Source organism: Oncorhynchus mykiss, chromosome Y (assembly GCF_013265735.2).
Source record: "Oncorhynchus mykiss isolate Arlee chromosome Y, USDA_OmykA_1.1, whole genome shotgun sequence".
Classification (NCBI taxonomy): Eukaryota; Metazoa; Chordata; class Actinopteri; order Salmoniformes; family Salmonidae; genus Oncorhynchus; species Oncorhynchus mykiss.
The window spans coordinates 30,171,606-30,242,667 of NC_048593.1; the positions used below are offsets into that span (position 1 = coordinate 30,171,606).

Below are 71,062 nucleotides of genomic sequence, written 5' to 3' on the forward strand. Positions count from 1 at the left end.
TGAAGCTAGGGTTAGAGTTGAACTGGGATGTGGACATGAGGCTAGGGTTAGGGTTGAACCGGGATGTGGACATGAAGCTAGGGTTAGGGTTGTGGTTGAGGATAGGGTTAGGGTTGAACCGGGGTGTGGACATGAGGCTAGGGTTAGAGTTGAACTGGGATGTGGACATGAGGCTAGGGTTAGGGTTGAACTGGGATGTGGACATGAAGCTAGGGTTAGGGTTGAACCGGGATGAGGACATGAAGCTAGGGTTAGGGTTGAACCGGTATGTGGACATGAAGCTAGGGTTAGGGTTGTGGTTGAAGCTAGGGTTAGGGTTGAACCGGGATGTGGACATGAAGCTAGGGTTAGGGTTGAACCGGTATGTGGACAAGAAGCTAGGGTAAGGGTTGTGGTTGAAGCTAGGGTTAGGGTTGAACCGGGATATGGGCATGAGGCTAGGGTTAGGGTTAGGGTTGGACTGGGATGTGGACATGAAGCTAGGGTTAGGGTTGAACTGGGATGTGGACATGAGGCTAGAGTTAGGGTTGAACCGGGATGTGGACATGAGGCTAGGGTTAGGGTTGTGGTTGAGGCAAGGGTTAGTGTTGAACTGGGATGTGGACATGAGGCTAGGGTTAGGGTTGTACTGGGATGTGGACATGAGGCTAGGGTTAGGGTTGAACTGGGATGTGGACATGAAGCTAGGGTTAGGGTTGAACTGGGATGTGGACATGAAGCTAGGGTTAGAATTGAGGCTAGGTTTAGGGTTGTGGTTGAGGCTAGGGTTGGGGTTGTGGTTGAGGCTAGGGTTAGGGTTGTGGTTGAGGCTAGGGTTGGGGTTGTGGTTGAGGCTAGGGTTAGGGTTGTGGTTGAGGCTAGGGTTGTGGTTGAGGCTAGGGTTAGGGTTGTGGTTGAGGGTTAGGTTTGAACCGGGATGTGGACAAGGTGGAGTTGGCATGGGTACATTAATCTAGGGTTAGGGTTATCATTTCTATAGCAGTTGTTACCGTTGTTACAATATTCTTATGTTATAAATAACAATTTAAACTTACAATACCATACCATTTCTTTAAGATAGCTGAAGCAAGCATACACATTTACTTCAGGAAATGTACCTTTCCTAGTCGTGCACTCTTCTCCCACAAACCTTCAGTGACTCATCATAATACCAACTTAACCTCTGCATGAGAAACCTTATTTGTCCTCGACTAGAGAGTTCATGTACATGTTTAATCTTGATAAAAGAGCCCTGGTGTTGTTTCTTGAAACCGCATTCTGTAGGCCTATGCATCTCTGGTCATGGTCTTAGCACTCTGAGTTTTATTAAGCAGCTGGTAAATATGATCAGCATACTCATAATAAATAGCCTGATGTAGTTATGTACTTGTTATTATGAGAAGGAAATGAACCATGTAAATTAAGGATCAGAGAAGGTGTAAGATGTAAGATATATCAAGCGCACCTTCTTTTCCCTTTTTGTCTCTTCTGAGAATAACTGGTGCAACGTCTGGGCCCTGGTCACAATGGCACAAGGTTGTCGAAACATCACTTTGCCAATAGGTGTCGCTGCAGTACTAACTATTGCTGTGAGCTAGTACTGACAATTTAACGGTACACAGGATGTGGAAACCTTGTGTCACTGTCAACATGTATTCACATGAAATGGGTAACAACAACCATGAAATTGAGTTAATTTCCAGATCTCACTTTGTTTGGGCCGATAAGAGAATGTTTATTCAGGAACTTGATTTCTCTGTATAGGGTGGAATGTAATTATGTTAGGCCTATATCAATGCCAACACAACCACTCTACATTTTCCTGTTAATAAAACACACTAGCCAGGCAGCTAGACTTGCTAAATATTATAGATGCAGTGTGTTCTAGCATGATGGTCTTGGTTGGAGAATGTGACAGCAGTAGAATTCCTTTCAGCCATTGTTTCTAATAGAGATATAAAGTGAATCAGTCAGCTTCTCGTTTCATTGGGCCACATTTCCTGATTTTCTAACAAAATAGGAAGGGGAAATAGTGCCCAGAGTAAATGAGCTGGGGGTAGTCTGGTCTTTGACAAAAATAACACCACTCAGGTAGCCTAGTGGTTAGAGTGTTTGACTAGTAACCGAAAGGTTGCAAGATCGAATCCTCGAGCTGACAAGGTGAAAATCTGTCATTCTGCCCCTGAATAAGGCAGTTAATCCACTGCTCCTAGTTTGCCATTGAAAATAAGAATTTGTTCTTAACTGACTTGCCTAGTTAAATAGAAAATAATATTTATCTGATCCACAATCAATACTTACAAACTATTTTCTGCTTAAATGGTTGGACCAATATAATGTAACACTTATTTGAAAGAGATATTTCATCTACATGATGTTAAATAAATAAGTTGTTGATGAAAAGTATTTGTTTTACTCATTGGGTTTTGCATTGCCATGTGTGAATGGTATTTTGAACACATTTGAAATGCAATATAATAATAGTGAATGTACATACATTTTTTTTTTTACATAAGGTGTCATTCGATGATATACACCAATGTCCTTCTAGTGCAATCACTAAAATGCTTGTCTTGTGTATGCTAAACTATGATCATTATTTCTTTGTTGTAATCCGTTGTAGACTCACTATCCCCAACACCGTCCTCCTATCCCCACCCTACCCCCACACCCGGCTCTGTTGTGGGCTTGGCCAGAGCTGGTGACCTCCTAACAGGGCCACATGGTCAGGCGAGGGGGGGATTATATACAGTAATTAGGGGATGGAGTCGGGCCCCAGCTACAGTGCCACATTAGCTAAAGGGTTGTTTAAAGCTGGACTTTTAAGGCTATTAGTTAGTGAGGGTAAAGAAGCACCTAACTGAGTATAGAAACCATGTACTAATGCTTACAATATACACATATTTGTGACTATATTACGCACATATTGGATATGCCTGTAATGTTATGAGTCATGCAGCATACATTACATGTTGTGTTTCCAACATGAGGATGCATTTGAGCGTGATGAGAGGAGGAGCATCTGGGATTAGGGGCTCAGTCTTGTATTCTAAAGTGAGGTACACAGTACTGTAGGCTGTGATTTTCCTTACCCCATAGTGACAAAATCCATCTGAAAAAAGGGAGAAAAATGACCGTGCTGGCACGACACATCGAAGACAAATGGAAAACACCATAATCCTCAGTGGTAACACCTTAATTTGACACAGTAAAAGGCTCACAAAGCGCAGCATAATTCTCCCCTCTCGTAAACATCTCCCGTGTTCAGTCTGGGACTGACGCCTGTGCTTTGGTAGGATGACATAATCAGAGCACGCCATGGCTGGGCTTAGGAAGACAAGGTAATGTCTATGGAAACGCATGCAGGACAAGGTCAGGTGGCAGAGCACCTGCTGGGAGGAAAGGCATGGGGAGGGGATAGGATGGGAGGGGGAGGTGAACAGTGATGGTAGTCCTCTTAATGGTCAGTCTAGTAAACCATGTACTGTTATTGTTGGGCAACCATTTCATTGTTTAGTGTGGACACACTAGGTCTCCCCTAAACACACACAAACATAAACATGCAAACATATGCTCCTTAAGAATTTGTTCTTAACTGACTTGCCTAGTTAAGTGAAGGTTAAATAAAAAATAAATAAATACAATTTGCCCCCCAACCCTTCCTCCACCCAAAACACACACATTTGCTTAGAATAGCACATTGAGGCTGACAGGCTAGATGCACTTAGTCATTGGTCGCTTAATCTAGTCGCCCTAATCATCCAACCATTAATATAGAAAACAGATTAGACTCAGAGAGAGAGAAAGAGATAGAGAGAGAGAGAAGAGCACATCCTGCCTATTGCGGTCTATTGCTGCCTCAGCCTCTCTTTGACAGAGCGAAAGAGAGAGAGAGAGGGGGAGGAGAGAGATCGGTGATGTGGTGTGTGTGAGGGGAGGAGAAGGAGGGGGTTGGCTTTAGTGTGATTTGAATGGGCGTGAGAGAGAGCGTGAGGGACTGAGCAAATCAACCTGCCTCTTTTGACTGAACAACGGGATGGAAGAGCTGAGCTCCTAGCCACACTGATCAGAGAGGAGTTTTATTTTTGGAGAGGGGAAGAAGGGAGCAGACAAGGGGAACCGAAGAGGGAGAAGAAGGAGAAAAGGCATCAGAGTCGGGATAGATAGCAGAAAAATGCTGTCATGGGGAGAGGGGGAGGGAGCAGACAGAAAGGAACAGAATGAGACCAGGCAGGGTGGAGCGGAGCTGAAATGTGGAGGTAAGTCCTGTCTTTCTCTACTCAGACCCTTTAGAATGCCACATTCCTAATTCCCTATGTCCTGTGTTCTGGTGATAATGAATGTGATTGGCTTGATCAGGACAACCTAGATGGCTCGATGTGAGCATACATATGCTCTTATTTCCAGTCGGTTCCACCAGAGATTCAGAGCATTCTGCAGTACAAAAGTGAGAGAGCAGAGGATGTGTCAACACAATGAACGAACGCTTTGTCAGGGGTAGGAAAGGATGTCTAAGCAACATTCTGCTATCTTCACGCTCGTTCTCCCCCCTCTCTCTAGTGTTGTGGGCTCGTTTATAAACGGTGTTCTGACATTGACATGAAGTCACTGCAGACCTTGCTGTGTAGGGCGCTCTGGGCTGCAGGACTCAGAGATGTGGGCCAGGTGGAGGAAGGGAGGGAGCAGAGACAGAAAGAGCGCCAGAAACAGGGAAAAGGGAAAAAAGGAATAGAGAGGAGCTATAGTGATACAGAAACAAAAAGACAAGATAAATAGGATTTAAAAATATATATTGTTATTATTTATTTATTTATTTTACAAACAAAGGTCTGCAGCCCCTGCCTGTTTTGTGTGGGGGATATGGATGATAAAGAGGACTGAGAGGGTACTGCATGTAACGTGCACAGACAATGATGGAATGGAGAACCAGAGCCAGGATCAGGGTGTTGTTTTCAAGGTGGCAAAGAAAAGGAGGGATGCAGGAGATTTTTTTTCTCTCAATTTGTCTGTGAGGGGGGTTGTGTTTTTTGGAGTCGGGGATGCAAGGGATGGTGAGGTCTGGTAGAGAAAGAGAACGGGCAAATTATTGAGGGAGATGAAGAGGAGAGGGTTGAGGGACAGCTTACATAAGCCAGTGCACTAAAAGGACAGACCATTTCATTTATTTTGCACCACATGAGTCCTCATCATATGTGGTTTTCACTGTGGTTGTCAGTAGCGGACAATCTCATTCCATATGATGATGAATGCATTGAGACTTGACATGGTGAAGTCCTCGCTCTCTTTCCTGAGGAGTGCGGCAGGTCGTGTGCTTGTCTAAATTTGATGACAGAAGCCCTGTTTATACCTGGATCTAACATGCGGCCTTTGTCCTTATCTTGTCCACATTCTGATTTTGGCCACATTTTAGACAAGTGTAGACAATTAAAAGACTCATTGTGATCTGACTGTGAACAGATCTTCTAAGTGTAAACAGACAAATCAGGTCAAGATCAGGATGAAGGACGCATGTTAACGGCTTGTATAAACAGGGCTATTGACTTGGTCGCGGTCTTTGTGCGTTCGTGGCCAGATTGGCAGAGGGTGTGACGTTATCCATCCGAGACTGCTAATCTGCATGGTTGGCCAGATGTGCCCATGGATGTGTGTGTGTGTGTGTGTATATGTGTGTGTGTGTGTGTGTGTGTGTGTGTGTGTGTGTGTGTGTGTGTGTGTGTGAAAGCCCCTCTGCTCTCCAATCATAGACTCACTTTGACAGCGACACATCTGACAAATGCATCTAAAATACAGAACATAGCTTGTTTTCAGAAGATTAACATTGACTATCTGAGAATGAATAATATATATGTGACAGGGGGTAACTGAGCCCAGATGCAAACAGCAGATTTGTTGGGCGACTATGACACACAACCACTGTGGCATTGCACACAAGGCGTATGGGTACAAGAGTCTAGTGATGCTTTGAGGTCACAGTGCCAATGATGGGGTGGAAAATGGACCTTACCATGGTGCTTAAATGGTCATGAAATGCTACTCAAATACTACAAAACCATTGATGATGTAATAATATCAGAATACTAATGTAGTAATTAGAAAATAGAGTTGCAAAGGGGCATTCAATTTAGGATCAAATGTATTGTTAACTTGAGTAGACTTTGATTAGGTTAATTAGGCCAAATGAATGTGTCAACTCTAAACAGACATGCAATTATTCAATGCAGCAATCTCAACCCAACAGTCATTTATTTGTCAGTCAAATTAAGGTTAATGGATGTACCCGCCTGTATTTTAGGATAAAGTAGACTCCAACATTTCTCTATTATTTGACAACATAACAGAAAAAAGCTTTCCCCTCAGCCCTCAATAGTTTGTGGACAGTAGGTAGAGGTTTCTATACCTACAATAATATAATTATCAGATGTGTGTGTGTCAGTGACAGAAATATTCCTGTTCTAGCTGGTGTTGAAGTGTGTTGAAGCACTCAGGCGCTCTAAAAAAGAAAACCTTTTCATAGAACATGTTAAAAATGTTGCTCTTTAAATATGCTGTTTTGACCCAAATGATGGGAACTAGCAATTGGCGTCAGAGCGTGTAGGCGTCTATATTTGTTCATCTATTGAGGACTCATAGTATCGTCACAGTATGGAGCTAAAAAAAAACCTGTGGGTGTCTGGGACTCTTTTTAAATATGAGAGGCTCTCTGTCAGTCAGCAGGGACATGTGTGGCACACATTCTTCAGCTGAGTGGGAGGAGAGAAGGAGAGGGGATCAGAGGAGAAGGGAGAAGAGGTGAGGCAGAGCAGCTAATCTCTGTGATCGATCAGGCCCACTTGTATTTCCTGCAGAATCAAACTGCTCCACATCACTGTCCATTCCTACACCAGCCCCTGGCCACAGAGAACAGATCTATCCAACTAAAATGAATGACTATAGTATGAGGCATCTGATTAGACGAATCAAGGCTGTAAGTACAGAACCACTTGATGTCTTTAATAGACATCTTAAATGTAAAGGAGCTGTTACATGTTTGTCCTTTGCCAGTTTAATAAGTGGAGATCCCAAAACATTGAAGCCCTAAATGACTTACAGTTGAAGTCGGAAGTTTACATACACTTAGGTTGGAGTCATTAAAACTCATTTTTCAACCACTCAACAAATTCTTGTTAACAAGCTATAGTTTTGGCAAGTCGGTTAGGACATCTACTTTGTGCAAGACACAAGTAATTTTTCCAACAATTGTTTACAGACAGATTATTTCACTTATAATTCACTGTATCACAATTCCAGTGGGTCAGAAGTTTACATACACTAAGTTGACTGTGCCTTTAAAGAGCTTGGAAAATTCCGGAAAATTATGTCATGGCTTTAGAAGCTTCTGATAGTCTAATTGACATAATTTGAGTCAATTGGAGTGTACCTGTGGATGTATTTTCAAGCCCTACCTTCAAACTCAGTGCCTCTTCGCTTGACATCATGGGAAAATCAAAAGAAATCAGCCAAGACCTCAGCAAAAAAATGTGTAGACCTCCACAAGTCTGGTTCATCCTTAGGGGCAATTTCCAAACGCCTGAAGGTACGACGTTCATCTGTACAAACAATAGTACACAAGTATAAACACCATGGGACAACGCAGCTTTCATACTGCTCAGGAAGGAGATATGAACGTACTTTGGTGCGAAAAGTGCAAATCAATCCCAGAACAACAGCAAAGGACCTTGTAAAGATGCTGGAGGAAACAGGTACAAAAGTATCTATATCCACAGTAAAATGAGTTCTATATCAACATGACCTGAAAGGCCGCTCAGCAAGGAAGAAGCCACTGCTCCAAAACTGCCATAAAAGAGTCAGACTACGGTTTGCAACTGCACATGGGGACGAAGATTTTTTGGGACGTACTTTTTGGAGAAATGTCCTCTGGTCTGATGAAACAAAAATAGAACTGTTTGTCCATAATGACCATTGTTATGTTTGGAGGTAAAAGGGGGAGACTTGCAAGCCGAAGAACACCATCCCAACCATGAAGCACGGGGGTGGCAGCATCATGTTGTGGGGGTGCTTTGCTGCATGGGGGACTGGTGCACTTCACAAAATAGATGGCATCATGAGAGAGGACAATTATGTGGATATATTGAAGCAACATCTCAAGACATCAGTCAGGAAGTTAAAGCTTGGTCGCAAATGGGTCTTCCAAATGGACAATGACCCCAAGCATACTTCCAAAGTTGTGGCAAAATGGCTTAAGGACAACAAAGTCAAGGTATTGGAGTGGCCATCAAAAATCCCTGACCTCAATCCTATAGAAAATGTGTGGGCAGAACTGAAAAAGTGTGTGCGAGCAAGGAGGCCTACAAACCTGACTCAGTTACACCAGCTTTGTCAGGAGGAATGGGCCAAAATTCACCCAACTTATTGTGGGAAGCTTGTGGAAGGCTACCCTAAACGTTTGACCCAAGTTAAACAATTTAAAGGCAATGCTACCAAATACTAATTGAGTGTATGTAAACTTCTGACCCACTGGGAATGTGATGAAATAATTAAAATCTGAAATAAACAATTATCTACTATTATTCTGACATTTCACATTCTTAAAATAAAGTGGTGATCGTTACTTAAGACAGGGCATTCTTCTAGTATTAAATGTCAGGAATTGTGAAAAACTGAGTTTAAATGTATTTGGCTAAGGTGTATGTAAACTTCCGACTTCAACTGTATATGATGGAAATAATAGTGAGAGCAGCAGTGTTACACATCTGTGGCGCAGGATGCTAGCAGAGCCACAGGGCTAACAGATCCTGCCTGCCTCAGATGTACTAAAGCTGTGTGTCACCCAGGATTTCAACTCCAGCTTACACTGCTGCCCTCTTTGCATACCAAATTATATTTCCATGCCAAAAGCAACTCCTCTCCATAGGGCCGCTGCAGAAAATTGCCTCTCAACAGTGAACCAACTGTCTTTACATAACACAACGTGGACAGGAGCCTATCTGACAACAACCTGAGGCAGAAAGACTATCTGAAAAGGCTATTCAATCTATGTTTAGGCCTACTGTGCTCCACGAGAGAGAACATTTACCATGGTGCTCCCACACTGTGCCGTGCCAAACTGATATATTTTAACTGACCAATAAGGGCGAAAATTACATCCAGACATATATAATATGGCAAATACAATAGTTAAATGATTTCAGTGGCGTCTCAAGAGAAATAATCAATTTGTCCAGTTAATGATACCTCATCAACATGGATCAAATATTGCTAAGGTTACGAGGCAGATTATCCTCTCCACTGAAACATGAGTCAGCAGAACTACACCGTCTCCCTCAGTTGGAGCCATTTTGCGTTACTAGGCCTAGCCAGACTGTGTCTCTCTATCTCTCCCAGTGAGCAGTGTGTCTGTGTGACTGAGGGAGCCTGGTGGACAGAGCAGAGGATGGTAGGATGGTAGATAGCAGTGGAAGCCACTGGGTGGATCCTCTAATCGGATTGTGCTCTCCTTTGTCACCTGTCCTCTGTGGCCATGCTCTTAATGGGAGCTCAGCCCTCTCTGGAGTGGAGTCACCCTCAGATTTCTGTCCCTGGGCTCTGGCCGGCCCAGCTCTGCTCTGCCACACAGGGCCTGACTGCACAATGAGCAGGACTAGAGAGGAGAGACATAGGAGAGCGAGAGTGATGGGAGGGAAGAAAGGAAGGAAAGGGGAGAGTGGCAGAGGTGATAGAGAGATAAGAAATGTTCATGGGGAAATAGGAGTATTAAAAAGATAGTGAGAAGTAGAAAATGAGCCAAATAAAGGTACTACATACATTATTATACCACTATACTACATACTACTATACTACTACATTTGTGTAACTGGAAAGAACACGTTTTGACCTGTATAGGTTTATGTGTTTGTCATTTCAGCTAAATTAAATCTTAAAGTGCATTAGGATTATGATAATAAAACATCTGCCGAATATTTGAATAAATTCACACTAGGGAGGTTCGCTTGCTCATCACAGATTTGCACTCTGTAAATAACCCACTAGTCAGAAATACTGTAGGCAGTGGGTGTGTGGAGTTTGCTGTCGTCAATGTTGTTAATCAACCAGTTATGAAGGTTTTAAATGATATCACTGAAGCCATTGACAAAAAACAGCACTGTGTCTCACTTTTTATTGATCTCTCTAAGGCTTTTGATACAGTTGATCATGCTATACTAAGGCAGAGATTGTCGAGTGTAGGTCTTTCGGAGCATGCAGTTGCATGGTTTGCTAACTATCTGTCTGATAGAACTCAGTGCACTCAATTTGATGGGCTTATGTCTGTTAAATTGTCTGTCTTTAATGGTGTGCCCCAAGGCTCTGTACTTGGTCTTCTCTTATTCACTATTTATATAAATGATTTCGACAAAAATGTCCAAAATGCACCACTTCATTTTTATGCTGATGATACTGTTATTTACTGTTGTGCCTCGTCTCTTACAAAAGCTTTCCAGAACATGCAAACTGCTTTTTATACTGTTCAACATACCTTGTGTCAATTGAAGCTTATCCTCAATACTGACAAAACTAATGGTGTTTTCTAATGCAAGAAATAGACCTCTGAACCTTTAATCTATTACTACCTGTCAGGGCAAGGAGATTGAGTTTGTAACCTCATATAAATATCTTGGAATTTTAATTGATGACGGCCTCTCTTTTAAATTGCATATTCAACAACTTACACAAAAATTTAAGCTGAAATATTTTAGGAATAAGGCCTGTTTTTCTTTTGAAGCCAGAAGGAGGCTAGTATCAGCTACATTTATGCCTTTACTAGACTACGGGAATATTTTATATATGAATGCTTCCGCTCAGTGTTTGAGATCAATTGACACTCTTTACCATGGCACTTTGAGATTTATTTTAAACTGCAAAACCCTTATGCACCACTGCACTTTGTATACCAGGGTTGGCTGGCCTTCTCTAGTCACTCGTAGGCTCAGGCACTGGTATACTTTTATTTACAAAGCCATTTTGGGTTTACTACCTTTTTATTTGTGCATTTTTATTATTCAGAAATGTGGTGGGTACTCTCTTCATTCGCTGGACTTTAAATTATTTTGATTTTTTTACCTTTATTTTACTAGGGAAGTCAGTTAAGAACTAATTCTTATTTTCAATGACAGCCTAGGAACAGTGGGTTAACTGCCTTGTTCAGGGACAGAACGACAGATTTGTACCTTGTCAGCTCAGGGATTTGAACTTGCAACCTTTCGGTGACTAGTCCAACGCTCTAACCACTAGGCTACGCCTGCTAACTAGGCTACGCCTGCTAACTGTTCCAAATGTCCGAACTGAATTTGGTAAAAGGGCTTTTATGTACTCTGCTCCATCGTCTTGGAACACCTTACAAAATACTTTTAAACTGGAAGAACTTCTCCCGATTGGTGTTTTTAAATCACTGATGAAGGATTTTGAGGCTGATTCCCTGACCTGTCAATGTTTTTAATTTGCTGTTTAATACTCTTGTGAATTCAGTGGTTTTTACTAGATTACTTGTAGTTTTTCATGTTGTCTGTCTGTAATTTTTTTGTAATGACTTGGTGCAGCCTATCTTGGCCAGGGCGCTCTTGAAAAATAGACTTTAATCTCAATGAGCCTTTCCTGGTTAAATAAAGGTTAAATAAAGTTATATCATACATACACTGACTGAACAACACACACAAACACACACCTATTCTAGTTATTACAATTCCCATTATAGGAGAAGTGCCCTCAGTGACATTCAGTGGTGCTGAAAGAAGATCTAACTCAATACACTCCCACGACATCACTACTTCCCCATCCTGAGCAGTCTGATCAAAAAGGCAGAAAACAAGGGAAAAAAAGACCTCCACACACAATATCACATTAATCGGCAGATACATACAACACAGTGAAAATCATTACTGCTCTAGCCATGTCGGAAAAGCACTTCATGTCCATTCTATTACAGTCAATAAGGGTGGAAAGAGTCACTGTGCAACTGGCTGCATTTTCATATTAAAGGCGTTGGCGGTAAAAAGAGCATAACAAAAAAACAGAGTTACTAATTAGAAGCGCTTAGCTGTAGCACTGGTAGATCGGTCCTGCCTGTGTGTGCCTGAGAGGCTCCTCTCAGACAGCTGCCGCACATCGGAAACACACAGACAGGATGTACCTCACAGACCAAGGTGGAGGGCCACACAGCTGGGTCAGGATCAGAAACACTACTAACAGAGCTCAGAGAACCAGATATAGCTTTGTATATAGCCAAGTTATCATTTATTTGTACTTTAAAAAAAATTGAACCTTTATTTAACTAGGCAAGTCAGTTAAGAACAAATTCTTATTAACAATGATGGCCTACCCCAGCCAAACCCAGACGACGCTGGGCAAATTGTTCACCGCCCTATGGGACACCCAATCACGGCCAGTTGTGATACAGCCTGGAATCGAACCAGGGTCTGTAGTGACGCCTCTAGCACTGAGATGCAGTGCCTTAGATTGCTGCACCACTCAGGAGCCTGTTACTCATTATGTATGTATTATTACTTCTATTACATGTTTTACTTTTCTATTATTTCTCTGTTTTCTTTCTCTCTGCATTGTTGGGAAGGGCCTGTAAGTAAGCGTTTCACTGTTAGTCCACACCTGTTGTTAATGAAGCATGTGACCATTTTTTTTATTTGATTTGAGATCCCAGGGTACTAGAATATGCGTCTGTTCACTACATTATCATACATTACAAAGCCACTTGCCATTGATTTCAACTAAATCAATGTGCTTGTGTTACAGTCTCCTTCTCACACTCCATTAAAGTGACACTCGTGGCGAGGTGATACTCTGATGGTTGAACTATACTGAACAAAAATATAAATGCAACATGTGAAGCATTGGCCCCATGTTTCATAACTTGAAATAAAAGATCCCAGAAGTGTTCCATACGCACAAAAAGCTTATTTCTCTAAAATGTTGTGCATTTCTCCTTTGCCAAGATAATCCATCCACCTGACAGGTTTAGCGTATCAAGAAGCTGGTTAAACATCATGATCATTACACAGGTGCACCTTCTGCTGGGGACAATAAAAGGCCACTCTAAAATGTGCAGTTGTGGAGCATGCAGTTGGCATTCTGACTGCAGGAATGTCCACCAGAGCTGTTGCCAGAAAATGTAATGTTAATTTCTCTAACATAAGCCGCCTCCAACATTGTTTTAGAAAATTTGTCAGTACGTCCAACCGGCCTCACAACCGCACAACACGTGTAAACACCCCAGCCCAGGACCTCCACTTCCAGCTTCTTCACCTGTGGGATCATCTGAGACCAGGATGCTTGTCGTCCCACAGACGGCAGACAGTGTGTATGGTGTCTTGTGGGCGGGCGGTTTGCTGATGTCAAAGTTGTGAACAGAGTGCCCCATGGTGGCGGTGGGGTTATGGTATGGGCAGGCATAAACTACGGACAACAAACACAATTGCATTTTATCAATGTGTTGAAGGAATCCTAAATTCCTCTGTTTTAATTCCCAATCAAAATTAAACACTCTGTCAATGCATTCGAAGGGTTTGTAAGACCCTTAATTTATAAGAATGGACAGAATTATAAATCTTAAAAGTCAGGTAACAGCGTTTAATTCAAGAGAGTACTCCCTTCATACATGTACAGTAACATAATAGTATTTGCATTATTCAGTCCAGATTGAAATGTATACATAATTAGTCATCATTGATAAAAATTCCCTTAACACAATGACAATTTGAATGCACAGAGATACCATGACAAGATCCTGAGGCCCATTGTTGTGCCATTCATCCACCACCATCACCAAATGTGTTGCAAGGATCTGTACACAATTCCTTTAAAGCTGAAAATGTCCCAGTTCTTCCATGGCCTGCATACTCACCAGACATGTCACCCATTGAGCATGTGTGGGATGCACTGGATCGTCATGTTCCAATTCCCGCCAATATCCAGCAACTTCGCATCAGCCATTAAAGAGGAGTGGGACAACATTCCACAGTCCACAATCAACAGCCTGATCAACTCTATGCGAAGGAGATGTGTCACGCTGGAAGAAGCAAATGGTGCCAGATACTGACTGGTTTTCTGGTCCACACCCCTACCTTTTTTTTAAGGTATCTGTGACCAACTTATCCATATCTGTATTCCCAGTCATGTGAAATCCATAGATTAGAGCCTAATGAATTCATTTAAATTGACTGAATTCGTTATATGAACTGTAACTCAGTAAAATCTTTGAAATTGTTGCATGTTGCGTTTATATTTTTGTTCAGTGTTTAAAGCATGATGCAAGACTCACGCAAACACAGCCTACACACGGAAAGGAGCAAAATCAGCTTGTATCACCAGGCACAGTTAGCATATTGGCTTGTATCACCAGGCACAGTTAGCATATTGGCCTGTATCACCAGGCACAGTTAGCATATTGGCTTGCATCACCAGGCACAGTTAGCATATTGGCCTGTATCACCAGGCACAGTTAGCATATTGGCTTGTATCACCAGGCACAGTTAGCATATTGGCTTGTATCACCAGGCACAGTTAGCATATTGGCATGTTGTTCCAGGGCAATGCACAATTCTATTTAAGTCATGAGGTACAGAGCACATAGAGCAGATGTGACAGAGCAACAGGCAGTGTAGAGGCCCTTGCTGCTAGAGTCTAGAGACATCAGGTGGTGTAGAGGCCAGTGCTGCTAGAGACTAGAGACAGAGCCATCACGTAGTGTAGAGGCTAGCGCTGGTAGAGACTAGAGACAGAGCAGCACGCGGTGTAAAGGCCAGTGCTGCTAGAGACTAGAGACAGAGTCATCAGGCGGTGTAGAGGCCAGCGCTGCTAGAGACTAGAGACAGAGCAACAGGCGGTGTAGAGGCCAGCGCTGCTAGAGACTAGAGACAGAGCAACAGGCTGTGTAGAGGCCAGCGCTGCTAGAGACTAGAGACAGAGCAACAGGCGGTGTAGAGGCCAGCGCTGCTAGAGACTAGAGACAGAGTCATCAGGCGGTGTAGAGGCCAGTGCTGCTAGAGACTAGAGACAGAGTCATCAGGCGGTGTAGAGGCCAGCGCTGCTAGAGACTAGAGACAGAGTCATCAGGCGGTGTAGAGGCCAGTGCTGCTAGAGACTAGAGACAGAGTCATCAGGCGGTGTAGAGGCCAGCGCTGCTAGAGACTAGAGACAGAGTCATCAGGCGGTGTAGAGGCCAGCGCTGCTAGAGACTAGAGACAGAGCAACAGGCTGTGTAGAGGCCAGCGCTGCTAGAGACTAGAGACAGAGCAACAGGCGGTGTAGAGGCCAGCGCTGCTAGAGACTAGAGACAGAGTCATCAGGCGGTGTAGAGGCCAGTGCTGCTAGAGACTAGTGACAGAGTCATCAGGCGGTGTAGAGGCCAGCGCTGCTAGAGACTAGAGACAGAGTCATCAGGCGGTGTAGAGGCCAGTGCTGCTAGAGACTAGAGACAGAGTCATCAGGCGGTGTAGAGGCCAGTGCTGCTAGAGACTAGAGACAGAGTCATCAGGCGGTGTAGAGGCCAGCGCTGCTAGAGACTAGAGACAGAGTCATCAGGCGGTGTAGAGGCCAGCGCTGCTAGAGACTAGAGACAGAGCAACAGGCGGTGTAGAGGCCAGCGCTGCTAGAGACTAGAGACAGAGCAACAGGCTGTGTAGAGGCCAGCGCTGCTAGAGATTAGAGACAGAGCAACAGACGGTGTAGAGGCCAGCGCTGCTAGAGACTAGAGACAGAGCAACAGGCGGTGTAGAGGCCAGCGCTGCTAGAGACTAGAGACAGAGCAACAGGCGGTGTAGAGGCCAGCGCTGCTAGAGACTAGAGACAGAGCAACAGGAGGGCCTGACTGGAGCAAGGTGTCTGACTGCCTAGAATGTGGAAGACAGCAACTGTAACCACTGCCCTCTCAGTCATCAATGTCATGCAGAAAATGGTATGCAAGAGGACATATGCTGTTGCAGTTGGTGTTGTTTCAGACTTTTACAGCAAAGCATAAGTTAAATTAAACCAATGTCTTTAATAGTCACTGTGCATGGGGTGGCCAGATCTGAGATTCATGATGAAAGAATGTGTGGTAATAAATAGAGCCTTTCTGGGTGAGTGTGTGTGAGAGAGAGAGAGTGTGTGTGGGTGGTGCAGCCGTTTCAGGGGCACCAAGATTAATTTCGAAGCACAATAGCGGGGATAGTGAGGAAGTGAGGGAGGCCAGTGTCTCTTCCTCTCTGAGCAGACAGGGTAGGGGTACCATTTCAGACTACTATAAATGCTAGTGTGGGCAGTGTTTCTGCCTCGGCCTCAGAGCCAGCTGCACGTATGGAAGAGGAACCACAGTGTGCAGTTCAGCTCCACATAATAGCAGCAGTGATGGAGTGAGGGTCAGTTCCTCTCTCGTTCCGGTCACACACACACACACACACACACACACACACACACACACACACACACACACAGTGCCGTTGCAGAGGGACAGCTGTTCTTCCTGCCACTGTGGGCAGTGTGCCAGATTCAGACAGACAGACACATTCACTCTGACTAACTCTTGCACGCATGCCATGTACTCCCATATAACCTCACAATATAGTTCTTTGAGCATGCACATTACCAATACCTTAGTCAAAATGTTCATAGGCTTTCTCACAGTGGTGATGGATGGACATAGTAATGTAAGATGGAGAGAAAGAGATGTATCATCCCTCTTTAAGCTGGTAGTATTCAGTAAAATAGGAAGTCAGGGTTAGATGCAGAAAACACAGACGATACCATAGAAAGAGCCTTTTCTAAGCCAACTTCCTCTTTCTGGCTGCATTTACTGAAATAGGAGGTAACACCAGATTTAAACATGCTCAGTTCATGACATATTATACATTTACAGTACCAGTCAAAAGTTTGGACACACCTACTAATTCCAGGGTCTTTCTTTATTTTTACTATTTTCTACATTCTAGAATAATAGTCAAGACATCAAAACTATGAAATAACACATATGGAATCATGTAGTAACCAAAAAAGTGTTGAACAAATATATTTTACATTTGAGATTATTCAAAGTAGCCACCCTTTGCACACTCTTGGCATTCTCTCAACCAGCTTCATGAGGAATGCTTCTCCAACAGTCTTGAAGGAGTTACCGCATATGCTGAGCACTTGTTGGCTGCTTTTCCTTCACTCTGCGGTCCAACTCATCCCAAACCATCTCAATTGGGTTGAGGTTGGGTGATTGTGGAGGCCAGGTCATCTTATACAGCACATGATCACTATCCTTGGTCAAATAGCTCTTACACAGCTTGGAGGTGTGTTTTTCCTGTTGAAAAACAAATGATAGTCCCATTAAGCGCAAACCAGATGGGATGGCGTATCGCTGCAGAATCCTGTGGTAGCCATACTAGTTAAGTGTGCCTTGAATTCGAAATGAATCACAGACAGTGCCACCAGCAAAGCACCCCCACATCATCACACCTCCCCCTCCATGCTTCACAGTGGGAACCACACATGCAGAGATCATCTGTTCACCTACTCTACATTTCACAAAAAAACAGAGGTTGGAAAAAAAACTAGAATGTGGACTCATCAGACCAGAGGACAGATTTCCATCGGTCTAATGTACATTTCTTGTGTTTCGTGGCCCAAGCAAGTCTCTTCTTCTTATTGGTGTCCTTTAGCAGTGGCTTATTCACACAGTCTCCTCTGAACAGTTGATGTTGAGATGTGTCTGTTACTTAAACTCTGTGAAGCATTTATTTGGGCTGCAATCTAAGGTGCAGCTAACTCTAATGATCTTATCCTCTGCAGCAGAGGTAACTCTGGGTCTTCCTTTCCTGTGTTGGTCCTCAGGAGAGACAGTTTCATCATAGTGCTTGATGGCTTTCGTGACTGCACTTGAAAAAACTTTCAAAGTTCTTGAAATTTTCCAGATTGACTGACCATGTCTTAAGGTAATGATGGACTGTCATTTCTCTTTGCTTATTTGAGCTGTTCTTGCCATAATATGGACTTTTACCAAATAGGGCTATTTTCTGTATACCACCCCTAACTACCTTGTCACAAAACAATTGATTGGCTCAAACGCATTAAGGAAATACATTCCACAAAATAACTTTTAACAAGGCACACCTGTTAATTTAAATGCATTCCAGGTGACTTACTCATGAAGCTGGTTGAGAGAATGCCAAGAGTGTGCAAAGCTGTCATCAAGGCAAAGGGTGGCTACCTTGAATAATCTAAAATAATCTCACTTTTTTGGTTACTACATGATTCCATATGAGTTATTTTATAGTTTTGATGTCTTCACTATTATTATACAATGTAGAAAATAGTAATAATAAAGAAAAACCCTGGAATGAGAAGGTGTGTCCAAACGTTTGACTGGTACTGTATATGTTTCAATAAGCATGTTAAAACACACAGTCTGTTTTATCAATGATCAGAATAACTGAAAAATAGAAAAATACTTTGGTTTCTTTTTCATACACGAGTGAACACACAAACATGCACTTATGTACACACACACACCAGCCCATTCTCTTATTTACGAATTATTAACCCTTATTTTATCAAGTAAATTGACTGAGAACATGTTCTCATTTACAGAAACAACCTGGGGAATAGTTACAGGGGAGAGGAGGGGGATGAATGAGCCAATTGGAAGCTGGAGAGGATTAGGTGACCACGATGGCATGAGGGCCTCTTATGGAACACGACAAGAGGTGCCCGAATTCTGCAGGTACCATATTATGTTTGGACCTGGCGAAATGTGGAAGCTATACCATCCACTAGGGGCAATGTGAGTGCCTATTACATTCTAGTAGTCTAGGGGCTTGCTAGAATGTTGTGGATGAAGATGATGGATGCACAATTAAAGCTTCCTACAAGGTCTTTGCAGACGCTAGATCCGGAGTGTTGCAATGTTGTTTTTCATCACTGCTCTTTGTAATGCATTCTGGCGTTCAACATACTTTTTTACTACCTGATAATTGAGTCACGCCGTATCATTCCTTCCGCAGCCTAGAGGGCAGTATTGTTGCTTGGTTCCTAGATCTGATCTATAGGCTATAGAGTACCACAGTATAATACTCATAAAACCTAGCGGTCAAACAGGGACTTGGTTCCAATCATTTTTCCACCATAATTGTGTTAGTTGGATGTTAGTAAGACTTAAAATAAGCGCTGTATTTTGTGTAGGCTTACTCTAGCGTGATGTTCTGATAATCGTGTAGCCTGTATTTACCCCCCCCCCCCACATGGAATGCTAATTAGCTGCTAATGTGGCTATCATAAAGAATTACAAATGCCATGATGATCTGGACGAGACTGCCGAATCTGTCGAATTCGGCTAACAAAAAATGGAATTGCTAGTTTGCTACGTGTGTCTTATTTGATCGAATATAAGTTTTGTAGAGCTTAGGTTGTTACAAGTGCACTGATAAGTAGGACACATGACATCCTGACAACTTTGAGAAAAAAACACTTTATTTCGGAGTTGTGCCTGTTGTTCACACTTGTATCTGCCCTCTCATTGGCTAGAATGGACCCACCTGATCTTGCCTCCTCCCGACTGCCTTCTAGTCTGAGTAGAGGTCTCTTTAGCTAATATTCCACTTGCCACTTCTTGTCACTGCCAACGAGTCTTTGGCACATGATATGGACTACAGGGAGTGGATCAACTAAAGGGACTGGTACCCAGACTAACATTCATTGTTAAAGCAGCCACTTGAGTATCTGGTCAATATAATGGATCATTTGTGGTGCATTCTTGGTGGGGGACATGTTTACTGTTGCCTTGTTTCAGTCTAGCCTAAGCCTAAAGGTGGGCTTGACCTCCACACACCAATCAACAGTAGTGAGAGACACCCAGTTCACTATGTCCCCCACTGGAGGACACACAGGCAGACAGCAGGCAACACACTCTGTAAGGTGACATTAAATAGACTTAGCAAAATGACATTGGAAATGTGAAAGGTGCCCCAAAAAATTATCCAACTTCCTTTGTGCGTCCAATGTGACGCATATTTTAAAATCACCAGGGTAGGAAGGTAGAAGGGTGGGAAGTGATAAAAAAAAGCACGTGTGGATGGCAGAGAGGGTCATATCTGTACCCTCCCACATGCTGCAGTGACTCAGCCTGGTGACCTGCCAGAAGCCAGGGGGACTAACTGCTCTCCCCGTTGCTATCACATGTCAATCACCACTCCTTAAATCAACATCTGATCTCTGAGACTTGATGATGTGATCCTGTACTGAGCACAGGAGGTTGGTGGCACCTTAATTGGGAAGGACAGGTTCGTGGTAATGGCTGGAGCGGAATAGGTGGAATGGTATCAAATACATCAAACACATGGTTTCCATGTGATGCCATTCCATTCGCTCCATTCCAGCCATTATTATGAGCCGTCCTCCCCTCAGCAGCCTCCACTGGTACTGAGTGAGCTGACCAAAGCTCTGGGAGGGGTGATGAGTTCATAAACAAACAAAAAGTCCTGAAGCTTTCCACTCTCCACCTTCCACTCTGCCACTTTGACAGCGAACCTCTTTTCTGAGGCAATCTATTGAGTAAAGGAGCTATGTGACTTTGGAGACCAATAAATCAGACGGACGTCTGCTAACTATATGAAATAAAAAAAACTGAGATAAAATGCAGGACAAAATGAGAGAGTGCGCCAGAACCAATCACTTAGCATTCTCTGGACCTGGCACAGGCCCTACTCAGCGGGCAGCAGAAGAAAGGAGGGGTGAAGTGATGCGAGGGAGAAGTAGCATTAGGATTACTTTATTTCCTGAAACCAATTTTGTGCGCAATAATACACCCACTGGCTGTTTTTAGTCTTTTCAACCAGTTTTGTGTTTCTAATGACACGGTAGTCGTGCAGTGTCAGTCCAAATGTAACAGACAGAGCTGGGATCAATAACGGGCCCTGGGATTGGCTGCCGGGCATAGTGAGAATACGAGGTTAGTTGGCTAAACCTAAATCAATTATCCTTAATGGTCCATTTAGGCCCCATTGTACCGTAAGCACCAATCACTGTGATTTGGAGGACTGAGGTTGTGTAGCTGGTGGCAGTACTGTGATTCAGCATAAAAATACTAGTATGCAATGAGGAAAATTGTGGGAAACCCGATGTTGCTCTCAAGTCTAGTGATAGTATTTAAGAGGGAGAGGGAATCATTTCATTACACTTCTATACTTAATAAAAGATACTCCTATTAAACACAAGTACTTTGTTTTTCATCTAACATGTATGCTTGGAATCCTGTTAAAGTTTCACACTTCTCTGCAGTTCTAATGAGGGTTTTAGAAATCATGCCAGAAGTACAGAAATATATACTCTTAATGGCCTTTGGTTTGATCTATCACAGTAATCTGGCCGGTTCCCCATTTCAACAGATCATTTTAATCCCATATGTGCGTAGGTAACCATGAGCCAAAAACAGAAACAGGTCAGGGGAGTCTGATATTTTCAACGGCAGGTTGCATCGTCATTGACGGCATAGCTGTTTTATAACACAGGAACCAGCTTGAATATTCAACAGACACTGTAACATACAGTAGAATAAATCAATGAGTCCATAAGGGATCTGTAAGCCTAAACAGCCACTGAAACCTGACATAGAGAACCAGTTTATCACATGAGAGAGCGGATATGGCCGTGGGGTGGATACCTACCCTGGTCATTGATCACATTTAACGGCTGCCTGTGGTGAGCTTTTAAGCTGATTTTCACAGAGCTGGGCCTGAAGGAAATACATTTATACACTACATTTAATGAATGTACCCTACTGTAGGCTACAGCAAAAACAATTTATAATTATCTACAAATACTTTTGTTGTTGTTGTTTTCCCCCTCAAAATGATTTGCTGATAAGAAAGGGCTTAAAAATGCATCAGATTTAAGCTTGATGAAGGCATGTGAGATGGAGGTCAGGAGTTAAACAGAGATTTGTGGTTGGCAGGCTGAAGGCTGCCAGGTCTCTCTCTGGTAGTCCAGTTAGCCGTGATGGGAGGGGGAGAGCAGAGCAGGGATATGATGACGACACCCATCCTCTGACGGTTAAAAGGTCAGGATGCATGTGACATCACTTCCTGCTGCACAGGACGAAGCCTAGAAGGGAGTAGGGGTCAGAGATGGCACAAAAAGAAAAGTGTCCAGGAAACATGGCTTCCCTAAAGTGGGTGTACAGTCACCATGGCCACATCCGGACAGCACACACCAGCAGCCCTGTAGTCTTGTCCTGGGCTTTACATGTACACCAAACAGGATGGAGACCCCACTGCGCTGAGCACTCATGGCCTCCAAACCACTAAGGTCCCAGCAGAGCTGGTGAAAGATAGACAACACTAGAAAACATGAGCCCAACACAGACATACTGTAGTACCTGTAGAGGGGAAGTCTGCTGGAGTAGGCAAAGTCCTGCTATAAAGACTGGATCAACACAGGTCACACAGAGAGCAAAGATACTCAGTATAGTGACTGAGATCTGAGATCATTAGCAGCCACTCACTGCTAGCAATGTTTTATCAGCGTAGTTAGACAGTGCATCAAACACCAATGTTGAGGCTTAATGATGTAGCGAGGCAGTGCGTTCCTGGTTGGGCTTCTGAGGCAGTGAGACTGCTCTGCTTTCTGGTTTCATGAGAGGATCTGTTGACTGTGGAGTGGGACCACTGAACGGTCACGATAAACGCACCCAATCTTCAGAAAGTCCTGGAGAACACTCTAATCCCTTGGCTGCATGTCTTTGGTAATCCCTCTTTTGCTTAATCCTTTGCTAGAGGAGGAAACACACTGCAGTTTGTAGGTTATTGTGATTTACTGTAATATGAACTGCATACAATGAAGTGGAGAATGCATATTGATCTATTAAACTCTCCGTCATATAATGATTTCACGTGAAAACATTAACCCATTTTCTACAAAGTTTCAAAAACTAACATCCTGCCCTCTACCTTTTGTTTGAATGAAAGGCCAACATGCAGATCTAAATAGATATTGAATTTGGTTAAAGGAAGGGACAGATGCGATAGAAATAGGTTCACATGACCTTTAGGGTGAGGAAACGCTATAACGTTGATACATTCAACAAAGTCACTTCCGTGTTTGACACAGAAACCACCAGACGTGCTGGTTAGTAGTCTGTGAGGGATGGAGAAATTAACATTGCAGCTCTGCACAGAAGTGAGATGAGCAGGAACCTGTGGTCACCATGGTCCCCTGTTGCATAGTTTAAACTAGCGATCTCAAGCCCCTCTCTTGGGGTGGGCAGTTAGAAACAGAACATCACATACAAATATAAGATCTTAATCGGATCATCCTGTTGCAGGAGAACTTCCCTGCAATGTAGGAAATGTTAAACTTGTGATATATTTCAGCTTGAAAAAGTCTTCTTGAAGTTCGTGATTTCCACTTTGAAAATTCAGATTTGATTTTCCCTTAAGAAAAATGGATCAACCCCTACAAAAATGTCCATTAATTATAATCCACATAATAATTCAAATGTCCTGTTGCTGCAGGATTATTTTCTTGCTGTAGCGCACTGGCTCAAAGTAAGATCCTACATCTGTACAGCACTAGACTGGTTAGAGTTTCCCTTCATCAATCTGACTCATAATTTAAATATGTACAGTATGCCTCTAAGTCAATCCACAGAACATGGGAGTATAATGATTTGCCTGCAGGACAGCCTCCTCTGCAGCCCTTAATGTGGTTGTAATGAACAAGGCAACAAAACCACTGGATTTGCAGTTTTAAGCTGGCAATCAATTTATAATGCATGAGACTGAAAAAATGAGAATGGATTGATCAAATATTTAGCATGTGTTATCGTGTTGTTAAAAGAGACGACCTACATTTATTTACAGATTTTGAGATTGTTGATTGCTTGCTTACAATCTGCCATTGGTTCACTAAAAACACCAGGGAACTATCTCTATGAGTTGTGCAGGAGTGTGTGTGTGTGTGTGGGGGGGATGTACCTGCTTACAGTGGATGTACCTGCTTGAACTATAGACCACAAAAAAAATACTCTGAGTGTTCTCGATGAACACATACAGATCCCTTGGTCCTGTTTGGAACTACAGTAATGCTCACATTTCAGAAAATTCTATCCTGTTCTCAGACTGTACCAAACATTTGACTGACACAGCATGTCAGGAGACTATAGGCTGGGGGATTCATAATCCTTGGATGGAAACTAAGTGGCTGGGCTTGGTACCAGCAGGGAGATGGATGCTGCTGCTCTGTCCTTGAACAAGTCAAACCTGATTTGCTGCAGAAGAAATTGATATTATCCAGAAAATATATCAGAGTGAATTACTGTGGTTAAAGGCATCTAGTAGATAGTGCAATTCATAGATGGAGGCTTAATTTCAGTATGCATGTCCAAAATGTTATCATGTTTCACATGTCATCATGGTCTAGGTCTAGGCCTACAATACTGTATTTATACCACCGGTTACAGGTGTATTATTCCTTTTGTGGACATACAGGGAATTGCCATCTCCAATATTCAGTCAATAAACGGAATGGCTATTTACATTCACTTTTACAGAGGCACAGAGAGAGAGAAAGAATCGAGATAAAAATAAAGAACGAGAGAGACTGAGACAGATATTACTTCCTCACTCACCAATCAGCTACACGTCTCTGCAGCATTCTGTGCTGTGTGGTGGCGCGCCGGGAAGCTGAGCTGAGCTGCATCACTGCACCTGCTCTCAAGACTGCATATCATCTGGAGACAGGAGTTGCATGATAAATAGCGAGACAGCAAGCAACTTTGAGAACCCTAAACGTAACCCTTACCGTAACCATTTAAAATGTTAACTTCAATGGGTAGGGATGTACCAAGGATTCCAGATAGCAAAGACCGTAGAAGAATGCCCTCTCTCATTTTCGTATTAACGCGAAACGGGTTTCCGATATCGTGTGATTGACGTCAATTTTGCCATAGACAAGGGAAAAGAGAAAGGGGATGTCAGGAACCGAAGCAATTCATTTGCAAACAACCTATTTTCGCCGGTGAGTAAATCTAAACATAAAATAAAATCAATGGTCTGTAATGAAAACGAATAAGGATGTTTAGATTAGGCCTAACTAGATGATGAAATTACGCATATTTTAGCAATAGGCTGGCCTTGTCACCTAGGGAACTCTCACTTGTACTGTACAAGTATCAATCGATGTGTTTGTCGCGGGGTCTGGAAAAGTCTGGCCCAACCCAAATGATGACAGAAATAATGAATGAGTTGCCAAGATCTGGTATCAATGTAGCCTAGGCAGCCGATAGTATTGGCTAGATTTGCACAATCGTCTAGGAACGATGTGCATTCCCGGTAATACACTGGTGTCCCCCATCCACTACTCAGGCTGAAAAGGCATACTTTCCCGCCTTAACTAGCTATAATTACATTTACATTACATTTTAGTCATTTAGCAGACGATCTTATGTGCCTTGCTCAAGGGCACATCGACAGATGTTTCACCGATTCGAATTGGTTCTGGGAGCAATCTTTCAGTTACTGGCCCAACGGCTAGGCTATCCCCCTCCCTTGGCTGAACGCGGTGTGCAACATCCTAAATTGTCCGAAAATCCGAAAATGGTGGTGAAAAATGGTGTTTTATAAAGAGACACATATTGAGAGACACATAGTGCACATATTTTTCCCGTTTCTTTTGCGGCGGCTCGCCATTTGAAGATCTTGCCTTTGCAGCCTGAATGGGGGATGCTTTATTTACGAGCCGGTACATTTGACAGACAGAGAGAGAAGGTGAGAGACAGACAGAGAGGCATAGAGGACAGACTGAGAGCATGAAAGGGGGAGAGAGAGACAGAGAGAGAGAGAGAGAGAGAGAGAGAGATCTTATTCTGTTGGCAGGCTGGCCAGCATTGTTAGGTTTATGACTATTGTATTCAGGGCGTCATGCACCGCAAGAATTTGAGGGGGCACAAAGTACGAGGATGGCTGGGGGGTGGTCCAGAGTAAATTCTGAAACAGCTTTTTCCTGCAACCTAGAGCCATAGTCATTATGCATAATTCTATGTAAAAAAACAACAACAACATGTTTATTTTTCTGCATATTGAAGCATACCTCTTGAGACGTCTAATATCCTCCTGACGGGTGTTTGTTATTATATCTTTTTTTAACTAAACATGCTTTTCTACATGTTCTGATTGTATTCTTAAATTGTCTTTGGACAGGAAGGCCCCCTCCTCCAGCCCACAGTGTTCTATTGATTGTCTGTAGGGTGGATGTGGTGGGCCATATGACTTGCTTGGCAGCTATTTTTGGAAAGGAAAGTATCAGAGGTGAAACGCTACTGAAAAATACAACACACGTCAGAGCTTCTGGTTTTCCTATTCACGTTTCTACACTTCATTGTTGAAAATAAATGCATGGTAATATTTTGGCCAAAGGGGCTAAAACACTGGTCTATGGTTTGCTTTGCAACCGTTGAATGAAATCTGAGGTATCAGGAAGCATAATAGCAGTGTCAAGCCAAGATGGGTGTCTGCGGTCAAACCATACTTAAAAATGACCGTTGCTTTGTCGCTGTGTACAGGTGTCCAGTGGAAGAGACCAAAGAGAAGCAAGCATGTGCTGAGGGGTGGGAGCTGATGGATGACAGATCAGAGAGGCCGACACACACGCAAATCCTCCCCAACCCAGAGGACAGAGAGCTGGACCACACCACGACTGGACCACACCACGACTGGACCACACCACGACTGGACCACACCACAACTGGACCAAACCACGACTGGATCCCACCACGACTGGATCCCACCACGACTGGACCACACCACAACTGGACCACACCACAACTGGACCACACCACAACTGGACCCCACCACGACTGGACCAAACCACGACTGGACCACACAACGACTGGACCACACCACGACTGGACCACATCACGACTGGACCCCACCACAACTGGACCCCACCACAACTGGACCACACCACAACTGGACCCCACCACGACTGGACCACACCACGACTGGACCCCACCACGACTGGACCACACCACAACTGAGGCACACTAGAATAGTAGTCATCTGCAAAGCCAAAGCTGGAGGACGTCCTAAAGGAACTTGGAATGGGTGTACGTTTTCCAGACCTAAAACATATTATTGTATCTGATACAGTCATCTAATAGTCCTTTGCATGTTGTTATTGAATGTGGATGAAGACCACGTGTAGTCCTCTTACTCATCAGGCTTGACACAGTGAGGAGAGATAGTTGGAGTCGGAGTCTGAGGCACCATGCAGTCTGACGACCTCTTCCTACGCAAGTTTTGCCGGCAGAGGCCACGACCCCCTCTGACAACGGTCAACTTTGACTCTAAGCGGGAGGGTGGGGTAAGGGCGCGGGTGGTGGCAGGGGAGTGGCCCCCGAGGAGGGATGGAACAGATGGGGAGAGTCTTACTACTCCGAGCTGTGTGGGTCTGAACCTGAGGTCAGTGGGCCGAGGACACATCATGCAGAGAAGCAACAGTGACGTGACGCTGGGAGACCTGGACTCCTCTGGTAAGGCGGGAGGGAAGGCAACACGGGCGGTGGGGGAGAAGGCAGGTGCCGGGGCCCAGGAGGACTCAGGGGTGGTGCTGCACAGGGAGTATGGCAGCCTCTCCTCACTGGAGAGACAGATAGGTCTGTCAGGAACCCAGGAGCCGAGTGCAGAGGACCATGGTGTTCTGAGCCCCAACGCCCTCCGCTTCAAAGACCCCTTTCTGCTGCTGGGCCTGCAGGGAACCCCTCCAGAGCCTGACGGCTTCTTCAGGGCTCTGTCCACCCCCGCAGGAGACACCCCAAAACCAGCCAAGCCCCCAAAGCCTGAGGGGCTGAGCAAGAAGGCCAAGCCCTCTCCTCCACAGATCCCCCAACCAGGTCCTTATGACAACCTGGGTGGAGGAGCCTGGGTCAGGAATGTTGCCCACTATGATGTCCAGAGCATTTTGTTTGACCTCACAGAGGTGGCTAGCAACCGAGACAGCATCGGCCGCAAAAAGAACATCACCTCAGGGGCATCGGCTGCCTCGACGATGCGTCCCCTCACCCAGGCCACGCCCTCGCAGAGCGGGGGCGGTGTTGGGGGGGCTGTGGAGGACCCCTCCCTGGACGAAGGAGATGGCATTGACAACGAGCTGCTGCTCAGCTGCCCCCACTTCCGTAATGAGATGGGGGGTGAGGAGCGGGCGGGCCTGGGGCATACGCAGGGCAGAGGGGGTCTGTGGCTAAGCCTGAGGAACCCCAACGATGCTGTCTCAGTACTGGAGGAACCCAGAGAGAGCCACGTCCAACAGCAGGGCAAGAGCAACTACTTCATAGAACACGCAGACCTGGGAGCCCACTACTACCGCAAATACTTCTACATGAAAGGTGAGTGCTGTGTAGGTGTGTGTGAGAGAGGTTGTTTGCTTTTCTTGAATTAATAGTGTTAGTCAACAACAGTGTTATAAGGAAACCTGTTATAGATGTGTAAAAACACTCGTTTCACTCCTCAGATCATCAGAACTTCTTTGGCATGGATGACCGCCTTGGTCCAGTGGCCATCAGCTTCCGTAGAGAGGAGAAGGAGGGGTCTAGTGGAGCTCAGTATAACTACAGGATCATCTTCAGAACCACTGAGGTCAGTCTACACCGCAGACTCGTGGTCAAAAAGAGTAGACAGTATTGACAGACTTACAGGTCCTTTTATGAAAACATACTGGCATTCACTCATCCACAAACCCAGACTGACACATTATGGCATTACGAAGTCACTCATCCATTTCAGTCACTCACACCCCTCTTGCCTTTCTCTTCCTCCCAGCTGAAGACTCTGCGAGGCTCCATCCTGGAGGAGTCCGTGCCCTCAGCGGCCCGCCACACCACCCCCCGAGGCCTGTCTCCCAAGAGGCTCCTGGAGTTCATCATCCCAGAGCTCAACCTCCACTGCCTGCGCCTGGCCTCCACCTCACCCAAGGTCCGAGACACCCTGCTCAAGCTGGACGAACAAGGGGTGAGTAGGTCCCACCCATGGTGCTGCTGCTTACACTGCCACAGCCATACTGCCAGTGGCATAGAAATGGAATATATAGATAGATTATTAGAATGAATAGAAATGGGCCTCCCGAGTGGCTCAGCGGTCTAAGGCACTGCATCGCTAGAGGCGTTACAACAGACCCGGGTTCATTTCCCGGGCTGTGCCACAACCGTGGGCCGGGAGTCCCATAGGATGGCGCACAATTGTCCGGGTTAGGAGAGGGTTTGGCCCAGTATTGTCTAGGTTAGGAGAGGGTTTGGCCCAGTATTGTCCGGGTTAGGAGAGGGTTTGGCCCAGTATCGTCCAGGTTAGGAGAGGGTTTGGCCCAGTATCGTCCGGGTTAGGAGAGGGTTTGGCCCAGTATCGTCCGGGTTAGGAGAGGGTTTGGCCCAGTATCGTCCGGGTTAGGGGAGGGTTTGGCCCAGTATCGTCCTGGTTATGAGAGGGTTTGGCCCAGTATCGTCCAGGTTAGGAGAGGGTTTGGCCCAGTATCGTCCGGGTTAGGGGAGGGTTTGGCCCAGTATCGTCCAGATTAGGAGAGGGTTTGGCCCAGTATCGTCCGGGTTAGGAGAGGGTTTGGCCCAGTATCGTCCAGGTTAGGAGATGGTTTGGCCCAGTATCGTCCAGGTTAGGAGAGGGTAGCCTAGTGGTTAGCGTGTTGGGCCAGTAACCAAAAGGTTGCTGGATCAAATCTGTTGTTCTGCCCCTGAGCAAGGCAGTTAACCTGCTGTTCCCGGGGCGCCGAAGAGGTGGATGTGGATTAAGGCCGCCCCCCTCACCTCTCTGATTCAGAGGGGTTGGGTTGAATGCATTCAGTTGTACAACCTACTAGGTATTCCCTTCTTTCCTTTCCATAATCGACATCCATGTCTTCGGCGCCCGGGGAACACTGGGTTAACTGCCTTGCTCAGGGGCAGAACGACAGATCCTTACCTTGTCAGCTCGGGGAGTCGATCCAGCAACCTTTCGGTTGCTGGTTAACCCTCTCTCCCTCCCTCTCTCCTTCTCCCTCCCCCCAGCTGAACTTCCAGAGGAAGGTGGGGGTGATGTACTGCCGTGCAGGCCAGAGCTCTGAGGAGGACATGTATAACAACGAGAGCTCGGGGCCGGCCTTCGAGGAGTTCCTGGATCTGCTGGGGGAGCGAGTGAATCTGAAAGGCTGGGAGAAGTACCGAGCTCAGTTGGACACCAAGAGTGAGCACTGCACATACAGATCTGCTCTCTTAATTTGATCACTGGTGTTGCAGGGAATTTTCCTGCGCAGCAGGATGCACACATGTAGTGTATTCAAGGTTTAACAAGGCTTCTAACATTTGTAATTTTGAACTTATTTTGAACTTATAAATGTTGGACTTGATTAGCCCTAGCAACAAAATTTACCAGCCCCCAAAATATTTTCCATTAATTATAATCCACATAATAATTCACATTTCCTGTTTCTGCAGGATTAATTTTCCTGCTGTGAGAAACTGGACAAATTAAGATAGTGTGATAATTACTGTACAAGTGTACTTTCAAGACATTATCTATAGGCTGGATATAGCTCACCCTGTCTGGAGACACACACTATCTAGGGGGCATTATTTGCCAGGGAACGCATAAGATTAACACTATCTAACACTGTGTAATCGTAGCAGTATTGGGGGAGGTCGTATAGTCTCTGTGTTTGTCCTCCATCTTAATACTGTCCATCACTGTGTAATCTCAGCACCCTAGAGTCAGACCACAGTGTACTGACAGTTTAGTCTGTGTTTACACTATCTGGAGACTGTCTCTCACTCTGTTAACTACTAGGCTGAGAGCGACGTGTGTAAACCGTTCTCTCTCTGTGTGTGTGTGTGTGTGTGTGTGTACAGCGGACTCCACAGGGACCCAGTCCCTCTACACACACTACCAGGACTATGAGGTGATGTTCCATGTGTCCACCATGCTGCCCTACACAGCCAACAACACACAACAGGTAACAATACACACTGCTTTACAGGACACCAAGGAAACCCAGTCAACCAAGGGGCTTGCGAGTGGCGCAGTGGTCTAAGGCACTGCATCTCCGTGCTAGAGGTGTCACTACAGACCCTGGTTCGATTCCAGGCTGTCTCACAACCGGCTGTGATTGGGAGTCCCATAGGCTGGCGCACAACTGGCCCAGCGTCGTTATGGTTTGGGGGGGTAGACCATCTAAATAAAAATGTGTTCTTAACTGACTTGCCTAGTTAAATAAATAAATGACCAGCTATAGCAATGATGGTGTGATAACATAGTATTTAGAAGGTACTTTTGAAATCTGAAGGCTTGCGCACATCACACCGACTGGATGTGGATCTAGCTTTCGTTTGCTAATCGTTCAGCGCGCTGTGTTTTAGGGACCACCCGCTGTAGACGTCTGACTGCCGATGTTTTTCACGAGATTCTACATGTGGGGTCGCAAATGACTTTCAGAGATACTAAGTACTCTTAGCCAGCAAATGCAATTGGTGTGTTTGAGCCTTAATGCGATCAGAAGCAGAGGTCCTGATCTTTTATTCAAGCACGGTCTTTTTATGTTGAAGAGAATAATCAACTTTCACAAGCAGCATTCCTGTAGTAAATCACAATTTAAAAAATAATCTTCTTGATTCTGTGTTTATTTCATGGTTATTCTTTGGTGGTAAAAGCTACACATTTCCCCATAGTAATATATTGAAATGAAGGCTTTCACGCTTGAGTAATGTCGCACAGCAAGCATGACAGACAAATTCTTTGTTCTTCTGCGTTTCTATGTCCAACACCCACTCTAAAAGCATGCTGTGTCTGCCTATAGCTACTGATATACTGCTTCTCTGTCTATTTGGCTGGCAGTCAGGCTAGGGAGCCTCTCACATGTCAGCTCTTCTGGTGGAGTGATTTGGAAACATGACACCATGCAAATAACTAATACCAAATAACTAACTGCACATGATCATTAGTGGATCAAATAACTTAACACCAAATAACTAACTGCACATGATCATTAGTGGATCAAATAACTAATACCAACTAACTAACTACACATGATCATTAGTGGATCAAATAACTAATACCAAATAACTAACTACACATGATCATTAGTAGATCAAATAACTAACACCAAATAACTAACTACACATGATCATTAGTGGATCAAATAACTAATACCAAATAACTAACTGCACATGATCATTAGTAGATCAAATAACTAACACCAAATAACTAACTACACATGATCATTAGTGGATCAAATAACTAACTACACATGATCATTAGTAGATCAAATAACTAACACCAAATAACTAACTACACATGATCATTAGTGGATCAAATAACTAATACCAAATAACTAACTGCACATGATCATTAGTAGATCAAATAACTAATACCAAATAACTAACTGCACATGATCATTAGTGGATCAAATAACTAACACCAAATAACTAACTGCACATGATCATTAGTGGATCAAATAACTAACACCAAATAACTAACTGCACATTATCATTAGTGGATCAAATAACTAACACCAAATAACTAACTGCACATGATCATTAGTAGATCAAATAACTAATACCAAATAACTAACTACACATGATCATTAGTAGATCAAATAACTAATACCAAATAACTAACTGCACATGATCATTAGTGGATCAAATAACTAATACCAAATAACTAACTGCACATGATCATTAGTAGATCAAATAACTAATACCAAATAACTAACTGCACATGATCATTAGTGGATCAAATAACTAATACCAAATAACTAACTGCACATGATCATTAGTGGATCAAATAACTAATACCAAATAACTAACTGCACATGATCATTAGTAGATCAAATAACTAATACCAAATAACTAACTGCACATGATCATTAGTAGATCAAATAACTAATACCAAATAACTAACTACACATGATCATTAGTAGATCAAATAACTAATACCAAATAACTAACTACACATGATCATTAGTAGATCAAATAACTAATACCAAATAACTAACTGCACATGATCATTAGTAGATCAAATAACTAATACCAAATAACTAACTACACATGATCATTAGTAGATCAAATAACTAATACCAAATAACTAACTGCACATGATCATTAGTAGATCAAATAACTAACACCAAATAACTAACTACACATGATCATTAGTAGATCAAATAACTAACACCAAATAACTAACTACACATGATCATTAGTAGATCAAATAACTAACACCAAATAACTAACTGCACATGATCATTAGTAGATCAAATAACTAACACCAAATAACTAACTACACATGATCATTAGTGGATCAAATAACTTAACACCAAATAACTAACTACACATGATCATTAGTGGATCAAATAACTTAACACCAAATAACTAACTGCACATGATCATTAGTGGATCAAATAACTAACACCAAATAACTAACTGCACATGATCATTAGTGGATCAAATAACTAACACCAAATAACTAACTGCACATGATCATTAGTAGATCAAATAACTAATACCAAATAACTAACTGCACATGATCATTAGTGGATCAAATAACTAACACCAAATAACTAACTACACATGATCATTAGTGGATCAAATAACTAACACCAAATAACTAACTGCACATGATCATTAGTGGATCAAATAACTAACACCAAATAACTAACTACACATGATCATTAGTGGATCAAATAACTAACACCAAATAACTAACTACACATGATCATTAGTGGATCAAATAACTAATACCAAATAACTAACTGCACATGATCATTAGTGGATCAAATAACTAACACCAAATAACTAACTACACATGATCATTAGTAGATCAAATAACTAACACCAAATAACTAACTACACATGATCATTAGTGGATCAAATAACTAATACCAAATAACTAACTACACATGATCATTAGTGGATCAAATAACTAACACCAAATAACTAACTGCACATGATCATTAGTGGATCAAATAACTAATACCAAATAACTAACTGCACATGATCATTAGTAGATCAAATAACTAACACCAAATAACTAACTACACATGATCATTAGTAGATCAAATAACTAACACCAAATAACTAACTACACATGATCATTAGTGGATCAAATAACTTAACACCAAATAACTAACTACACATGATCATTAGTGGATCAAATAACTAACACCAAATAACTAACTACACATGATCATTAGTGGATCAAATAACTAACACCAAATAACTAACTACACATGATCATTAGTGGATCAAATAACTTAACACCAAATAACTAACTACACATAATCATTAGTAGATCAAATAACTAACACCAAATAACTAACTACACATGATCATTAGTAGATCAAATAACTTAACACCAAATAACTAACTACACATGATCATTAGTGGATCAAATAACTAATACCAAATAACTAACTGCACATGATCATTAGTAGATCAAATAACTAATACCAAATAACTAACTGCACATGATCATTAGTGGATCAAATAACTAATACCAACTAACTAACTACACATGATCATTAGTGGATCAAATAACTAACACCAAATAACTAACTACACATGATCATTAGTAGATCAAATAACTAACACCAAATAACTAACTACACATGATCATTAGTGGATCAAATAACCAAAACAAAACAGCTTCCCCACTCTCTTGACTACCTCGCTAACCCTTTCTCCCTCTCTCTCTATCTCTCTCTCTCTCCCAATCTCTCTCTCCCAATCTCTCTCTCCCTATCTCTCTCTCTCTCTCTCCCTATCTCTCTCTCTCTCTCTCTCTCTCTCTCTCTCTCTCTCCCAATCTCTCTCTCCCTATCTCTCTCTCTCTCTCCCTATCTCTCTCTCTCCCTATCTCTCTCTCTCTCTCTCTCTCCCTATCTCTCTCTCCCTCTCTCTCCCTATCTCTCTCTCCCTATCTCTCTCTCCCTATCTCTCTCTCTCTCTCTCTCTCGCTCCCTCTCTATCTCTCTGTCTCTCTGTCTCTTTCTCTCTCTCCCTCTCTATATCTCTCTCTCCCTCTCTATCTCTCTCTATCTCTCTCTATCTCTCTCTCCCTGTCTCTGTCTCCCTGTCTCTGTCTCCCTGTCTCTGTCTCTCTCTCTCTCTCTGTCTCTCTCTCTCTGTCTCTCTCTCTCTGTCTCTCTCTTCCTCTCTCCCTCTCTTTCTCTATCTCTCTCTCCCTGTCTCTGTCTCTCTCTGTCTTCCTCTCTCTGTCTTCCTCTCTCTCTCTTCCTCTCTCTCTCTTCCTCTCTCTCCTTCTCTTTCTCTCTCTCTCTCTCCCTCTATCTCTCTCTCCCTGTCTCTGTCTCTCTCATTCTCTCTCTCTCTCTCTGTCTCTCTCTCTTCCTCTCTCTCTCTCTTCCTCTCTCTTGCTCTCTTCCTCTCTCTTGCTCTCTTCCTCTCTCTCTACCTCTGGTCCTCTCTATCTCTCTCTCCCTTTCCTGCTACCCCATCTCTCTCTCTATCTCTTTCCCTCTCCCTGCTACCCCCCCTCTCTCTGTTTGGTAGTTGCTGAGAAAGAGGCACATTGGGAATGACATAGTGACCATAGTGTTCCAGGAGCCAGGGGCTCTGCCCTTCACTCCTAAGGCCATCCGCTCCCATTTCCAACATGTCTTCATCATCGTCCAGGTGGAACAGTCCTGCTCTGACCATACCTACTACAAGTGAGAAAATAACCTTCTCTCCTGCTCTACCACTGTACCTGGCTGCTCCACAACTGCCTCAGTTGGTTTATTTTCTTTCAGCATTATCAGAGATTACAGGTGTAAGAACTGTGTAACAACATGTTGGGAATCAAAACTATGACTGTTTAGCAAGACTATGATTATGAGGCTGGATTTATTTTTCTATGAGGTTTATACCCTAACACACTCTCTCTCTCCTTCCCCCTCTGCTGTTGTTGTTGACTATCCTTTTCCACCTCCTCTCTCTCTCCCTCCCTCCATCTCAGGGTGGCGGTGACACGCTCCAAAGACATCCCGTTATTTGGGCCTCTGTTCCCTAAGGGTGCTCGATTCCCCCGTTCCCCTGCCTTCAGAGACTTCCTGCTGGCCAAGGCGGTGAACGCTGAGAACGCTGCCGAGAAGGCGGAGAAGTTCCGCTCCATGGCCACCCGGACACGACAGGAGTACCTGAAGGACCTGGCAGAGAACTACGTGACCACCACGCCAATCGACTCCTCCACCAAGTTCCCCCTGCTGTCCCTGGGGAGCAAACGCAAAGACAAACTGAAGGGGGCCAAGGGGGCAGAGCTGCACAGTGCTGGGGCATTGGTCTGGGCTGTGATGGCCACCAGTGGGAATGAGGGGGAGACAGGAGGACACAAGCTGCCCTGTCTACTGGGGGTGTCAGCTGAATCAGTGGTGCTGATCGAGAGATACACACGGAGGGTGGTGTTCAACTGCTGCTGCCGCGATGTGATTGGCTGGAAGGCGGTGATAGACAGCAGGGCCATAGGCGGGCCTTGCCTGGATATCTTCTATGAGAGGGGGGAGGCTGTGTCAATCAGTGTGATGGACAGTCAGGCGGAGGAGATACGGGAGATGGTGCAGAGACTGGAGGTGGGAAGTCTTTCAAACACCGCTGCTCATATACTATTAAGTTAGTGAATCATTGTTTCTGTTCTGATGATACATTACTGGATAATCACTGTGTCCTGTTTCTGTGTCCAGTTGGTGACGCGGGGGTGCGAGGCACGGGAGGTGACGCCCCTGCGTGACGGGGTCGGCCAGCCAGGCTTCCTGATGAGCGAGGAGGGCTTTGTGACGGATCTGCAGCGGTTCGGCTATGCGGAGAGCGGGGGTCTGCAGCTGGGGGCACGGGTGGTGCGTCTGTGTGGCTACGCCCTGGTGCACCTAGGACCAGAGGAAAGAACCAGACTGCTCCGCACCGCCCACAAGATCCACATCACCGTCATCCCTCCAGATGAGAACGGCAAGCCCCGCAGGTCAGAGAGGGGGGTGAACGGGGGTCAGGGGTAGTGAAAGATGGATGGGGATACATGACAGTGGGGAGGGGAGGGTAACATGGTGAGAATTAAGGGGAGAGAAGGCTGGGGGAGAGGCAGATATGGAGAGAAGGATGGGGGTCAGGGTTCAAGGAAGTTTGGTAGGTAAAGACTAATGTTGATAAGGAGTTAAAGGACAAGGGAGGGAGTGAGGGAGGGGAACAGATGAATTCAGGAGGTCAGACACACACCATTCCAGGGTCACAGCTCACTCTGTTGTTTATGGCGTGTTGTAGTCAGTGTCCCACCAGCTGGTTAACCACCAATCAATGTCTCTAATGGCCTCTAATGATAGTGACCCAGGTAGTGGCAGTTAGCAAAGACCTCTACATTCTTCTAATGTCAGCCAGGTGGACAGTGTTACTGCAGCCTGGTAAAGGAGGAACTTCTCAGACAGAGGAAAGGCAACACTGTTAACAGGTTTTGCCATGTACATGTCAAACTGGCTGGTGGAGCGATCTACAGAGAGAGAACCCCTCATTAGTAGATATGGTTTTGACAGTCGTGTTTAAGAACAACCCCAAAAGTGTGGCCACTGTCAGAATGTTGTTACATCTTATAATAGGGAAGGACACCTCTTGGATTTCAAAGAGATGCCATGTTTTTTCATAGGTAAATATATGTTTTTATTGTTGTGCAAAATCCTCAGAGGTACTGCTCTAGAATACTGTACCATTCATGAATACACGGAGTGTATTAAAAGGGATGTATACATTTATGTCATATTTATTCAGTAATACCATCTTGTTAGTGAAACTTTTCTTGTTCTCCTGCTGTCTCTAATGGCTCCAGGAGTTTCTCAGAGTTATACCAGAAAGCCATCCAGGATGCAGAGCGTAAGCCTGGGGAGGGCCAGTCTGGAGAGGCCTGGGTGCTGGACGAGAGGGAGGAGGAGGAAGAGATGGAGGAAGAGGAGCGGGAACAGGGAGAGGGGAAGGAGGCGGAGACGATGGAGGGACCAGCAGAGGGAGGAGAGGCTGAGGACAGGCTGTCAGAGACTGGACAGGGTGAGAAGGACCAGGGGGACCAGGGCTCCCTCCTCTCCCCACCCAGCCTGCCTCTGTTACGGGCCACCTCCCTGCAGGACCACCCACTCAACCAGACCGTGGAGATCACCCCCTCCCAGCTAACACGCAGCTACTCCCTAGAGAGGCACCCGTCCTGCCGAGACATATGTGACAGGTATGTGACCTCCACCCTCAGCCCCATCATAAACCTCAGGTTATTTATTCCTCAGAGGATTCTCTGACATCCGTGTCATCACGAGTTCAAACATCATGGTTTTCACTAGGTATTATTGTGTGTGTTTATGGTTTCATCGAATGAACTCAAATTTTAGCCCAAATCTCAGCTATCCTGAAGATGACTAGATGAACTAGTTTGCCCTCCAGATTGGATTGGAAAGTCATTAGTGTAAGCAGCGGATTTATAATCTGTATATGTCTCAATCTTTGTGTCTCTCTGTGACAGGCATGTGTATGACAACGTGGGTGTGAAGTTGAAACATCACATCTATGAGAACCCAGGGGAGCTGAGAGACGCCACGCCTGACCTCATCCTGGCTGTCAAACCCAAGATGCCCCTGGACGAGGAGCAGGTACAGAGACACACACAGGCATGGAGACAAATGACAATCTGGATAATAATCTGATCAAGGTCCCCACCCCCTAGTCTGACTGTTTCTATCTCTCTCTCTTTCCCTCTAGTTTGTGGGGGCTGAGTTGGGTGAGGAGAGGCCATCAGCGAGTGACCCTTCCCTGTCCTCCACCCGGTTGTCATGTCTGAACAGAGCAGAGAGAAACTCCCGAGCCCTGAGCCTACACAACTCCATCACCAAGAGTGGGTGTTCCACCACACCACTCACTCTGTCCTGCATAACATCCCAATTCCTCTCCAATCAATTCCTCTCCAATCAATTCCTCTCCAATCAATTCCTCTCCAATGTCCTTACACACCTCATTATCATAACCACATATCAACTACCCCTAGGTAGACGTCCTAGTTTTAGGTGAGGATGGTGATGTGTGTTATGAATCCCATTTACCATGTATATCTCCTGTTTATTAAACAGCACTTTAACACAATAGCGTCTATTAGAGACTGCTCAGCGATGTTGATCACCCCCCTAGTGATGGCAAACAGACAGTTGTTCCACTGCCACAACAGCTTGAGAGTGAGAGCAGTAAAACAAAAGAAAGCTAACTGTAAAGAGAGAGAGGAGTAGCTATGATAAGAGAAGGTCTATGAAGGCCAGGCCGTCTGAAGGCCTCTGCAGACCCTGTGCCAGCTGATGAGGCCATGCCGAATGGTGCTGAAATGGAACAATTACAACTGTTCAAAAATGCTCTCTGCTGTAATTGAGACTCAAATCCCTTTTTAGCCCCAAGACCCTTTCTCCCCTAAACCCCTCTCCTCATTATCCTCCTTTAGCCCTCCCTTCCATCCCCTTTGTCCCTCTTCTTTCATCTAGGCTGCCCCCTATCCCCATAACCCAATATGCCCCCGCCCCTCTACCACCCCCTACCAGCTACACACCAAAGGAGGGCCAGATGGGGGGTGGGCTTTAGGCTGCCTCAAATCAAGGATCCCTTTTGGACCATCTGCTCTCTCTCTTTCTCTGCCGTGAGGCTATGAGACTCATCACAGTGTTTCTGTAAGAGCTCACACTCATCTTCTCAGCAGATACTTCAGCTTTCTTGGAGGAGATGGTCTCTGTTTCCCTCCCCACACTCCAGAAGGCCGTCACACACAGAGATTGAAAGAACCCACTTCTCGCTCTCACACTGCAGCTAGTCGGGCAGCGCCACCGAGGCAGCAAAGCATTGTGGTAGCACCCCCTGGTGGTGGCTCTTTGTCCTTGTTGAACCACAGAAGGAATTTGCCTGCTCATAAATCCCACAATTCTGTTGTTGTCATGCTGTATTGTCATGGTCTGCTGCTCACCTTGTTGATATGCCTTTGTTATGAAAGCCCATTGAAACTTTGTTTCTCTCTTCCAGTCCTGTCGGAGACCACAGATTCCTCAGAGGAGGAGTGGCAGTCTATAGCTGATCTAGCCACAGCATGCCGCAGCATCCTAGAAGCCTTGTCACGTGAAGGTAAGAAGACATCTATCTGCATGGGATGACAACAGATTATGTTATTTTACTAAATGCATCTACAGCTGTCATATTTGATACATTACCACAGGAAATTGTCAAATTAGCACTGTTGAAAACAAAATACTTTATTTTCTATCGAGTGTATATGGCTGGCTGTGTATGACTGGCTCTGTGTGGTTGGGCTCAGTGACTAACATGGGTAAGTGATGTGTCATATTTCACAACGTAAAGCAGGAGATGGGACCCAAGGAGCAGACTCCCTGACAGATGGCAAGCTAAAGGACATGAAGGACAGGTGGGTTTGGGTCTCTAGCTATACACGGCTGGTAGCCTAGAGGTTAGAGCGTTGGGCCAGTAACCGAAAGGTTGCTGGATTGAATCCCCGAGCTGACGAGGTAAAACTCTTGTCTTTCTACCCCTGAACAAGGCAGTTAACCCACTGTTCACCGGTGGGCTGTCAATGAAAATAAGAATTTGTTCTTAACTGAATTGCCTAGTTAAATAAATGTTAAATATCAAATTAAAAATAAATACATGCACACACTGAGATTGGATCACTGTAGACCTCTATGCATGTCTCTCTGTGTATGTGAACTCCTAATGGTGTCCTTATCCTTTGTGTGGATCTTCCTGTGGAAGGTTGTAAATCAGAGATGGACTTTTGAACAGTGTGCTTATTTCAGCCTCTCTGTTGCTCATCATGATTCTTGCTCTTTGGCATATTGCCTGTCCTTAGATCTCCCCTCATCATCTCTCACACTCTCTTTCTTTAACTCTCCAACTCTCTCTCTCCTGCTGTTATGTATTCTCCTTCTTTCTCTCTGATTAATAATCATTTGGTGGTTGCTTATATTTGTCCTATTTCATACGTGTTAATTGGACATGTATTTTTGTGCATCTCGCAACTCCCCCTGAGACCCCCCCAGAGAGTGGGGTCACAGCCAGTACCTCAGCCTCCTCTCTGTTTGACTCAGTGTGATGGCATGCTCCTCTTTTACCCCATTCTCCCCTTTATTGTGTCTCCCATTCTGACTCAAAGTCTCTCTTGCTCACAAACATACATCTATTTTACTCACTATCTTTTCACACAAACACAAAACAGAGAGGATACAGGCAGCGCCGGCCCCAGGCATAAGCGACATAAGTTGTCTCCTAGGGTGCCCGACCACCTGTCAAAAAAAAAAATATATATATATACACTACCGTTCAAAAGTAACTTTCTACTGAAACTTGTCAGTCTATTCTTGTTCTGAGAAATGAAGGCTATTCCATGCGAGAAATTGCCAAGAAACTGAAGATCTCATACAACGCTGTGTACTACTCCCTTCACAGAACAGCGCAAACTGGCTCTAACCAGAATAGAAAGAGGAGTGGGAGAATTTTTTTTGTTTAAGGACATTTTGAGCCTGTAATCGAACCCACAAATGCTGATGCACCAGATACTCAACTAGTCTAAAGAAGGCCAGTTTTATTGCTTCTTTAATTAGCACAACAGTTTTCAGCTGTGCTAACATAATTGCAAAAGACGGCCTCCCGGGTGGCGCAGTGGTCGAAGGCACTGCGTCGCTAGCTGTGCCACCAGAGATTCTGGGTTTGAGTCCAGGCTCTGTCGCAGCCGACCGGGAGGCCCATAGGGCGGCGCACAATTTGCCCAGCGTCGTCTGGGTTAGGGAGGGTTTGGCCTTGTCCTTGTCCTTGTCTCATCGCACACTAGCGACTCCTGTGGCGGGACGGGCGCAGTGCATGCTGGCCAGGTGTACGGTGTTTCCTTCGTCACATTGGTGCGGCTGGCTTCCTGGTTGGATGGGCATTGTGTCAAGAAGCAGTGCGGCTTGGTTGGGTTGTGTTTCGGAGGACGCATGGCTCTCGACCTTTGCCTCTCCCGAGTCCGTACGTACGGGAGTTGCAGCGAGGAGACAAGACTAACTACCAATTGGGGTGAAAAAATAAAAAACATAATTGCAGAAGTTTTTTTTAAATGATCAATTAGCCTTTTAAAATGATAAACTTGGATCAGCCAACACAACGTGCCATTGGAAAACAGGAGTGATGGTTGCTGATAATGGGCCTCTGTACGCCTATGTAGATATTCCATTAAAAATCTGTCATTTCCAGCTACAATAGTAATTTACAACATTAACAATGTCTACACTGTATTTCGTATCAATTCAATGTTATTTTAATGGACAAAAAAATTGCTTTTCTTTCAAAACAAGGACCCCAAATTGTTGAACGTGAGTGTGTATTTTTTTGGAACTCAATCTGTTAGAACAGTAGAACAGTTGAATACATCAAGTGCATTTTCGAAATTTGGTTGACCCTCAGAAGTTTTTCTCTTGTCATGTCAGTTACTAACAGTTACTCAATCAGCTAACAATTTTTTTGATTGGTCATTTAGTCTAGCCGGGGCCTCCCGAGTGGCGCAGTGGTCTAAGGCATTGCATCGCAGTGCTAGCGGCATCACTACGGACCTGGGTTCGATCCCAGGCTGTGTCGCAACCGTCCGCGACCAGGAGACCCGTGAGGCGGCGCACAATTGGACCAGCATTGTCTGGGTTAGGGGAGGGTTTGGCCAGCGGGATGTCCTTGTCCGGTGATGTCCAGGCCGGGCGCATACACACTGACTTTGGTCGACAGGTGTACGGTGTTTCCTCCGACACATTGGGGTGGCTGGCTTCCGGGTTAAGCGAGCAGTGTGTCAAGAAGTGGGGTCGTGTTTCGGAGGATGCGTGGCTCTTGACCTTTGCCTCTCGAGTCCGTACGGGAATTGCAGCGAGGGGACAAGACTGTAACTACCAATTGGATACCATGAAAAAGGGGTAAATAAAAAAGTACAAAATAAAATATAGCCAGCTATCTAAACTTGTGGTTGAATTATCGACAGGGCCACTAAAATGTTTTGCCTGCGAGGTGGTGTGGCCCCCCCAACCAAATTTTGCTCAAGGCCCCCAAAAGGCTAGGGCCGACCCTGGATACAGGAAACATACAGACAGCACCAAACTATGTGCATTATACTTAGTGTGTGTCTCTGTCCCGTTTCGCCAGTGACTCACCCGGCCACCTGGAGGAGAAGGTGTCCCAGCTGGAGGACATGCTGAAGAGGCTGCAGGACGACTTGCAAAAGGTACTCCCCATTCAGATGGCCAACCATAGTCCCTCCCCAGACCCCCCCCCCCCACAGCATCCTGCCCACACAGTGACCCCACGACCCCCCCATCCCGTCCACTTACCCCACACCCTACCTTCTCCTCACCCAACCCCCTGATTCCTACTGCAGGCAGACAGACAGACAGACAGACAGACAGACAGACAGACAGACAGACAGACAGACAGACAGACAGACAGACAGACAGACAGACAGACAGACAGACGGAATGTAGAAGTAGGGTGGGCCAAGCAAAAGAAACCTGTCTTGTCATTGGGCAGGGTGAACAGAGGAGGTGAGAAGATTGGCTGGAGGGACTTTGGGCAACCATGCTCACTCTCTCAACACTAAGTGGCCAATGGCAGTAGAGGCAAGTACAGCATGAGATTTTTCCTCTGTTGTTGCGTTGAGAACAAAATAACAATTGGAAATGAAACTACTAAAAAACAGACCTGAGTTAATTAACCCAATAACCCAAAACGACCTGTGGGGTCCTTCATGGATGTGAACGATGTAAGCAAAGTTCCTCCTCGCAAACCCTGAAGGTCTGACAGGCTGTCAGTCATCCCTGTGTGCAGCCTCAGGACCTCAGCACCATTTCTCCATTCACAGGCTCTTCTCTGGGAAACATGGGGACTTGGGGATGGATGACCTTTGAAGCCTTCAGAACTACTGAATGACTAGCTGCTCTTGTAGTGTTGGTTACACAATGTAGAGCATCTGGAGAGGAAAGGAAGACTGAAGCAAATAGGAGAAAGGGTGAGAGAGTGAAAGAAGGAGAGAGAAATGAAGAGGGTCTGGAAGCCTTCCAAGCATCCTTAAACACATTTGGGTGAGACATGAATCCTTTGTTACAGTAATGAAGGTGTTTCATCTCTGAGGTCAACTGAAACCCCATGGTATGCACGGTGCTATATCTCCAACGTAGTCCTTTTCACCACTCAAATATCAAAGAGACGCCACACTGCCAGTGTTTAAAACTGCCATCCAACTAAGTGAATGACATTCTAAGGATTTTAGTGCAAATGCTATTCGCTCAACTTCTTGAAACATGTGAGACATGAAGCACACATACGAATCAAACTCTGCAGATATTATGGTTACAATCCTGTGGCCATAACACCAACATAACCAAAGTCTTACCCTCTGTTTTCGTAACTCCCTACTCTTCCTCTGAACACTCACCTTTAACACAGTGTTATCATCAATCTAGACAACACACAGACATTAACAGTCAGGGACAATGAACAAGGAAGGAAGATGACCTAACAGGGACATGCCACATCAGATGATCCATTTTCTCTGTTGTTTACCTTCTGCCCTGGTAGAGTGAGTGAGCATGGTTGGTTATGGGCTGTCCCAGTCCCATAGTATGTCCAGCAGAAACAAGTAGGAATTAGCTGAGACTGTGGGAATTGTGTTACCTCAGAGTAGCTGGTTAGGCTCCATTCAGAAGTGTGATGTGAAACATGGACTACTTTTGGTTAGTCTTTGGTTTCTGTCTGACTGCCAAGGCGGGAGGGTTGACGGTACTGGAGCTAGTGTAGTATGGCCCAATGAACACCCACCTGATGTGGTGATGATCATTGGTTACTTTGCTTTCTGGTGGACTCTCATCTTTACATTTATTCATTTTCCAATTCTGAAGCTGAGTACTTGTTATTTCAGGTGTATTGACTTGCTCCAGGGCACAGTTGCATTATGGTCCACTAGGGAGTTGAACCAGCAAAGCCATTCAGTACTGCGGCTACCAAAGAAAATTCCTATTGACCCAGATTGATGATAACTGGTCTCATCTATCATGAATTGTTATTGTCAACTATCCGTAACCTGTCTCCTCCTCATCCCACGACTCACTGACATCACATCACATCAGACAGACAGATGGACAGAGACGGACAGACAGACGGACAGACAGACGAGACAGATTGACAGGGGTCAGTCTGGATAGAACCCCCTCTCTGTGTAGATAGTAAAAAATATCAACACCATTACATAAGGCGTGGGGAGGCAATATAATTAAGCAATAAGGTACGAGGGGGTGTGGTAAATGGCCAATATACCACGGCATAAGGCTGTTCTTATGCATGACGCAGTGCCTGGATACACCCCTTGGCAGTGGTATATTGGCCATAAACCACAAACCCCTGAGGTGCCTTATTGCTATTATAAACTGTTTACCAACGTAATTAGAGCAGTAAAAATAAATGTTTTGTCATACCCGTGTCAGTTAAAGGTTTAGTGTTAAGGCAATAATGCTGTTGGTAACACTGGTTGTGCTGGTAGTGGCCCCTGTCTGTTTGTCTACCCTAAGCCTCCGATTTCCTGTCTCTGTCACAACTCTTGATACAGTTTGTGAAATAGCAAACAGGAAGCATTTACTATGGCAAATCACCGCTCTAAAAATTGCAATAGCTGATTTCAAACTGAATTCCAAGTAGTGAGAGATTAGGGTGACCCCTGCTGTTTGGTTGATGAGGAATGCCAGACATTTTGGAGCTTTCGTCTTTATGGAAATCTCACTTGTATAACAATCAGCTACATTGGAAATAAAATATTATGCCAATTCCTCTGCTCTCGTTTAATGAGAGATTGATTTATTAATTGGTTGTTTGGTCTGGAACAAGTGGTTGCCATAGTAAATCTGTCTAAACATTTCCTCCATACTCCACTTCTCCCTATGGAGTGCTTTTATAGAAGGAAATTGGTTTGTATTTGCGTGTGTGAGTGCGTGTGTGTATCTGGTGTGTGTGTGTGTGTGTGTATACTTCTCTAGTACCCTGTCTTGCTTGCACTGCTACCACAAGGCATGTATGTGTATGTTTGTGAACCTGTCTGTCTGCGCGTGCCTGCTATCCAGCCCAGTCCAAGCCAGACCTCACCCACCTCCACCCACACCCAGATCCCTCTCACCCCTCCATCCATCCCAGCCATGGTGGTCTGACAGACGGGTGTTGTTGTGTGCCGCTCCCTGGCAGGAGAAGGAGGACAAGGCGGTGCTGCAGGCCGAGGTGCAGAGCCTCAGGCAGAATAACCAGCGGCTGCAGGAGGAATCCCAGAGCACCGTGGCCCGCCTCATCAAAGTCACCGAGCTGCTGTGCAATGTCAACAAGCCCTGCTAGCTCTGTCACAGTACACACTATGTGTACACAGACACACAAACACACACACAAACAAACGCACACAAACAAACACACACACAAACAAACGCAGACAATCAAGATCATAAACACATTCCGGACACACCACATTCAATATTGTATACAAACACCCATGCACAATACATCAACATACTCTATTACTGTTGCTCACTGTATATTAATACAGACACACACACACACACACACACACACACACACACACACACACACACACACACACACACACACACACACACACACACACACACACACACACACACACACACATGCATAATACTCTGCATTCTGTAGAATGATATTTGAACTCTGGACCAGCCCATGAGTGTCAAACCAACTGAAAAACAACCCTGAGTCATTTCTCACCATCTGGTCTTCTCAATAGCTTGACCAGTTAAGAGGCATATCCAGGGTTGCTCTTTACCCAATAGTGTGTTTCTTTGTACCGTGAGTGTGCGCGTGCGTGCATCACCATGGTTATTTTATCTTGCTTCACATACTTGACAAGTTGGGCAGAATAGCAATTGCGTAAAGCTACACAAATGATTTAGATGAAGAGACATGTGCAGCATGTTTGATGGCTGTTTATTTCAATTGACCCAAAGTGTGTGTACAGTATGTAAACAGTAGTCTCTCTCCTCTCTGCTCAACCCTCTCCATGATATGCAACGTCTCGGACTGAGAACAAACAGCTCAGCTGTGCACCATTAGAGGGGATGGCCTTGGAGCTACATAGGGAAAATGACATGCATGCAGGCAGCCTGCTTGAAAAGACGGACTGATGCATACTGACCCTGCCTCTCTCTGCCAACCTGCTCACAGAATGGTTAGTTCATTGTGTAGAGACACTATTCTCTCCCCTCCCTACCGCCTCAGCTTCATTTGAAGGGTTATGGACTTGAGTCGGCAAGTAACAGAGTATTTCACATCTGCTTTCAGGGAATGAGATGCAATTTAGTTATAAGGGAATTGACTCACCGAATGCACTCAGAGAGCTGGTGGTGTTCCGTGCAAGTACTTGAGATGGATATGGAAGTGGATAATGCCTTGGATGAGGATGAAACAATGGAACTTTATCCCTTAAAGAATGGCTGTAGAAGCTACACTGTAGAAAGTACGCCTCCTGCTGGACTGAGCCATGCATTGCCACACGGCAGCTCTCCTTTCAAAGAAAAAAAAATTGTAGAGATTTAATGTAAACTGAACAGGATTCCTTTAGTGAACACAGCCATCTGTGTTCAATTATATTTTGTGTTTGTTTGTTTGCTGGCTACAATGATAATTCAGTGTATTTGAAATTTATTCGGAAAGGTTCTAGAGTGGTTGACTGTGGGTGAGGGATTCCCTCATTTCATCTTTCTGTGTGTGTACCTACTGTATGTGTTTCTGCGTTGTTTTTGCACTTTTAGCATAACCTATATGGGCATGGGCCAGGGCACTATTTAACCTCCTGCCCAGGTTTATGCCTTGCTTGAAAAATGAACGTGGATTTGATCTCACCCCACCTCATCTTCAGGTCCACTGCTGATGACGCCAATAACAATATGAGATCAGAGGAGGACGGGATTATTCCTCCTCCAAGACTATTCTGCCAAAAGACGCCAGGGCAGATCTCCTACACCCCACTCAGACCACTGGACCCAGCTGTGACACGCCCAAAATAACTAGACTTAAAATTTGGAAGGGATGCCAAACAATCGTCAATCACACTGTCTCAATGCTACTTTTTAAAGACCTACCCTTTTACTTCCTCTTGTGATTTTATTTTAGAGTCACTGTGATTGCCCGGTACCAGCAGATTACCATATATTCTAATGAAATAAAACATCTAAACTTTATCTATATGTGAAGATGACATGTACAGCTGAAGTGTTCAATGTTACTTAGCGCATTCGGTTGTGTATGCTGTCCATTGCAGGATGGTTTAACATGCAGACCAGTGTAAATGTGGCCGAACAGGCTGTTTGATCCATGCTGTTTGAAATGTTGGAAATGCCTTGTTGGAAATGATTAGTAGAGTTGAGAAGTGGAAGAATATCTGATGTTTTACTGTGTTCTTCTGTATAGTTCTTTAGATTCTAGGAGGTTGTTGAGGCATGATACTGCACCAGGCAACTTCCTAGCTCCCCTCTGTGTTTGTGTGTGTGTGTGTGTGTGTGTGTGTGTGTGTGTGTGTGTGTGTGTGTGTGTGTGTGTGTGTGTTTGTGTGTGTGTGTGTGTATGTATGTATGTATGTATGTATGTATAAAAATGTAATAACTTATTAATCTTGCAAATGTGGAATCCTTGTTGGCTGTTTTAATACAAGGGGGGGGGGAGCAATTACATGTGCTAAAAAGTTAAACTGGTATGGTGGGGGTTGGTTTTCAGGAATAATCTTTTTTTTGGTAGAAATTCAAACATAAGAAGACAGCAGGAAAATATATTTCTGCAATGTTCTAGTATTGGTTATCATTATCATATTACTATTGAGCTATTCATTCAGAGCTCCTACGTTCACATTCAATAAGGTCTCTAAAGCCACTAGGTGCGTGTTAAAGAGTGACTCTCAGACTGTCCACAGAGGACCGGACAGACAACATGGTCAGACTGGTTCATGTGAAGGCTTCTCTCTCAGACATTCTGCCTACCTGAAAGTGTAATGAACGGTAACTCAGCTTGGTGTCTTCATTTCAGTTCTTTATGGTAGCAGACAGTGACAGGTTGTCCTGTACCCTCCAGAATAGACAGGTGTGTCTGCCACATGACAGACGCAGATGTACGGTTGGTTGGTATGGGGTCTCTCCAGGGTCCGCTCTGCAGCCCTAATTAAATCTAAAAGAAGACCTACAATAAGATGGGTTTAGGGACCCCAGGAAATTGTCAAATGGGTTATATGAAGATGATATGAAGTTTGTGTTTTGTTAGGTTAATGGGAATTATTCTGTATAGCACTGGTTAAAGACCAGTATCTCCAACCCTATCAAAATATAATCATTTGATGCAGAAAAACGCAACTTTCCACAATCATTTGGACAAGTATAAACCATCCTCCAAATCACACTCTTGAGTGCACTTTGAAGACCCATTTATGCATCACAGAACATATGTCTGACACCTAACACAGAACGTATGTCTGACACCTAACACAGAACGTATGTCTGACACCTAACACAGAACGTATGTCTGACACCTAACACAGAAAGTATGTCTGACACCTAACACAGAACGTATGTCTGACACCTAACACAGAACGTATGTCTGACACCTAACACAGAAAGTATGTCTGACACCTAACACAGAACGTATGTCTGACACCTAACACAGAACGTATGTCTGACACCTAACACAGAACGTATGTCTGACACCTAACACAGAACGTATGTCTGACACCTAACACAGAAAGTATGTCTGACACCTAACACAGAACGTATGTCTGACACCTAACACAGAACGTATGTCTGACACCTAACACAGAACGTATGTCTGACACCTAACACAGAAAGTATGTCTGACACCTAACAACACATTACAGATAGGAACAATTCAATAGGCTCTCACCTGCTGTAGGCTACTTCAGCTGGCAAATGATCTCCAACAAGCCAATAGGAAACCTGTGAGAAAGATCCCTGCTAGAGACATGTGGCTGTTCCCTCCTCCCCTCCATGCTGTAAGAGCACAGATAAATGAACAGTGTTTTCCTCTTATTGGTTTGCCTTTTATGTCATGGCACCATCCTTACAGGAAACCATGGCATCAGTATATGCCCTACTTACCACACAGAGCTGGAATGTCAAGATAGAATACAGGACATGATTACCAGTAGAACTACACATGAAGTCATATCCTGGTGTAGGTTTACGGCAGGCCTGGGCCACACATCAGGTCAGAACGGTAGCACACATTATGCACTCAGCTCAGCCAGTTAAAGAGCTGACGTTACCATAACCAGGCAGTGGCACACTGAGGGAATGTATTGTAAAACACAAAAACATGTTTTCGGTATGATGCCACCTCTAAACCTGTTCTTTCCCTCACAGGAAGTCAACTGACTAAATGTTGTTCATGTACTGTGAACTGGAGGACATGGCAATAAAGAATCCTTTAGAAGTGATTGGTGTGTCCATGTTGTGATTCTCAATGTTTCTTTCTTTCTGAGACCTGACAAAGGGCGGTGTTGGGAAGCTGATATCACTTTGTTCAATATATCATTGGGGATTGTTCTTTTGATGCTATTCAGTGTAATAAAAAGCTACATATTGATAACAATGTAACAACAAGATTACAAGTCCTGATTTGAGGGCATCATTAGTTTTACTCTGTCTGGTTAATGAAATCTTACACAACTCCTACTGCAGTGATCCGATAACTAGACCCTTCAGAACCTACATTACATTTGCTGTAATCAGCATCATTCATGTAACTGATACAATCACAAGTAAATCTCGTACTCTGAGGCCCTTTCTATAGGTGACTGTACAGACTAGATATGAAGTTTCTTTCCAAAATGCTATATCAACCAATTTTTCAAATTTGTGTTTTTTTCATCAGAAATGATTGCTTATGGGGACCTTCATGTGTGTATAAAATATTATTGTTCTCTGATTTTTTATTCATAGATTTGAGATGGTTATGAAAATGTTAATTTTTTATTTTTTAAACACTATATACCCAGTGTTTAGCTGGAATGGAATGTTCGTATCTTGTATTTGACTGTGATTTGTGGTTGTCTCATCTAGCTATCTTAATATGAATGTACAGTAAGTAAGTCACTCTAAATTACTCCCTGCTGTAGTGTCTCTGGATAAGAGCCTCTGCTAAATGACTCCTAACTGTAGTGTCTCTGGATAAGAGCCTCTGCTAAATGACTCCCTACTGTAGTGTCTCTGGATAAGAGCCTCTGCTAAATGACTCCTAACTGTAGTGTCTCTGGGTAAGAGCCTCTGCTAAATGACTCCTAACTGTAGTGTCTCTGGATAAGAGCCTCTGCTAAATGACTCCCTACTGTAGTGTCTCTGGATAAGAGCCTCTGCTAAATGACTCCTAACTGTAGTGTCTCTGGGTAAGAGCCTCTGCTAAATGACTCCTAACTGTAGTGTCTCTGGATAAGAGCTTCTGCTAAATGACTCCCAACTGTAGTGTCACTGGATAAGAGCCTCTGCCAAATGACTCCCTACTGTAGTGTCTCTGGATAAGAGATTGCTAAATGACTCCCTTCTGTCGTGTCTGGATAAGAGCCTCTGCTAAATGACTCCCAACTGTGATGTCTCTGGGTAAGAGCCTCTGCTAAATGACTCCCTACTGTAGTGTCTCTGGGTAAGAGCCTCTGCTAAATGACTCCCAACTGTAGTGTCTCTGGATAAGAAACTGCTAAATGACTCCCTGCTATAGTGTCTCTGGATAAGAGCCTCTGCTAAATGACTCCGAATTGTAGTGTCTCTGGATAAGAAACTGCTAAATGACTCCCTACTGTAGTGTCTCTGGATAAGAGACTCTGCTAAATGACTCCCTACTGTAGTGTCTCTGGATAAGAGACTCTGCTAAATGACTCCCTACTGTAGTGTCTCTGGATAAGAGCCTCTGCTAAATGACTCCTAACTGTAGTGTCTCTGGATAAGAGCCTCTGCTAAATGACTCCCTACTGTAGTGTCTCTGGATAAGAGCCTCTGCTAAATGACTCCTAACTGTAGTGTCTCTGGGTAAGAGCCTCTGCTAAATGACTCCTAACTGTAGTGTCTCTGGATAAGAGCTTCTGCTAAATGACTCCCAACTGGAGTGTCACTGGATAAGAGACTCTGCTAAATGACTCCCTACTGTAGTGTCTCTGGATAAGAGACTCTGCTAAATGACTCCCTACTGTAGTGTCTCTGGATAAGAGACTCTGCTAAATGACTCCTAACTGTAGTGTCTCTGGATAAGAGCCTCTGCTAAATGACTCCCTACTGTAGTGTCTCTGGATAAGAGCCTCTGCTAAATGACTCCTAACTGTAGTGTCTCTGGGTAAGAGCCTCTGCTAAATGACTCCTAACTGTAGTGTCTCTGGATAAGAGCTTCTGCTAAATGACTCCCAACTGGAGTGTCACTGGATAAGAGACTCTGCTAAATGACTCCCTACTGTAGTGTCTCTGGATAAGAGACTCTGCTAAATGACTCCCTACTGTAGTGTCTCTGGATAAGAGACTCTGCTAAATGACTCCTAACTGTAGTGTCTCTGGATAAGAGCCTCTGCTAAATGACTCCCTACTGTAGTGTCTCTGGATAAGAGCCTCTGCTAAATGACTCCTAACTGTAGTGTCTCTGGGTAAGAGCCTCTGCTAAATGACTCCTAACTGTAGTGTCTCTGGATAAGAGCTTCTGCTAAATGACTCCCAACTGGAGTGTCACTGGATAAGAGACTCTGCTAAATGACTCCCTACTGTAGTGTCTCTGGATAAGAGACTCTGCTAAATGACTCCCTACTGTAGTGTCTCTGGATAAGAGACTCTGCTAAATGACTCCTAACTGTAGTGTCTCTGGATAAGAGCCTCTGCTAAATGACTCCCTACTGTAGTGTCTCTGGATAAGAGCCTCTGCTAAATGACTCCTAACTGTAGTGTCTCTGGGTAAGAGCCTATGCTAAATGACTCCTAACTGTAGTGTCTCTGGATAAGAGCCTCTGCTAAATGACTCCCAACTGTAGTGTCACTGGATAAGAGCCTCTGCTAAATGACTCCCTTATGTTGTATCTGGATAAGAGCCTCTGCCAAATGACTCCCTACTGTAGTGTCTCTGGATAAGAGATTGCTAAATGACTCCCTTCTGTCGTGTCTGGATAAGAGCCTCTGCTAAATGACTCCCAACTGTAATGTCTCTGGGTAAGAGCCTCTGCTAAATGACTCCCTACTGTAGTGTCTCTGGGTAAGAGCCTCTGCTAAATGACTCCCAACTGTAGTGTCTCTGGATAAGAAACTGCTAAATGACTCCCTGCTATAGTGTCTCTGGATAAGAGCCTCTGCTAAATGACTCCTAACTGTAGTGTCTCTGGATAAGAGCCTCTGCTAAATGACTCCCTACTGTAGTGTCTCTGGATAAGAGCCTCTGCTAAATGACTCCCTACTGTAGTGTCTCTGGATAAGAGCCTCTGCTAAATGACTCCCTGCTGTAGTGTCACTGGATAAGAGCCTCTGCTAAATGACTCCCTACTGTAGTGTGTCTGGATAAGAGCCTCTGCTAAATGACTGCCAACTGTAGTGTCACTGGATAAGAGCCTCTGCTAAATGACTCCCTACTGTAGTGTCTTGGGATAAGAGAACCTGCTAAATGACTCCCTTCTGTCGTGTCTGGATAAGAGCCTCCAAACTGTAATGTCTCTGGGTAAGAGCCTCTGCTAAATGACTCCCTACTGTAGTGTCTCTGGGTAAGAGCCTCTGCTAAATGACTCCCAACTGTAGTGTCTCTGGATAAGAAACTGCTAAATGACTCCCTGCTATAGTGTCTCTGGATAAGAGCCTCTGCTAAATGACTCCTAACTGTAGTGTCTCTGGATAAGAGCCTCTGCTAAATGACTCCCTACTGTAGTGTCTCTGGATAAGAGCCTCTGCTAAATGACTCCCTACTGTAGTGTCTCTGGATAAGAGCCTCTGCTAAATGACTCCTAACTGTAGTGTCTCTGGATAAGAGCCTCTGCTAAATGACTCCCTACTGTAGTGTCTCTGGATAAGAGCCTCTGCTAAATGACTCCTAACTGTAGTGTCTCTGGGTAAGAGCCTCTGCTAAATGACTCCTAACTGTAGTGTCTCTGGATAAGAGCTTCTGCTAAATGACTCCCAACTGTAGTGTCACTGGATAAGAGCCTCTGCCAAATGACTCCCTACTGTAGTGTCTCTGGATAAGAGATTGCTAAATGACTCCCTTCTGTCGTGTCTGGATAAGAGCCTCTGCTAAATGACTCCCAACTGTGATGTCTCTGGGTAAGAGCCTCTGCTAAATGACTCCCTACTGTAGTGTCTCTGGGTAAGAGCCTCTGCTAAATGACTCCCAACTGTAGTGTCTCTGGATAAGAAACTGCTAAATGACTCCCTGCTATAGTGTCTCTGGATAAGAGCCTCTGCTAAATGACTCCGAATTGTAGTGTCTCTGGATAAGAGCCTCTGCTAAATGACTCCCAACTGTAGTATCTCTGGATAAGAGCCTCTGCTAAATGACTCCCAACTGGAGTGTCTCTGGGTAAGAGCCTCTGCTAAATGACTCCCTACTGTAGTGTCTCTGGATAAGAGACTCTGCTAAATGACTCCCTACTGTAGTGTCTCTGGATAAGAGACTCTGCTAAATGACTCCTAACTGTAGTGTCTCTGGATAAGAGCCTCTGCTAAATGACTCCCTACTGTAGTGTCTCTGGATAAGAGCCTCTGCTAAATGACTCCTAACTGTAGTGTCTCTGGGTAAGAGCCTATGCTAAATGACTCCTAACTGTAGTGTCTCTGGATAAGAGCCTCTGCTAAATGACTCCCTTATGTTGTATCTGGATAAGAGCCTCTGCCAAATGACTCCCTACTGTAGTGTCTCTGGATAAGAGATTGCTAAATGACTCCCTTCTGTCGTGTCTGGATAAGAGCCTCTGCTAAATGACTCCCAACTGTAATGTCTCTGGGTAAGAGCCTCTGCTAAATGACTCCCTACTGTAGTGTCTCTGGGTAAGAGCCTCTGCTAAATGACTCCCAACTGTAGTGTCTCTGGATAAGAAACTGCTAAATGACTCCCTGCTATAGTGTCTCTGGATAAGAGCCTCTGCTAAATGACTCCTAACTGTAGTGTCTCTGGATAAGAGCCTCTGCTAAATGACTCCCTACTGTAGTGTCTCTGGATAAGAGCCTCTGCTAAATGACTCCCTACTGTAGTGTCTCTGGATAAGAGCCTCTGCTAAATGACTCCCTGCTGTAGTGTCACTGGATAAGAGCCTCTGCTAAATGACTCCCTACTGTAGTGTGTCTGGATAAGAGCCTCTGCTAAATGACTGCCAACTGTAGTGTCACTGGATAAGAGCCTCTGCTAAATGACTCCCTACTGTAGTGTCTTGGGATAAGAGAACCTGCTAAATGACTCCCAACTGTAGTGTCACTGGATAAGAGCCTCTGCTAAATGACTCCCAACTGTAGTGTCTCTGGATAAGAGACTCTGCTAAATGACTCCCAACTGTAGTGTCACTGGATAAGAGCCTCTGCTAAATGACTCCCTACTGTAGTGTCTCTGGATAAGAGACTCTGCTAAATGACTCCTAACTGTAGTGTCTCTGGATAAGAGCCTCTGCTAAATGACTCCCTTCTGTTGTGTCTGGATAAGAGCCTCTGCCAAATGACTCCCTACTGTAGTGTCTCTGGATAAGAGATTGCTAAATGACTCCCTTCTGTCGTGTCTGGATAAGAGCCTCCAAACTGTAATGTCTCTGGGTAAGAGCCTCTGCTAAATGACTCCCTACTGTAGTGTCTCTGGGTAAGAGCCTCTGCTAAATGACTCCCAACTGTAGTGTCTCTGGATAAGAAACTGCTAAATGACTCCCTGCTATAGTGTCTCTGGATAAGAGCCTCTGCTAAATGACTCCTAACTGTAGTGTCTCTGGATAAGAGCCTCTGCTAAATGACTCCCTACTGTAGTGTCTCTGGATAAGAGCCTCTGCTAAATGACTCCCAACTGTAGTATCTCTGGATAAGAGCCTCTGCTAAATGACTCCCAACTGGAGTGTCTCTGGGTAAGAGCCTCTGCTAAATGACTCCCTACTGTAGTGTCTCTGGATAAGAGACTCTGCTAAATGACTCCCTACTGTAGTGTCTCTGGATAAGAGACTCTGCTAAATGACTCCTAACTGTAGTGTCTCTGGATAAGAGCCTCTGCTAAATGACTCCCTACTGTAGTGTCTCTGGATAAGAGCCTCTGCTAAATGACTCCTAACTGTAGTGTCTCTGGGTAAGAGCCTATGCTAAATGACTCCTAACTGTAGTGTCTCTGGATAAGAGCCTCTGCTAAATGACTCCCTTATGTTGTATCTGGATAAGAGCCTCTGCCAAATGACTCCCTACTGTAGTGTCTCTGGATAAGAGATTGCTAAATGACTCCCTTCTGTCGTGTCTGGATAAGAGCCTCTGCTAAATGACTCCCAACTGTAATGTCTCTGGGTAAGAGCCTCTGCTAAATGACTCCCTACTGTAGTGTCTCTGGGTAAGAGCCTCTGCTAAATGACTCCCAACTGTAGTGTCTCTGGATAAGAAACTGCTAAATGACTCCCTGCTATAGTGTCTCTGGATAAGAGCCTCTGCTAAATGACTCCTAACTGTAGTGTCTCTGGATAAGAGCCTCTGCTAAATGACTCCCTACTGTAGTGTCTCTGGATAAGAGCCTCTGCTAAATGACTCCCTACTGTAGTGTCTCTGGATAAGAGCCTCTGCTAAATGACTCCCTGCTGTAGTGTCACTGGATAAGAGCCTCTGCTAAATGACTCCCTACTGTAGTGTGTCTGGATAAGAGCCTCTGCTAAATGACTGCCAACTGTAGTGTCACTGGATAAGAGCCTCTGCTAAATGACTCCCTACTGTAGTGTCTTGGGATAAGAGAACCTGCTAAATGACTCCCAACTGTAGTGTCACTGGATAAGAGCCTCTGCTAAATGACTCCCAACTGTAGTGTCTCTGGATAAGAGACTCTGCTAAATGACTCCCAACTGTAGTGTCACTGGATAAGAGCCTCTGCTAAATGACTCCCTACTGTAGTGTCTCTGGATAAGAGACTCTGCTAAATGACTCCTAACTGTAGTGTCTCTGGATAAGAGCCTCTGCTAAATGACTCCCTTCTGTTGTGTCTGGATAAGAGCCTCTGCCAAATGACTCCCTACTGTAGTGTCTCTGGATAAGAGATTGCTAAATGACTCCCTTCTGTCGTGTCTGGATAAGAGCCTCCAAACTGTAATGTCTCTGGGTAAGAGCCTCTGCTAAATGACTCCCTACTGTAGTGTCTCTGGGTAAGAGCCTCTGCTAAATGACTCCCAACTGTAGTGTCTCTGGATAAGAAACTGCTAAATGACTCCCTGCTATAGTGTCTCTGGATAAGAGCCTCTGCTAAATGACTCCTAACTGTAGTGTCTCTGGATAAGAGCCTCTGCTAAATGACTCCCTACTGTAGTGTCTCTGGATAAGAGCCTCTGCTAAATGACTCCCTACTGTAGTGTCTCTGGATAAGAGCCTCTGCTAAATGACTCCCTGCTGTAGTGTCACTGGATAAGAGCCTCTGCTAAATGACTCCCTACTGTAGTGTGTCTGGATAAGAGCCTCTGCTAAATGACTGCCAACTGTAGTGTCACTGGATAAGAGCCTCTGCTAAATGACTCCCTACTGTAGTGTCTTGGGATAAGAGAACCTGCTAAATGACTCCCAACTGTAGTGTCACTGGATAAGAGCCTCTGCTAAATGACTCCCAACTGTAGTGTCTCTGGATAAGAGACTCTGCTAAATGACTCCCAACTGTAGTGTCACTGGATAAGAGCCTCTGCTAAATGACTCCCAACTGTAGTGTCTGGATAAGAGCCTCTGCCAAATGACTCCCTACTGTAGTGTCTCTGGATAAGAGATTGCTAAATGACTCCCTTCTGTCGTGTCTGGATAAGAGCCTCCAAACTGTAGTGTCACTGGATAAGAGCCTCTGCTAAATGACTCCCTTATGTTGTGTCTGGATAAGAGCCTCTGCCAAATGACTCCCTACTGTAGTGTCTCTGGATAAGAGATTGCTAAATGACTCCCTTCTGTCGTGTCTAGATAAGAGCCTCTGCTAAATGACTCCCAACTGTAATGTCTCTGGGTAAGAGCCTCTGCTAAATGACTCCCTACTGTAGTGTCTCTGGGTAAGAGCCTCTGCTAAATGACTCCCAACTGTAGTGTCTCTGGATAAGAAACTGCTAAATGACTCCCTGCTATAGTGTCTCTGGATAAGAGCCTCTGCTAAATGACTCCTAACTGTAGTGTCTCTGGATAAGAGCCTCTGCTAAATGACTCCCTACTGTAGTGTCTCTGGATAAGAGCCTCTGCTAAATGACTCCCAACTGTAGTGTCTCTGGATAAGAGCCTCTGCTAAATGACTCCCTGCTGTAGTGTCACTGGATAAGAGCCTCTGCTAAATGACTCCCTACTGTAGTGTCTCTGGATAAGAGCCTCTGCTAAATGACTGCCAACTGTAGTGTCACTGGATAAGAGCCTCTGCTAAATGACTCCCTACTGTAGTGTCTCTGGATAAGAGCCTCTGCTAAATGACTCCCAACTGTAGTGTCTCTGGATAAGAGACTGCTAAATGACTCCCTTCTGTTGTGTCTGGATAAGAGCCTCTGCTAAATGACTCCCTACTGTAGTGTCTCTGGATAAGAGCCTCTGCTAAATGACTCCCAACTGTAGTGTCACTGGATAAGAGCCTCTGCTAAATGACTCCCTTATGTTGTATCTGGATAAGAGCCTCTGCCAAATGACTCCCTACTGTAGTGTCTCTGGATAAGAGATTGCTAAATGACTCCCTTCTGTCGTGTCTGGATAAGAGCCTCTGCTAAATGACTCCCAACTGTAATGTCTCTGGGTAAGAGCCTCTGCTAAATGACTCCCTACTGTAGTGTCTCTGGGTAAGAGCCTCTGCTAAATGACTCCCAACTGTAGTGTCTCTGGATAAGAAACTGCTAAATGACTCCCTGCTATAGTGTCTCTGGATAAGAGCCTCTGCTAAATGACTCCTAACTGTAGTGTCTCTGGATAAGAGCCTCTGCTAAATGACTCCCTACTGTAGTGTCTCTGGATAAGAGCCTCTGCTAAATGACTCCCAACTGTAATGTCTCTGGGTAAGAGCCTCTGCTAAATGACTCCCTACTGTAGTGTCTCTGGGTAAGAGCCTCTGCTAAATGACTCCCAACTGTAGTGTCTCTGGATAAGAAACTGCTAAATGACTCCCTGCTATAGTGTCTCTGGATAAGAGCCTCTGCTAAATGACTCCTAACTGTAGTGTCTCTGGATAAGAGCCTCTGCTAAATGACTCCCTACTGTAGTGTCTCTGGATAAGAGCCTCTGCTAAATGACTCCCTACTGTAGTGTCTCTGGATAAGAGCCTCTGCTAAATGACTCCCTGCTGTAGTGTCACTGGATAAGAGCCTCTGCTAAATGACTCCCTACTGTAGTGTGTCTGGATAAGAGCCTCTGCTAAATGACTGCCAACTGTAGTGTCACTGGATAAGAGCCTCTGCTAAATGACTCCCTACTGTAGTGTCTTGGGATAAGAGAACCTGCTAAATGACTCCCAACTGTAGTGTCACTGGATAAGAGCCTCTGCTAAATGACTCCCAACTGTAGTGTCTCTGGATAAGAGACTCTGCTAAATGACTCCCAACTGTAGTGTCACTGGATAAGAGCCTCTGCTAAATGACTCCCTACTGTAGTGTCTCTGGATAAGAGACTCTGCTAAATGACTCCTAACTGTAGTGTCTCTGGATAAGAGCCTCTGCTAAATGACTCCCTTCTGTTGTGTCTGGATAAGAGCCTCTGCCAAATGACTCCCTACTGTAGTGTCTCTGGATAAGAGATTGCTAAATGACTCCCTTCTGTCGTGTCTGGATAAGAGCCTCCAAACTGTAATGTCTCTGGGTAAGAGCCTCTGCTAAATGACTCCCTACTGTAGTGTCTCTGGGTAAGAGCCTCTGCTAAATGACTCCCAACTGTAGTGTCTCTGGATAAGAAACTGCTAAATGACTCCCTGCTATAGTGTCTCTGGATAAGAGCCTCTGCTAAATGACTCCTAACTGTAGTGTCTCTGGATAAGAGCCTCTGCTAAATGACTCCCTACTGTAGTGTCTCTGGATAAGAGCCTCTGCTAAATGACTCCCTACTGTAGTGTCTCTGGATAAGAGCCTCTGCTAAATGACTCCCTGCTGTAGTGTCACTGGATAAGAGCCTCTGCTAAATGACTCCCTACTGTAGTGTGTCTGGATAAGAGCCTCTGCTAAATGACTGCCAACTGTAGTGTCACTGGATAAGAGCCTCTGCTAAATGACTCCCTACTGTAGTGTCTTGGGATAAGAGAACCTGCTAAATGACTCCCAACTGTAGTGTCACTGGATAAGAGCCTCTGCTAAATGACTCCCTACTGTAGTGTCTCTGGATAAGAGACTCTGCTAAATGACTCCTAACTGTAGTGTCTCTGGATAAGAGCCTCTGCTAAATGACTCCCTTCTGTTGTGTCTGGATAAGAGCCTCTGCCAAATGACTCCCTACTGTAGTGTCTCTGGATAAGAGATTGCTAAATGACTCCCTTCTGTCGTGTCTGGATAAGAGCCTCCAAACTGTAGTGTCACTGGATAAGAGCCTCTGCTAAATGACTCCCAACTGTAGTGTCTCTGGATAAGAAACTGCTAAATGACTCCCTGCTATAGTGTCTCTGGATAAGAGCCTCTGCTAAATGACTCCTAACTGTAGTGTCTCTGGATAAGAGCCTCTGCTAAATGACTCCCTACTGTAGTGTCTCTGGGTAAGAGCCTCTGCTAAATGACTCCCAACTGTAGTGTCTCTGGATAAGAAACTGCTAAATGACTCCCTGCTATAGTGTCTCTGGATAAGAGCCTCTGCTAAATGACTCCTAACTGTAGTGTCTCTGGATAAGAGCCTCTGCTAAATGACTCCCTACTGTAGTGTCTCTGGATAAGAGCCTCTGCTAAATGACTCCCAACTGTAGTGTCTCTGGATAAGAGCCTCTGCTAAATGACTCCCTGCTGTAGTGTCACTGGATAAGAGCCTCTGCTAAATGACTCCCTACTGTAGTGTCTCTGGATAAGAGCCTCTGCTAAATGACTGCCAACTGTAGTGTCACTGGATAAGAGCCTCTGCTAAATGACTCCCTACTGTAGTGTCTCTGGATAAGAGCCTCTGCTAAATGACTCCCAACTGTAGTGTCTCTGGATAAGAGACTGCTAAATGACTCCCTTCTGTTGTGTCTGGATAAGAGCCTCTGCTAAATGACTCCCTACTGTAGTGTCTCTGGATAAGAGCCTCTGCTAAATGACTCCCAACTGTAGTGTCACTGGATAAGAGCCTCTGCTAAATGACTCCCTTATGTTGTATCTGGATAAGAGCCTCTGCCAAATGACTCCCTACTGTAGTGTCTCTGGATAAGAGATTGCTAAATGACTCCCTTCTGTCGTGTCTGGATAAGAGCCTCTGCTAAATGACTCCCAACTGTAATGTCTCTGGGTAAGAGCCTCTGCTAAATGACTCCCTACTGTAGTGTCTCTGGGTAAGAGCCTCTGCTAAATGACTCCCAACTGTAGTGTCTCTGGATAAGAAACTGCTAAATGACTCCCTGCTATAGTGTCTCTGGATAAGAGCCTCTGCTAAATGACTCCTAACTGTAGTGTCTCTGGATAAGAGCCTCTGCTAAATGACTCCCTACTGTAGTGTCTCTGGATAAGAGCCTCTGCTAAATGACTCCCTACTGTAGTGTCTCTGGATAAGAGCCTCTGCTAAATGACTCCCTGCTGTAGTGTCACTGGATAAGAGCCTCTGCTAAATGACTCCCTACTGTAGTGTGTCTGGATAAGAGCCTCTGCTAAATGACTGCCAACTGTAGTGTCACTGGATAAGAGCCTCTGCTAAATGACTCCCTACTGTAGTGTCTTGGGATAAGAGAACCTGCTAAATGACTCCCAACTGTAGTGTCACTGGATAAGAGCCTCTGCTAAATGACTCCCAACTGTAGTGTCTCTGGATAAGAGACTCTGCTAAATGACTCCCAACTGTAGTGTCACTGGATAAGAGCCTCTGCTAAATGACTCCCTACTGTAGTGTCTCTGGATAAGAGACTCTGCTAAATGACTCCTAACTGTAGTGTCTCTGGATAAGAGCCTCTGCTAAATGACTCCCTACTGTAGTGTCTCTGGATAAGAGATTGCTAAATGACTCCCTTCTGTCGTGTCTGGATAAGAGCCTCCCAACTGTAGTGTCACTGGATAAGAGCCTCTGCTAAATGACTCCCTTATGTTGTGTCTGGATAAGAGCCTCTGCCAAATGACTCCCTACTGTAGTGTCTCTGGATAAGAGATTGCTAAATGACTCCCTTCTGTCGTGTCTAGATAAGAGCCTCTGCTAAATGACTCCCAACTGTAATGTCTCTGGGTAAGAGCCTCTGCTAAATGACTCCCTACTGTAGTGTCTCTGGGTAAGAGCCTCTGCTAAATGACTCCCAACTGTAGTGTCTCTGGATAAGAAACTGCTAAATGACTCCCTGCTATAGTGTCTCTGGATAAGAGCCTCTGCTAAATGACTCCTAACTGTAGTGTCTCTGGATAAGAGCCTCTGCTAAATGACTCCCTACTGTAGTGTCTCTGGATAAGAGCCTCTGCTAAATGACTCCCAACTGTAGTGTCTCTGGATAAGAGCCTCTGCTAAATGACTCCCTGCTGTAGTGTCACTGGATAAGAGCCTCTGCTAAATGACTCCCTACTGTAGTGTCTCTGGATAAGAGCCTCTGCTAAATGACTGCCAACTGTAGTGTCACTGGATAAGAGCCTCTGCTAAATGACTCCCTACTGTAGTGTCTCTGGATAAGAGCCTCTGCTAAATGACTCCCAACTGTAGTGTCTCTGGATAAGAGACTGCTAAATGACTCCCTTCTGTTGTGTCTGGATAAGAGCCTCTGCTAAATGACTCCCAACTGTAGTGTCTCTGGATAAGAGCCTCTGCTAAATGACTCCCTGCTGTAGTGTCACTGGATAAGAGCCTCTGCTAAATGACTCCCTACTGTAGTGTCTCTGGATAAGAGCCTCTGCTAAATGACTGCCAACTGTAGTGTCACTGGATAAGAGCCTCTGCTAAATGACTCCCTACTGTAGTGTCTCGGGATAAGAGAACCTGCTAAATGACTCCCAACTGTAGTGTCACTGGATAAGAGCCTCTGCTAAATGACTCCCAACTGTAGTGTCTCTGGATAAGAGCCTCTGCTAAATGACTCCCTACTGTAGTGTCTCTGGATAAGAGCCTCTGCTAAATGACTCCCAACTGTAGTGTCTCTGGATAAGAGCCTCTGCTAAATGACTCCCTGCTGTAGTGTCACTGGATAAGAGCCTCTGCTAAATGACTCCCTGCTGTAGTGTCACTGGATAAGAGCCTCTGCTAAATGACTCCCTACTGTAGTGTCTCTGGATAAGAGCCTCTGCTAAATGACTGCCAACTGTAGTGTCTCTGGATAAGAGACTCTGCTAAATGACTCCCAACTGTAGTGTCACTGGATAAGAGCCTCTGCTAAATGACTCCCTTCTGTTGTGTCTGGATAAGAGCCTCTGCCAAATGACTCCCTACTGTAGTGTCTTGGGATAAGAGAACCTGCTAAATGACTCCCAACTGTAGTGTCACTGGATAAGAGCCTCTGCTAAATGACTCCCAACTGTAGTGTCTCTGGATAAGAGACTCTGCTAAATGACTCCCAACTGTAGTGTCTCTGGATAAGAGCCTCTGCTAAATGACTCCCAACTGTAGTGTCTCTGGATAAGAGCCTCTGCTAAATGACTGCCAACTGTAGTGTCTCTGGATAAGAGACTCTGCTAAATGACTCCCAACTGTAGTGTCACTGGATAAGAGCCTCTGCTAAATGACTCCCTTCTGTTGTGTCTGGATAAGAGCCTCTGCCAAATGACTCCCTACTGTAGTGTCTTGGGATAAGAGAACCTGCTAAATGACTCCCAACTGTAGTGTCACTGGATAAGAGCCTCTGCTAAATGACTCCCAACTGTAGTGTCTCTGGATAAGAGACTCTGCTAAATGACTCCCAACTGTAGTGTCTCTGGATAAGAGCCTCTGCTAAATGACTCCCTGCTGTAGTGTCACTGGATAAGAGCCTCTGCTAAATGACTCCCTACTGTAGTGTCTCGGGATAAGAGAACCTGCTAAATGACTCCCAACTGTAGTGTCACTGGATAAGAGCCTCTGCTAAATGACTCCCAACTGTAGTGTCTCTGGATAAGAGCCTCTGCTAAATGACTCCCTACTGTAGTGTCTCTGGATAAGAGCCTCTGCTAAATGACTCCCAACTGTAGTGTCTCTGGATAAGAGACTCTGCTAAATGACTCCCAACTGTAGTGTCACTGGATAAGAGCCTCTGCTAAATGACTCCCTTCTGTTGTGTCTGGATAAGAGCCTCTGCCAAATGACTCCCTACTGTAGTGTCTTGGGATAAGAGAACCTGCTAAATGACTCCCAACTGTAGTGTCACTGGATAAGAGCCTCTGCTAAATGACTCCCAACTGTAGTGTCTCTGGATAAGAGACTCTGCTAAATGACTCCCAACTGTAGTGTCTCTGGATAAGAGCCTCTGCTAAATGACTCCCAACTGTAGTGTCTCTGGATAAGAGCCTCTGCTAAATGACTCCCTGCTGTAGTGTCACTGGATAAGAGCCTCTGCTAAATGACTCCCTACTGTAGTGTCTCTGGATAAGAGCCTCTGCTAAATGACTGCCAACTGTAGTGTCACTGGATAAGAGCCTCTGCTAAATGACTCCCTACTGTAGTGTCTCTGGATAAGAGCCTCTGCTAAATGACTCCCAACTGTAGTGTCTCTGGATAAGAGACTGCTAAATGACTCCCTTCTGTTGTGTCTGGATAAGAGCCTCTGCTAAATGACTCCCAACTGTAGTGTCTCTGGATAAGAGCCTCTGCTAAATGACTCCCTGCTGTAGTGTCACTGGATAAGAGCCTCTGCTAAATGACTCCCTACTGTAGTGTCTCTGGATAAGAGCCTCTGCTAAATGACTGCCAACTGTAGTGTCACTGGATAAGAGCCTCTGCTAAATGACTCCCTACTGTAGTGTCTCGGGATAAGAGAACCTGCTAAATGACTCCCAACTGTAGTGTCACTGGATAAGAGCCTCTGCTAAATGACTCCCAACTGTAGTGTCTCTGGATAAGAGCCTCTGCTAAATGACTCCCTGCTGTAGTGTCACTGGATAAGAGCCTCTGCTAAATGACTCCCTACTGTAGTGTCTCTGGATAAGAGCCTCTGCTAAATGACTGCCAACTGTAGTGTCACTGGATAAGAGACTCTGCTAAATGACTCCCAACTGTAGTGTCACTGGATAAGAGCCTCTGCTAAATGACTCCCTTCTGTTGTGTCTGGATAAGAGCCTCTGCCAAATGACTCCCTACTGTAGTGTCTTGGGATAAGAGAACCTGCTAAATGACTCCCAACTGTAGTGTCACTGGATAAGAGCCTCTGCTAAATGACTCCCAACTGTAGTGTCTCTGGATAAGAGACTCTGCTAAATGACTCCCAACTGTAGTGTCTCTGGATAAGAGCCTCTGCTAAATGACTCCCTGCTGTAGTGTCACTGGATAAGAGCCTCTGCTAAATGACTCCCTACTGTAGTGTCTCTGGATAAGAGCCTCTGCTAAATGACTCCCTGCTGTAGTGTCACTGGATAAAAGCCTCTGCTAAATGACTCCCAACTGTAGTGTCTCTGGATAAGAGCCTCTGCTAAATGACTCCCTGCTGTAGTGTCACTGGATAAGAGCCTCTGCTAAATGACTCCCTACTGTAGTGTCTCTGGATAAGAGCCTCTGCTAAATGACTGCCAACTGTAGTGTCACTGGATAAGAACCTCTGCTAAATGACTCCCTACTGTAGTGTCTCGGGATAAGAGAACCTGCTAAATGACTCCCAACTGTAGTGTCACTGGATAAGAGCCTCTGCTAAATTACTCCCAACTGTAGTGTCTCTGGATAAGAGCCTCTGCTAAATGACTCCCTACTGTAGTGTCTCTGGATAAGAGCCTCTGCTAAATGACTCCCAACTGTAGTGTCTCTGGATAAGAGCCTCTGCTAAATGACTCCCTGCTGTAGCGTCACTGGATAAGAGCCTCTGCTAAATGACTCCCTACTGTAGTGTCTCTGGATAAGAGCCTCTGCTAAATGACTGCCAACTGTAGTGTCACTGGATAAGAGACTCTGCTAAATGACTCCCAACTGTAGTGTCACTGGATAAGAGCCTCTGCTAAATGACTCCCTTCTGTTGTGTCTGGATAAGAGCCTCTGCCAAATGACTCCCTACTGTAGTGTCTTGGGATAAGAGAACCTGCTAAATGACTCCCAACTGTAGTGTCACTGGATAAGAGCCTCTGCTAAATGACTCCCAACTGTAGTGTCTCTGGATAAGAGACTCTGCTAAATGACTCCCAACTGTAGTGTCTCTGGATAAGAGCCTCTGCTAAATGACTCCCTGCTGTAGTGTCACTGGATAAGAGCCTCTGCTAAATGACTCCCTACTGTAGTGTCTCTGGATAAGAGCCTCTGCTAAATGACTCCCTGCTGTAGTGTCACTGGATAAAAGCCTCTGCTAAATGACTCCCAACTGTAGTGTCTCTGGATAAGAGCCTCTGCTAAATGACTCCCTGCTGTAGTGTCACTGGATAAGAGCCTCTGCTAAATGACTCCCTACTGTAGTGTCTCTGGATAAGAGCCTCTGCTAAATGACTGCCAACTGTAGTGTCACTGGATAAGAGCCTCTGCTAAATGACTCCCTACTGTAGTGTCTCGGGATAAGAGAACCTGCTAAATGACTCCCAACTGTAGTGTCACTGGATAAGAGCCTCTGCTAAATTACTCCCAACTGTAGTGTCTCTGGATAAGAGCCTCTGCTAAATGACTCCCTACTGTAGTGTCTCTGGATAAGAGCCTCTGCTAAATGACTCCCAACTGTAGTGTCTCTGGATAAGAGCCTCTGCTAAATGACTCCCTGCTCTAGCGTCACTGGATAAGAGCCTCTGCTAAATGACTCCCTACTGTAGTGTCTCTGGATAAGAGCCTCTGCTAAATGACTGCCAACTGTAGTGTCACTGGATAAGAGCCTCTGCTAAATGACTCCCAACTGTAGTGTCTCTGGATAAGAGACTCTGCTAAATGACTCCCAACTGTAGTGTCACTGGATAAGAGCCTCTGCTAAATGACTCCCTTCTGTTGTGTCTGGATAAGAGCCTCTGCCAAATGACTCCCTACTGTAGTGTCTTGGGATAAGAGAACATGCTAAATGACTCCCAACTGTAGTGTCACTGGATAAGAGCCTCTGCTAAATGACTCCCAACTGTAGTGTCTCTGGATAAGAGATTGCTAAATGACTCCCTTCTGTCGTGTCTGGATAAGAGCCTCTGCTAAATGACTCCCAACTGTAGTGTCACTGGATAAGAGCCTCTGCTAAATGACTCCCTTATGTTGTGTCTGGATAAGAGCCTCTGCCAAATGACTCCCTACTGTAGTGTCTCTGGATAAGAGATTGCTAAATGACTCCCTTCTGTCGTGTCTAGATAAGAGCCTCTGCTAAATGACTCCCAACTGTAATGTCTCTGGGTAAGAGCCTCTGCTAAATGACTCCCTACTGTAGTGTCTCTGGGTAAGAGCCTCTGCTAAATGACTCCCAACTGTAGTGTCTCTGGATAAGAAACTGCTAAATGACTCCCTGCTATAGTGTCTCTGGATAAGAGCCTCTGCTAAATGACTCCTAACTGTAGTGTCTCTGGATAAGAGCCTCTGCTAAATGACTCCCTACTGTAGTGTCTCTGGATAAGAGCCTCTGCTAAATGACTCCCAACTGTAGTGTCTCTGGATAAGAGACTGCTAAATGACTCCCTTCTGTTGTGTCTGGATAAGAGCCTCTGCTAAATGACTCCCAACTGTAGTGTCTCTGGATAAGAGCCTCTGCTAAATGACTCCCTGCTGTAGTGTCACTGGATAAGAGCCTCTGCTAAATGACTCCCTACTGTAGTGTCTCTGGATAAGAGCCTCTGCTAAATGACTGCCAACTGTAGTGTCACTGGATAAGAGCCTCTGCTAAATGACTCCCTACTGTAGTGTCTCGGGATAAGAGAACCTGCTAAATGACTCCCAACTGTAGTGTCACTGGATAAGAGCCTCTGCTAAATGACTCCCAACTGTAGTGTCTCTGGATAAGAGCCTCTGCTAAATGACTCCCTACTGTAGTGTCTCTGGATAAGAGCCTCTGCTAAATGACTCCCAACTGTAGTGTCACTGGATAAGAGCCTCTGCTAAATGACTGCCAACTGTAGTGTCACTGGATAAGAGCCTCTGCTAAATGACTCCCTACTGTAGTGTCTTGGGATAAGAGAACCTGCTAAATGACTCCCAACTGTAGTGTCACTGGATAAGAGCCTCTGCTAAATGACTCCCAACTGTAGTGTCTCTGGATAAGAGACTCTGCTAAATGACTCCCAACTGTAGTGTCACTGGATAAGAGCCTCTGCTAAATGACTCCCTTCTGTTGTGTCTGGATAAGAGCCTCTGCCAAATGACTCCCTACTGTAGTGTCTCTGGATAAGAGCCTCTGCTAAATGACTCCCTTCTGTCGTGTCTGGATAAGAGCCTCTGCTAAATGACTCCCAACTGTAGTGTCACTGGATAAGAGCCTCTGCTAAATGACTCCCTTATGTTGTGTCTGGATAAGAGCCTCTGCCAAATGATTCCCTACTGTAGTGTCTCTGGATAAGAGATTGCTAAATGACTCCCTTCTGTCGTGTCTGGATAAGAGCCTCTGCTAAATGACTCCCAACTGTAATGTCTCTGGGTAAGAGCCTCTGCTAAATGACTCCCTACTGTAGTGTCTCTGGGTAAGAGCCTCTGCTAAATGACTCCCAACTGTAGTGTCTCTGGATAAGAAACTGCTAAATGACTCCCTGCTATAGTGTCTCTGGATAAGAGCCTCTGCTAAATGACTCCTAACTGTAGTGTCTCTGGGTAAGAGCCTCTGCTAAATGACTCCCAACTGTAATGTCTCTGGGTAAGAGCCTCTGCTAAATGACTCCCTACTGTAGTGTCTCTGGATAAGAGCCTCTGCTAAATGACTCCCAACTGTAGTTTCTCTGGATAAGAGACTCCTAAATGACTCCCTTCTGTTGTGTCTGGATAAGAGCCTCTGCTAAATGACTCCCAACTGTAGTGTCTCTGGATAAGAGACTGCTAAATGACTCCCTTCTGTTGTGTCTGGATAAGAGCCTCTGCTAAATGACTCCCAACTGTAGTGTCTCTGGATAAGAGCCTCTGCTAAATGACTCCCTGCTGTAGTGTCACTGGATAAGAGCCTCTGCTAAATGACTCCCTACTGTAGTGTCTCTGGATAAGAGCCTCTGCTAAATGACTCCCTACTGTAGTGTCTCTGGATAAGAGCCTCTGCTAAATGACTCCCAACTGTAGTGTCACTGGATAAGAGCCTCTGCTAAATGACTCCCTTCTGTTGTGTCTGGATAAGAGCCTCTGCCAAATGACTCCCTACTGTAGTGTCTCTGGATAAGAGATTGCTAAATGACTCCCTTCTGTCGTGTCTGGATAAGAGCCTCTGCTAAATGACTCCCAACTGTAGTGTCACTGGATAAGAGCCTCTGCTAAATGACTCCCTTATGTTGTGTCTGGATAAGAGCCTCTGCCAAATGATTCCCTACTGTAGTGTCTCTGGATAAGAGATTGCTAAATGACTCCCTTCTGTCGTGTCTGGATAAGAGCCTCTGCTAAATGACTCCCAACTGTAATGTCTCTGGGTAAGAGCCTCTGCTAAATGACTCCCTACTGTAGTGTCTCTGGGTAAGAGCCTCTGCTAAATGACTCCCAACTGTAGTGTCTCTGGATAAGAAACTGCTAAATGACTCCCTGCTATAGTGTCTCTGGATAAGAGCCTCTGCTAAATGACTCCTAACTGTAGTGTCTCTGGGTAAGAGCCTCTGCTAAATGACTCCCAACTGTAATGTCTCTGGGTAAGAGCCTCTGCTAAATGACTCCCTACTGTAGTGTCTCTGGATAAGAGCCTCTGCTAAATGACTCCCAACTGTAGTTTCTCTGGATAAGAGACTCCTAAATGACTCCCTTCTGTTGTGTCTGGATAAGAGCCTCTGCTAAATGACTCCCAACTGTAGTGTCTCTGGATAAGAGACTGCTAAATGACTCCCTTCTGTTGTGTCTGGATAAGAGCCTCTGCTAAATGACTCCCAACTGTAGTGTCTCTGGATAAGAGCCTCTGCTAAATGACTCCCTGCTGTAGTGTCACTGGATAAGAGCCTCTGCTAAATGACTCCCTACTGTAGTGTCTCTGGATAAGAGCCTCTGCTAAATGACTGCCAACTGTAGTGTCACTGGATAAGAGCCTCTGCTAAATGACTCCCTACTGTAGTGTCTCGGGATAAGAGAACCTGCTAAATGACTCCCAACTGTAGTGTCACTGGATAAGAGCCTCTGCTAAATGACTCCCAACTGTAGTGTCTCTGGATAAGAGCCTCTGCTAAATGACTCCCTACTGTAGTGTCTCTGGATAAGAGCCTCTGCTAAATGACTCCCAACTGTAGTGTCTCTGGATAAGAGCCTCTGCTAAATGACTCCCTGCTGTAGTGTCACTGGATAAGAGCCTCTGCTAAATGACTCCCTACTGTAGTGTCTCTGGATAAGAGCCTCTGCTAAATGACTGCCAACTGTAGTGTCACTGGATAAGAGCCTCTGCTAAATGACTCCCTACTGTAGTGTCTTGGGATAAGAGAACCTGCTAAATGACTCCCAACTGTAGTGTCACTGGATAAGAGCCTCTGCTAAATGACTCCCAACTGTAGTGTCTCTGGATAAGAGACTCTGCTAAATGACTCCCAACTGTAGTGTC

General features: G+C 44.7%; 1 protein-coding gene across 9 annotated transcripts; it reads left to right on the forward strand.

Annotated features, from left to right (window-relative positions):
• The first annotated feature begins 3,898 nt into the window (after nt 1-3,898).
• On the forward strand, nt 3,899-50,507 carry zmp:0000001168 (signal-induced proliferation-associated 1-like protein 2). 9 transcript variants are annotated; one of them, XR_005040533.1, is made up of 17 exons: nt 3,900-4,238; nt 26,534-28,354; nt 28,480-28,604; nt 28,788-28,976; nt 30,020-30,194; nt 30,857-30,960; nt 35,510-35,667; nt 35,955-36,564; nt 36,676-36,950; nt 37,803-38,192; nt 38,481-38,607; nt 38,717-38,849; nt 40,010-40,108; nt 40,343-40,406; nt 43,157-43,235; nt 46,235-47,240; nt 47,931-50,507. XR_005040533.1 is itself a non-coding variant. In XM_036968320.1 (16 exons), exons 2-16 carry the CDS (start codon nt 27,238-27,240, stop codon nt 46,198-46,200), a joined length of 3,729 nt encoding a protein of 1,242 aa, XP_036824215.1. In that variant the 5' UTR covers nt 3,899-4,238; nt 26,534-27,237; the 3' UTR covers nt 46,201-46,377. The 9 variants fall into 9 exon arrangements, 7 of the variants coding, with proteins under 7 accessions (XP_036824215.1, XP_036824214.1, XP_036824211.1 ...); XR_005040532.1 differs by lacking the exon at nt 47,931-50,507 and adding an exon at nt 47,354-47,492; XM_036968320.1 differs by lacking the exon at nt 47,931-50,507 and having other exon boundaries at nt 3,899-4,238; nt 46,117-46,377.
• Nucleotides 50,508-71,062: the final 20,555 nt, after the last annotated feature.

Bases quoted from the DNA above. Each gene is read 5' to 3' on its own strand.
- zmp:0000001168 (XM_036968316.1), top strand. From the start codon at position 27,238: ATGCAGTCTGACGACCTCTTCCTACGCAAGTTTTGCCGGCAGAGGCCA. The intron at 28,355-28,479 runs GTGAGTGCTGTG...TTCACTCCTCAG, and splicing joins CAAATACTTCTACATGAAAG to ATCATCAGAACTTCTTTGGC. The intron at 38,850-40,009 runs GTGGGTGTTCCA...TCTCTCTTCCAG, and splicing joins ACACAACTCCATCACCAAGA to TCCTGTCGGAGACCACAGAT.